This window comes from Coffea arabica, chromosome 4e (genome assembly GCF_036785885.1).
Source record: "Coffea arabica cultivar ET-39 chromosome 4e, Coffea Arabica ET-39 HiFi, whole genome shotgun sequence".
In the NCBI taxonomy this organism is placed as follows: Eukaryota; Viridiplantae; Streptophyta; class Magnoliopsida; order Gentianales; family Rubiaceae; genus Coffea; species Coffea arabica.
The window spans coordinates 7,964,960-8,032,267 of record NC_092317.1 but is presented as its reverse complement, the minus strand read 5'-3'; the positions used below and the strand labels follow the sequence as shown (position 1 = coordinate 8,032,267).

Genomic DNA, 67,308 nt, shown 5'->3' with positions numbered 1-67,308 from the left:
TAGTACAGATACCATACCTATAACTTAACAGTCAAAATTTTCCCCCTAAGAGTGATTAAAATGGTCTGAGTAAGCAGACACCCAATTGAGCTTTTTAACTTCATGGACCCAAAACTGTGAATTCTTCACCATTAGAGAACATCAATAGACCCAATCATCACAACCGGAAAAAGCCACAGCATTGGATACCCAAAGGAGTAGCAGGCATGGACCCGACAGTTTAGTTAATGTCCCATTGCAACCTCAGAAAGCAGAAGAATCAAAACTAAAAGACAGATGCATTATCAGAATATCTTGGCCACAGTCCTTAAATAGAAGTGCAAAATCACAGCTCTGGCCACTTGCAAACTAAGAAAGGGTAGTCAAGGGAATAAAAACTACCAAAATGCGAATCAAACTATTATTAAAATCTTAGAAGTTTCAAAATAACAGCACTAATCTACAACACTTTGACAGCTGTAATTATCGTAAAAATCATTTAACCAGGAAAACAAATCTTCTGTTGAATATTACCTGGGGCTCAGTGAACTTGATCTCTTGGCCCGCCGAAAGCCCAGCAAGATCATGCTCCATGTACTCAAAAACTAAGTAAAGACTAGATGACATTCTTGAAGTGACCAGCCCTTCAAGCTTTATGACATTGGGATGATCCAACTTACTCAACACAAGAATTTCTCTTGCCATGAACTTCAAACTCTCCGGCTCCAAGTTATCAAACCTGACCTTCTTTAATGCCACTATCTTCCCTGTTATCAAGTCCTTTGCTTTGTATACATTGCTGTAAGTACCTTGCCCAATCTACACATCCCAAATAAAAAAATTATTGATATAAGAGCAAAAATGAAATTCATTAAGCATAACACAAGCAAGTGATAAAATAATGCGCCTTTTCCAGCATCCCAAGAAAAAAATTGTCATTGACCAAATCAAATACTGCACCAAGGAGTTGTACATTATACATTGGAACTTGTAACTTGAGTAATACATGACACTCTTTAGGTTATTTCCCAAATACTGACCTTTTACTGGTCATTTATATAATATATATATATATATATATATATATATTAGTTCTAATTGTGTTCCCAATAGAGGGAAATCTTTTTGCTTTTTTTTTCCCCCTAACAATCTCTCAGGATTCACTTTAAAGTTTAATTCTCAAGAATATATTTCCGTCATTTGGAAATAGAAATAAAAGCAACAACATTTCTGCAATTTCTTATAAAAATATCAATGTTTGGAAAAATAAAACACACAATAACAGAATTAATAGTGTGAACGAAAGTACAGCAGTCCACTGTTGTACGTCATTCCTTAACAGTTGTACCTTAATCCTCCAATGCAAAAAAAAAAAAAAAAAAAAAAAATCCGTCCGTATATTAGCGGATAATAAAGCCATTTTTTTTTCAATCACCTTATCGAGTTTCTCGAAAGTATTGGCACGGCGAGGAGTCCAATCCTTAATAGCATCTCCGGCGACAGCAACTAGCCAAGTCGGCCATCCTTGCTGATTAGTAGCAGTGATATTCCTCAGAGAATACTCCAGTATCGCCGCCGTTTGCTTCCTCCGGTCAGGCTCCCGCGCCGGAAATTCTGCAGTCCTCTCCTTTCCTTCGCCCTGTTTTTGAACTCCAACCACCTCAGTACCCGGTCTCCGTTGACCAATTCTTCTCCGGCGTCCATTTCCTCCTCTCCGGCGAGTAGCTGTCCCAGTTTCTCCGGCAGCCCTCGTCCCAAGAACACACCCCATATCGCTTTTCTTGCTCCTTATCTTAGCTTTGCCATATGGGTTTGCCTCCAAACCAGTAATCGGAATACCACTTATCTAGAACATGCAAGAAAAACAGCTCAACTGAAAACAACTGATGGGTTTTTGTTTTTGTTTTCCCTTTTTTTCTTTTTTCTTTTTTCTCTGCATTAAAAATCAACACTTGAGGGCTGGCTTTCAGCTCCTTTCATCGAATTCCTGCAAAACCCATTTGAGTATTTATTTCTCAGAGTGTGTTAATGCGGGTGTATTTGAGTGTGTGTGAAAAAGGTTAACTTTCTAGGAGAGTGAAAAGGAGGAAGTTGCAGTTTAGCAGTTGGGGGCATCTATGAATTGAACGGGATTTTTTTGTCTGCGGCTGGAAAGTACTAAAGAAAGGGTCATGATTTTCGGGTTTATAGACGATAATGCCACTATTTTGCTGAGGTCACGTTACGACTTGTGAGGTGTGAGAGGCTCAAGGATAATGATGGCATGAGTGTTGAGTCCGTGTGCAAAAGTCAAAATTGCGAGTAGGACTGAGTGAGTAAATCTTTTCTCCAATTTTGACTTGTCTTACAAATATTACCACCCCCCAATTAATATTTGGTAGCTTAGTTGAAAGGTAAATTAATAACCTTTAGATGAAAATGACAAGGGAATGTCATACTCAATTACTCATGGGCATGGGAATTGAAATCTATGTGTTAGATTACAATAATTAATTGGATGTGTTTGGATAAGAGATTATTTGAAAAAGGTCATTTGGATTACTGTAACATTTTTTTTGTGAAGTAAAAAGATGATTAAAAATCGTATTTATGATATAAATTCAATAATATTTGAATTTTTTTTTTGCAAATCATGCTAACGAAACAAAATGATTCATGATAGATTTGTTCAATTAATGCTCAATAAGTCGTATTAAAAGAAATTTTACATGCATGTTAAATTTTTGATTACTGAAATTAAATAGCAAAATTGTGTAAGTGGTCACGTTGTACAATGAGAACTTCATGATTTACTAGGGTTTGAGAAACCGAGTTGATGGGAGCCAAGTAGGGGTGCAAACGAGCCGAACTCGAGTCGAGCTCGAGTTAATTTTGTGAAGCTCGAACTCGAGCTCGACGAGCTCAAAATATCAAGCTCGAGCTTAAAAAATAAAAAAAAATAATTATTATTATTTTATTTTTGAAAAATAAAAAATAATTTTTTTTAAAAAATGAATAAAACAATAATTTTTTTAACAAATAATAAAATATTAGGGATATATATGTAATTTTACTATTAAAATAAAAAATAAAAAATAAAAAAAAATATATAATTGAGCTCGCGAGCCGCTCGCGAGCCAACAGCTTAATGTTTTTGAGCTCGAGCTCGAGTTCGAGATCGACTTAATTAGTTCGAGCTCGACTCGAACTCGATATTGACGAGCTCGAGTCGAGCTCGTATGCGAAACACCCCTAGAGCCAAGTAAGGCAAAGAGACACTTCGAATTATTGGATACTCAAACAAGTTTAACTCAATAAGAGCTCGTTTAGTTTAGTTTATCAACAAATTAGGTTAAACATGAACATCATTTTGTGTTCGATAAAGATTCAAATTCAGCTGGACTTTGGCCTAATTAGCATAAAATTTAAAATTAATATGTAAAAATTCAAATTACTCAAGTTCGACCGGCTAAAAAATCATTTAAATTTTAGTTTGATTCAAAAAAATGCATTAAAGTATGAGTACAATTTCAAACTCGTTAAAATAAATAAATAAATTTAAATATTAGAATGTTAAAGCTTGATTAAGCTCATTTATTACTTCTAGAGCCAAAGTCACGTCAATCGGGGTGATTTGCCTCCATTATCCCACACAAGACAAGATATGCCATTGTGGCTAAAGGCAAATATCGCAATTCACAAAACTATAGAGTCATGCCTTTTATGATTGATTCTGTACCTCAATACTTCTTGGTTATCCATATGCCCAATAAATTCATGCGATGAAGGTAATCAATACTGAATTTAATGTACTTGGAGTGGTTAGTTAACTATTGTTGGGTATTGAACTTTCATTCTGACCATCATTTTCATAAAAATTATAGAGGAATTGTTCACTTGAGATGGTCCAACAAAATGCCTGTACATTTATGAACAACACACAGAAATATGACCTGTTCCTTCTTAACAACTATTATGAGTTGGACATTTAGAAAGGAACAAGTGAAAGACAAACCTGACCATCTATTTTTAGGTCAGATGCATTCTAATGACTTCAATTAGGTGTACTTCAATTCAAGTTGTTGAATTCAACGTAAATATAGTTTTGTTTTAGACCTTTTTGTCAATTGTTTTCTTGTAATACACTCAGCCTATGACAATTTCAACCAATTGTATAATGCTAGTTGATATTTTGTATAGAACTAGTTTAGTAGGATAAATTATTATGAAGGCCCTTAAAACTTTTGCAACAGTTCATTCTCAATATAAAAGTTATCCAAGATTTCAACTAAGCCCTTAAACTATCAATTGCAATATCGACATACAGATTTTACAGATATTATTATTAGTTTTGGTATATTGACTCATTTTTTGATTGAGGTTATTGACATACGAAAATTTAGATGAGACAATCCATGATTTTACCATTTGGATCCATGGGCAGAATTTAACCTACGAGTGTCGAATGCAGATCAATCATATGGTAAATTCTCATCGATGGAGTAGTTTTCTCCTTTTTTTCTTTTTTCTTTTGGTGCGATTCTTAATCATGACAGAAGCAAAAACGTATGTTTATTATAGTTTTTACAATAAACTATCCAAATATTCACTAAACTTTTCGAATAGTTGAATTTTAAGCACTATCACTAAATTTTTAAGAGTGTGTATTTACTCACTAAACTATTAAAAGTATAAATTTCATGCCATTCTATCCATTTCTACCATGTAGTCTATTTTTACCGTTACGTCCCCATGACTCTCCTTAAAAATTTGATAGATGTGACGTTGAAAATAGATGAAATGATCCAAAATTTATATTTTTGATAATTTAGTAGACAAATACATGCTCTTAATAGTTGAGTGGTTAAAAATCTACTATTCAAAAAGTTTAGTGAGTAGTCAGATAATTTGCTCTAGATTTTATGAGAATGTTAATATTAGATTAGAGTAAAGAAATAAAAGATAGTAAGTAAACAGAGAAAAGTAAAGATGCCCTTTTCCTATCAATAATAATTGTCATCGACATATTAGTCAAACTCAATTTTTGTTTCCAAGTGAAATATCAATCAGCTCATACAAAGATTTTTGAATGGGTCTGTAAATTGTCAAATTTTCAAGAAATAAATAGGCCACAATCACGCATGACTGGAAGTATGAATACTTTTTGATTTCCCAACTTTTCTCTTACAAATTTTGGAAGGCAATTTCCTCCTCTTTGCCCACGGTAAATTTATCGATATTGCCAAAAAAAAAAACCCTTTTGTCCATTTCTTTCCAGTAGCCCTATCTTTAGACTTTAGTAGTTTTCGTATCTATTTTTTTGTCTTTCCTACTTCTTGTCATACACGGTTGTGCTAGTTGATCAAGAAAGATTAATGTTCATTGAAATAACTATCTAGTCTAGTACAACTGTAAACTTTGTTTGACTTAATAAGTTTATAATACGTGTGGAAAGTAAATGGGGTTGACTCAACTAGTAAAATGATTCGCCTTATCTAAGAAAAGTTGAGGTTCCTAATTTGCTGCTAACAATTTCTCATTAGTAATTAGTCTATTAGAATAGGATTAATCTTTCCTACACTGACAGTGTATACACTATCAGAGTTGGATGATTGACAACTATGCATAATTTGAATTTGAAATTCAACTTTTGCACACATGTCATGAATCTAACGATGATAGTGTATACACCGTCAGTGTAGGAAAGATTTACTCATTAGAATAATCCTCTAAGTAGCTGAAAATTGCGCTAGTAGCTTGCCCTTAGAATTGAGATAATTGTCCTCTTAAACCTTTTTTCTCGAAAAGAAAAATAATATGCACAGAAATAGTCATCAAAAAGTACAGTGCTGTAAAATTAATAATCCTCTATTCTTACATTAATTTCTTATCCTCCCCTTTCTTTAATGGTATGATGCGGTAAAAGGTCGGTAAATTTTGTCTGTTCATTTTCACCAGAGGGTTAATTCTGGCAGATGAATTGCACTTTTAAGGAAGGTGCAATAAATTGGAACTTGGAAAAGAGCCAAAAATGAAACGTGAGGCCGCCAACCTCGCTGAACGTATTTAATGGAGCATCCTATGCATTTATTTCACAACAGTTTGAATTTGTCCCGTGGTAGAAGAAATTGGGATCCACTCCATTTAAAGATTAATAAAGAACTAACATCTCATTCGGCTATATACATAATTAAAACTGCCGCCTGTCTAACAAGTGCTCATAAAATAAATGCACTTCAACTGTTAGATTTTTAAAAATATAAAATTAATTAAAAATATATATAAATGTAAAGAGATTAATTAGAGAAAGTATATAAATACAAAAAAAATAGTAATTATTAATATATATATGTATATATACATGATAGGTTGAATGGAATATAGGTATGTTAACAAGTGTCCATACAGCACCCGTTAGAAAAACCCTTAACACTATGATGTATGGTCAGAGATTTTAATTCAAGAATTAGATGGACAGAATCGCAATTGGCAAGTATGCCATTTTAGTGTTTCATTAATATGAGACACAACTTGTCTGTAGTTTTAAGCTTATCCTAACAGGAACAAAGTAATGAAAATCCAAATTCAATGAAGACAACATGGGAATGGTTTAAATAAAGAAGGCTTTTTAGTCGGTCGTTAACACACCTAAATTTCACCCAAACTATCATATACACACACGCACTAATAATTACTGTTCTCTCTTACATTTATATATTTTTCTTAATTAATTTTATACTTTTCTAAAAATCCAACATCTGAAACACATATTGACGCGTGCCATGTAGGCACCTGTTAGACAGATCCAATAAAAGAATTAACTCTCAGTCAAATATATAAATAACTAAAGGTTGAGACTTCGAGAATTAGAGAATCTGAGTTTAAATCAATTGTCCCCCCCCCCCTCCTCGCTTCTCCCGCTCCAACCCTCCCATGTTGATAAAAAAAAAAAGAAAAAAGATTGAGATGCGTGATTAGAGTTTTTAATTCAAGAATTACATGGACAGAATCTCAATTGGCAAATATGTCATTTTTAGTGTTTCATCAATATCAGACGTAATGTGTCTGTAGTTTTATTTTAAGCTTATCCTAACAGGAACAAAGTAATGAATTTTCAAATTCAATCAAGGCAGCATGGGAATGGTTTAAATAAAAGAACCCTATATTAGTTCGTTGCAACCATAAAACAAAGGGATTTCAGTTTGGATAACACAAGCGCAAATATTCATGGAATTAGTGGTCCCAAATAAGAAGTATGGTCTGGAATCTTTGTACAAAAAACAAAGTCAATTATTCAATCTAAGCCACCCTTGCTTGAGGCACCAGTCAGACGGGTAAAGCACAAGGCCAGGCTTCAACGTGGCTGAGGGGAAAAAGATTGAGACAACATTATCACAAAAAAAAAAAAGAAGAAAGAAAATCATCTCAAATTAAAAAAAAATGAAATTTTTTTTCCGATCTTTGCGAACTGATTTTTTTTTTTTTTAAAAAAATTGATTCTACAGAATCATATATTCAACCAATATTGAGATGAAAATTTCTTTCAGCCAAGATTGAGATGAAGATTTCTTTGTCATACACGTTAAAAACAGTACTGGTATTTTTGACATTTAAAAAATAAGCCCCAATATTATTTGGATTAATCTTTCTTATATTGATAGTATTTACACTGTCAAAAGTCGTCATGAATCTAAACTCACATATATATATATATATATACCGTTAGTACAGTAAAGGCTAATCATTTTTATAAATGTTCATTTTTCTTAAAATTTTTCAAATGCAAATAGTTTTAACTAGCCATTTTAAAAACCAAATTAAGAGTGCATTTATATTGGAAAGCCATTTTGGTCCAAAAAAAATTTTACGCTCTTCATAAATATATTTTTCAATCATTTTTTTACCTCACATTTATCAAATCGGTGTAGTACGTTTTTCTATAAAAATTTCAGAAAATAGCAATCCAAACTTAAAACTCACAGAACCCAGATTGTAAGAGCTTGCGATAAAAACCCTGGTTTTTCTTAAAAAGGCTACTTTCATCTTATCCCTTCCAAAGAATTTGTATCTGACTCGCTGCATCCAGTGTCAAAATTCTTCAACAATAATTAAGCTGTGAGGTCCCAAACAAATGATTCCTTACATACAAAACAAAAGGTGCATTGTGGAAGTATCATGAGTTTACAATGCAAAAGGTTCTTTAAGTCTGATTAATTTGAGAATGATAAGAATAATATGTTTAATTAGTTGAGTAATCAAGAAGATGTTCTAACTAATAAATTAACTTGTCGAGCTTTCGTTGTCATCATGCCATCCATAAGTGATAATTAACGAAAGCAACATCTGATGCACGTATTAATCCTCTTGTTTACTTATAAAGCCTTCTCAATTGGGTTAAAAGCAATTTGTAATAATATGTCATGATGAGAATCAGTATGGAGAAATACTTTTGATGAAGAGCTAATTGCAGATGCACTTGTAAAACTTTTACTATGATTTCTTTAGCACGTAGAGAAAAATAATTAGTACTTCTGAACTCCCAATCAAAAGATATGCTGAGGCTTTTTCGTTAATGACTCAACTCCTCTTTCTTCAAAATGAAAGCAAAAGCATCCCTTAAAAGCTCATGTTGCATGTCAAATTACTAGTCCTAGTTGAAGCATAGAATATCATGAATATCTTCTTTTTTTTTTTTTTTGCTTTTTGTGAAATTCGAATACCACGAATGTTATTTTCCCTTTAACTAAAGACTACTTGAAGTTTAGCTGCGAACTTTATTATTACTAAAATAGAAAAAAAAAAAGAAGAGGGAAAAAAATCTTTGTTTTTATTATTTTTTCATGGTTAAAGAATGCATACAGTAAAAATAAATATGTGTCCCTGATATTTGCCATAATTATTGAGACTTCTGTAAAATGAAGGATCTCTAATGATAACGAGTCTGGTTGGATAGGAGCTTATTTGGAATAATTATTGTAGTACTTATTGGAAAGCGATGTGTGTAAAATAAAAAAGTGGTTAAAAGGTTGATTGAAAATTGTGTTTGTAATGCAACTAAAACATATGCCCAAAAAAAAAAAGAAGAAGAAGAAAGTTACAATTTGCAGAAAGCAAGGAAGTGTAGGATAGTCAATGTAGTAGGGTTCGAACATTCTTTCTTCTAACTTCTAAGACATCACAAAGTCGAAAATTTGATGAAGGAAAAAGAGGTAAAATAGAATTACAAAAAAAAAATAAATAAAATTTTCTGCAATATTATTTTGAAATACTAAGACACAGATTCCATATTAACACGATTGTCTAAATCATGGTTGACAATTTTGGACAATTAAGAACCATTCTACATGCAAAGTCTAAGCATCCATCAACTCTTTGTACTTATTATAATTCTCTGTTCTTTTGCATTCTCGTTGAATTTCAAAGAAAGAACAAAATTTTCTTCAGATATCGTAATCTTAAAACCAGGGTCTACTGTCAAAATGCATGTTTTTGAATGGTTGAAAGTTTGAAATGTAGTTGTAATGCAGCTTGCAATTTTGACATTTGCTTCAACAACACACTACTGAAATTAGACTGCAATAACTTGTAGCTCTTGCTTTAAAAGTGGCCCAAAAAAAAAAAAAAAAAACTATTCCCTCAGTTCAACCAGATGGTCCTACTTGAGAAATTTATAATCTGAAAGTTTCTCATTCGAAATTGACACGAAACTTTTCAAGGTCTTCTGTTGTTATTCTGTCTTAATCTGTTAATTTTGACTTCGAAATTGTCCCAGCACACTTAGAATACTTACTCATACTAAGTACACTAGTTATCATTGGCGCTTGTGAAGGATGCATATTTTTATGTATCATTTTCCAAGTAAAAAAAGAAGGGCCATTGTTACAAACTATTGGAGCAGTTAAATGCTTAGAGTCCATTTTGATTGGAGTTTTTGTTAAAAAATTTACCATAGCAATGTTATATATGTAAGATAAAAAAATTAAAAAAATGTTCTTGAAAAATTTTGGAACTTCAGTACGATTCTAGAATAAGTTGTAGAGTTATAGACGTATTCTTTTTTTTTTTTTTTTTGGCTGGGGGAAGAATAGACGTATTCAATAATCAATAACCTGTGCATTGTACTAGTGGAACAAATAATCTAAAGAGAGACCGCAGTGGCAGAGAAAATTCAAAAAGTCAATGTCGCAGAGTTCATGGCACACGCTTTTGTAAGTCCAATGCACACGCTTTCTGCAAGAGACTGAGAGAAAGATAAGGGGGTCAATCTAGTGGTCAGGGAGAGACTCGATTCAGGATTCAAATCCAAGCCTAACAGTTTGGAGTGGGAGGGTGAAAAAAAATGTAGTAATTTGAATGAGGACCTTTTGAAAATCTAGGAAATTTTTGCGTGTTCGGATAGAAGAAAGTTTGGGAAAAAAATTTTTAAAATAATATTGTAGCATTTCTTTATAATAATGTGAGATAAAAAGATAATCAAAAAAATAAAAATGTGATTTAAAAACTTCTTTACGATGCAACAAATTTTTTCTTTTGTTTTCCAAGTAATAGGCTATCCAAACAAAACAAGTACCGATCTTTATTCTAGAAGTAAATACCCCATAATTTCCTATTAATTTGTTTTTTTCATGATAAAATATAAGAGAATTAACAACTGGATAGAAACCAGTGTAGCATGAAGCACATTTTTTTTTGTAATAAATCCAACTAAAATTGCTTAAAAGGAGCATGAGTCCAAGTACAAGAGTGTATGTTTTTAATACTCAATCTTCTTAATTTGAAATATAACAGGGGTTAATTCACGGGTTAGCTCAGTCACTATTCCCCAATAATAAGTTACGATTCTTTTCTCCTTGTTGAAATTATATACTACATTGAATTTATCTTTCTAAAAGAAAAATATGCAAAAAAAAAAAAAAACTGCAAGCATATCTTTGCAAAAGGTTGAAATGCATGGAATATGATAAGTTCGATAAATTGTATTTTACATAGAAATATGAATAGCTAGACTAGGTTAAATGTTTCTACATATTAGCACAAACCAATTTTGAATACCTATATAGAAACGATTCGAGCCGGTTCAATGGTGAAGCGAAAGTTCTTAGAATCTTTTTCATTATCAAATTCAAAGTTCGAATCTTGTATCTGACAATTAGCGGTGCCTTTAACCGTTGGAGGTACGGGGAGAGGCAAGAGGGTAAAAAATAAAAAGAGAAAAAAATACCTATTAATATAAAAGTGTATATACAAGTACATATGGTGTCTTTTTTTCATTTTTTCTTTTTGGTTAAACAACAATATCTACTTTATTCCTACTTTTACTTGTATTCTAGCTTATTCTAAGGAGAGCCGAGGCCCAATTGAACCAACCGGAGGAATTGATGAGTACTGAATTACCATCAACAATATCGATAAGAGGTACATTTTGAATCTTTGATCTGTAATCCTATCAAAACTTATAGTCTTTGGCAGTGGCTAACTACTCAAAAGCGGTTGGTTAAGTACAAATGGTGCCTTGTGCACATTGTTTTGGGGCTTTTAACTTTGAATGACTTTATGTATCCACAGTGTGGCATTTTTTAAACTGGATTACTCAAAACACAAACTCGATCTGAAAGTAATGATGAACGGAGCGATGGGTGGTTTTACCGCACCGTTCAATTGTGTTGGCTTTTAATGCAAAAGACCCGAAACCAATTGGGCCTACCATTCTCACTCGATTATTGTTCCTCAACTGGATTCAGATGACTATTTGGACAAGGGACTGAAGATGTCTCCAACCCGTATTTTGTCAAACCCAGGATCTTTTGTATATACAGAAAATGGAAAACGAGTGTCGATTCCAACGAAGAAGAAATAGTTACCCCTTGGCTAGAGGAAACTCTTTAGTGCCCCGATTCAGTTTTTGATTCCCGTCGTGAAAATTTCAGTACAATTAGATGATGATAGACATACTTGTAGGATTGTCAATAGGTCCGGGTTAGTCCGAGTCCGATCCATTTGGCCCGATAAAAAGCCCAATAAACCTACAATATCAGTGAGCCGGGCTGAAGTTGGGCCTCAAAACTAGGCTCAGATACTATGAGCTGAGCTTGGGCTTCACTTAAGTCCTATATAGGTCCGGCCCTGTATATATAATATATTAATATAATATAATATAGGTAATATTTATAATGTTTATATTTTGGTAATATAATCATATATATAGGTATTATATATAATATTTATGTTTTGGTATTATATTATATACAATTAATCAATTCTATATCCAATCATACAATATTTTCGTTGAGCAAATTTTTTCTTATTCATTGAGTAAATTTTTGTATTGGCATAATATTGATTGCTTTCTTTTTGTGTTGGCATGTTTGGATTCAAGTCACAAGATTATGAAGAAGTTCCAATATTTGAAAATATATTAGCTTATGATCACATATTTTATTCTTATTTTCTATGTACTTTGAACGAATTAGATATATATATATTGTTGAAAAAATTCTTAATTCTTGATTTATAGACTTTTTAAGAATTATTACTCTTTCAAATTTAGTTTTAATGTTGTAGTATTGTGAATATTAAATTAGTTTTATAACTTAATAGTTATAGCAATTATATTAAGCAAATTAAATAATAAGTGAATTTGGCCTAAATTCTTAATGAGACTCACGACCCAAATATTATGTGAGTTGAGTATGAATTTCATAGTTATTAATTTGAAACTCATAACTTAAAACTCTAAGATGTTACAAATTAAACGAGTTGAACTCGATCTTATGAAATCTCGGCTCATTAGCCCGATTGACCCGGGCCTACATATTGTCGAAACGATAGATGTCCTATAACCTAATCTAGCCTAGTCTAAGGGGAAGGGGAGGGGGTTCGATGTGAGTACAGACTCTATCGATGAAAGTCAATTAAGACCGCCACAAATTGTGGCAAATTTGTGGGAGGTAGGGATTGAACCCCTGACCTCCAGCATCACCTTTAATGGTGATGACCACTGGATCAAATGGCCAGTGGCTTTCCTTATTCCTTATAGCTGTCCAATAAGAATAGAAAGTTTTTGACGTGTGTTGCAACCTATCTATTCCTATTCCTTACAGCTGTCCAATAAGAATAGAAAAGTTTTTTGACATATGTATCGAGACACTTTTGCAAGAATTAGAAAGTTACAATAAATTCATATACATTTTTTCAGTCCAAAATTATATGTTTTGATTAGTTGAATAATCAGTTCGAACACTTCCGCTCCCACTATTAAAAAAATAAAAGCTATTAAAAATTAGTTGAATAATTAATTTAATTAAATAAAAAAGTTTAATAACCAAAATTGGTAATTTTAAACAGTTTTATTACCAACAGCAGTGCCATTTGCTATCTATTTATTTTATTATAACCTAAAACTCATGCACATGCTTATTTCCACTAGCTTTTGACGTATACGCAAACAACAGTTTCCATGTCTGGCTGCTTTCGTCGTCTCGTCCCAGAGCATACACGTAACCACCAAGGGCGGAACACTGAAGAAAAGAGCTGCACTCCTATGCCATGACCTTCCTTCACTGAACCACACAAAGCCACAGAACGTACGAACATTAAGACAGAACTGAAAATGAAATATGCAAAGCAAATTGGTTAACGTGTCAATCATCAATTGGATGCCATACACTGAGGATAGAATTTGCTTTTCAATTTCTCTATATACCTTTCGTCCATCCCTCGCAACCTCTGGTCTTAATCTCATCATAAACAATCATAGAGCTGTTGAATTGGCTTTCCCTGGTACCTACCTTCAGTTAATGTTTGCAAGCCTCTTAAACACTCAAGATCTCTATCATTTTCCTTCTTTATTTTTGCTGCTTTGGAGCTGAAAGTCTTCTGATTTCTTGTTCGCACCACAGCGACGTTTCGGCTGTTTTTTTCAGGAGATTTTCTGCAGCAGAAGAAATAGCATGGGAAGCGCATGCTGCGGCTCAGGTGGTGATGATCATAGTCTGCTGCTAAATTTGGTGCTGCTCCTGCTATTGGCACTGCTGCTTTTCATCGTTTGTCCACCTCAAACAAGAAGAGTCAGAGTTCACTATCGTTGCGACTGCTAACTTCCTATTTGTATACTAGACTCATGACTCATTCACCATCGCTCCCATATCGATCGGAGATCAGAGATTTCTTCCAAGTAACTACTTGTGTTAGAACCATATGTATCGTAAAACTTGGATTGATTTTTCTATTTTCTTGTCTTTTGGTTTAGAACGAAGTTTGTGCCAATACTAGAGAAGATATGTCTAAATGATATGCAAGCATCTTTGCTGTATCTAGCTCTTGAGACTTCAATGTCAGACAAATCATTCTTTGACCATTCTGCTGCAGAGACTTCTTTGTAAGCAAGTTTTGCAGATGGTCGGCTTTTCAGAACTGTAAGTGAAGTAAAACCTTCTGCACCTGTTTTTTACCAGATTTTTGGCAAGTCTGCTATTATCTCCCTTCAAATGCTTCGTTTTCTTTCCCTTTCTATCCTTTATTTATTTATTTATTTATTTAATGTAAACCGTCTTCGCAGCCCCTCAGTGACTCTCCTAATTCTCTCCTTCACCGTCCCTTCACTTTCCTTTCATATAGAGGCTGGAGTCTGGACTACATTTTTTATTTTCTGTTTTCCCTTCTAAATACAGGGGAGTAGTAGAGTCAAAAGAAGAAAGAAGTATGAGTTCCAGCGATTCTTCCTAAAAGCAAGAATTGTTTCAATTTCTTTGGACAGTTGAATAAGATTTAATGTCAAATATCAAACAAAATGCAAGTAATTCCACCCCACATATTCTTGAGCACTAAATAGCCAATCGTGCACTTTTTCTAGTAGCGCAACAGCGCACAATTGGCACCTGATATGGCTACCGAGTGCCACTAAAGCTGGACTGCGGGCAAGGTCAGTATGTAAATCGTTAAGCTGGCGGATGAATTTGAACTCGTTGATGAATTCAGACTCTGCAACATCACCTAAACCAATTTTCATTTCACAATGTACGTATATAAACCAATGTGTAAAGGACATTAATTAGGTTTGACATTCAACTTAAATGTCAATCAATTCATCTAAATTGTTGCTCAAGGGCACTTGTTCTATCCTAGAATGTGTTGGTAAGCACACAAGTACACTGGCCCTAATAAATTTCCAGCTTACCCAACCAGGGCTTTAAGAAGAGACAAATTACTGGTTGGTCTGGACTAAAAGAAAAAGAGTTCCAAGCTTTACCTGTATGACATGATTCAGAAGCCAGTAAAGAATATCTGAAAGACATAAGATCTAATAATACCTTTAAATTGAAAAAGAGAGGGAGTGAAGATGGAAATTGACAGGAAGAGTTGCAGAATCAGGCCAATTTTATGGATCCACAAAGCATTAGAAGAACAATTGTAATAGACAATTGTACTATCCAACTACATCCATCAAGATGAGGTTGGTAATTTTGTCATATGACCTAGTTTGGCAGTTTCCAACAGTTGTCATGAGCCAATAGTCTATAGCAAGTTGGCAAAATTTTCCAAACAATAAAAAGAACAACGGTAAATGTCAATCAATATCCACATCCCCACGCTGAATAAATGAATGACCTAATGACCTAAGTTAGACAGCAAACCATGCTTCAGTCAGCGCAGTGTTCATAAAATACTAAAATTTCTTCCCTACGAACTGAGAAGGTTAAGAACAAAAAGCAGTGAATGCTATTTAAAGAATGTGACATCCATGAAAGAAGAAAAACTCAATCATCTAAATAAAGTACGAACTATGAAGGTAAAGTCATCCCTGATGATCCAATATCAGACTGAGGCTGAGCTGATCCAGTCCCTACCGCTACTCCAGCTGCATTTGCTCCTACAGAAGACTGCCCCGTTTCAGCACCTTGTAAAGCCCCTAGGCCTAGCAAAGCCGCTAGCGGTCCATAGTTTCCTATCATACCAGGATTTAAATTATTCAACCCAAAATTCCCACCTATCCCAGCCATTGCAGCAACAGCCAAGCCTGGTTGATTCAAAGCAGCTGCGAGCATTGGATTCCCAACCAACCCAATGCCAGGATTCTGCTGCATGAACATCCCTCCAGCATTCAAACCAGAACCCAAATAGCCTGGATTTATGCCTAAACCATGATTACCACTACCCTGATTCTGCTGTTGATTACTGCCCTTGCTACCACCATTCTTACTATTATTATTATTGTTAAAACCTTCAACAAACTTCTTGCAATTCAATTGCGACCCCTCAAACAACTTAGCAGGCTGCTCCAATGCTTTGTTCAACCCATCAACTGACTTGTACACGAAAATCGCATACCCTCTTGGCTTGTTCGTAGAAGGATCCAACCCCAACGGCCCATCCTCAATCTCCCCAAACTTCCCAAAAAAAGCCCGAAGCCTCTCCACATTAACATTCGGGCCAACGTTAGCCACAAAGAGCTTCCTCTTACTAACCTCGGCAGCCTGTCCTGCCGGGGCAGAACCGGCAGCAGGACCGAGAACCGCGAGCTGGCAACTGACAGTCCGGTTGCCAATTTTCTTCTGAGGATTATTCAGCGCACTTTTGGCGGCAGCCCGAGTTTTGAAGAGGAGAAAAGCGTAACCCTTTGCCCGGCCTGTAACCTTATCAGTTATTAGCTTGAGCTCCTCAACTTCTCCGAAAGGTTCGAAGACTTGGAGGACTTGGTCCTCGGTGGCATCCCAGGCGAGGCCGTGGATGAAGATTTTGCGGTGGGTGTGGGTGGGGTCGGACTCGGCTTTCTCGACGATCCGAGAGAGAATAGATGGGTCCTTTAGGGCCTCTTCTTTTAAAAACCCTAAAATCTGATCCTTGGACAAGGGTTCCAAAAGTTCCCTTAATTTCTCCTTTTTTGATGATTCGTCGTCGTTATTTTGAACCTCTTCTTCTTCATCGGAGATTTTTACAACTTTCTGCTTTTTTGACGAATCATTGCCATTATTTTGAACCTCTTCTCCTTCTTCTTCTTCGGATGAAGACGACGATTCGGAGCCGGACGAGGAGGAATCTTCATCTCCATCTCCATCTGGAGATGAAGATTCCTCTTCTGACGAGGACGATGAAGAGGTATCTTCTGAGGAAGAGTTTTCGTCGTCCGCTTTTCGCTTTCCCGCCATTGAAGGAGAATAGGGTTTTACTGACTGTGACTGGTTGCTGTGCCCGCGATTCTTAAACCCCTTGCAAGCAGTCGTAATATGACTTGGAATTCCCATCGCCCAAACTGGAATACGACTTGGAATAGTTCAAATCCAATTTTTTTTTTTTTTCGATTGTCATCTCTGCTCCTACTCTATCTACGAGGAGGCTCAACTGAACTTATGAGAACCGATAGGGACAGAACCACCACCAGACCAGACGGGTGCGAGAGCACCCGTCTGGATTTGAAGCAGAGCCACAAGAGTGGCATTTTTTGTGGGAGGCAAGGTTTGACCCTTGCCTTCCACCCCATCAAAGCCTTGCTCCCACCCCACCAAAGTCTTAAGGGCTTGGTGGTGGCCACCAGTCCAAGAGCGGGTGGTTTTCAAATCCAATTAGAAAAACAAAAAGATGTCTAAAAAAATCTCAAAATAAAAAAGATTTACAAATAATTTTTTTATTCGGATACTAGATTTTGTTTTACAATTACGTCTTGTTGGAGTCGAAGGAGCCGGACTGGAGTATTATTATTGACCCATTTTTCTGTGTTTTTTTTTTGTTTTAATCTTCCGGCAGTATAAACTTCAATAAAGCAAAAAGAACGATGTTTTCTTATAATTATGTATGTCTGTCTCGTTGTATCGTACTTTTGAATCAATTTTTAACAAATCGTATCTCATAAATTGTACTTCTTAATCACTTTTTGTAGGAAAATTTTGAATTGAAGAAAAGGAAAAAAGATAAAGGGTTTTTCTCTCGAGTTCATTAGACAAAAGAACAAGAGAGAGAGAGAGAGAGAGAAAACATTGGTAGTTTTAAGAGGATGTGATTAAGTTTTTCCAATGATAGGAAACGTTTTCCGGCTGGAGAATTCTTCTTCTAATCAGCTCTGCTTCCTGCAATCCAAGATTCAAGAGAGAGCAAAATGAATTAGTAACTTCCCCTTACTTTTCCAGTCATCCAAACGGTATCTTTAGGATTGCATTGGCGGAAACAGAAATGAGCAAAACTTATTCTGTGGCTCAGTGCACTCCCAAGGTCAAAGCCACGATACGAATGATTCACCAAGTAGCAGCTCAGGTTATAGCTACTGGCTGGCACATTTCAAGCCTCCAGCATACCAAGCAGAAGTCGTAACTCAATAACTGAAAAAGACATTGAGGGGAAGCTCCCAATCATCACAGTAATTAACATGCAATTTCATTGTCTTCACTTAGAAAAAGTATCAGTAAGCATTCATGAGGGGTGAAATGCATGCAAAAACCCCTGTAAGTAATAACCTATATTCAATTCTCCTTGAGCCTTTCTATAATGTTGAGTCTCTTATCGCAAAAAGAAAGTTCAATGACAAGAAATTAAAGTTCAAATTCCAGCAGAAGTTGAGCAACAGGTGCTATGCAGAGCAAAGTTTCTCAAGGGCCAAATTTTCATCACCACCAACAGCTTCCAGAATACTCCTCACTAAATCTTCAGGAAAGCCCATCTCGATAAGCCTTTTCACCTGCAAATAATCAAAGCATTAGCCAAGAGTTAATTAGTTCCCATAACGTGAGAGATGTCAAGGTGCAATCAGCACTGCTGGTTCACTGGACAACTCTGGTACCCTTCTTGTCAAACCTCTAATTCATGGTATGGGGCTATGAAAATAGTAAATTGCGAAGTTGGAAAAACCAAAAAAAGCAAGCAAAATGGGGTAGAAACAAAATCCACACCTTCTCCTCAACACCTGTTGCTTTGGCAAAAGCTTCTGTCCAGTAGCGAGCTGTGCTGATAAAGGTATTTTGGTCTTTGATATACTGAAAATTTCAATAAAATGGCAAATGAGTTGGTCAAAAAAAGCAAAAAACAAGTGACCAAAGAAGAAGTGATTAAACAGCAAAGATGCAGGTCTCATTGAAAAAGCAAAGCTTATTAATTGGTAATCTATCAGTGTTCTGTCCAGAACCTTGCCAATTTAGTATAGATCATCTAGAAGATAGACTAGCAGTACCACCTGTTTTGCAACAACAGCATCTTGTGGATCATCTGGTGCAGGAGCAGAGAGTAATGCTTGTAGAGAGAGAAGTGCTGTCTTAATAGTGAGCGCAGGGCTCCATTGATCTTTCAGGATGTCCAAGCATATTGCTCCACTCTGACTGCTTATGTTAGGGTGCCTTCAATAAGTATTCAATAGACAAGTCATTAGCACAAAAATTTTCGGAAGCATATTGCTTAACATAATGGCAGTGGAAAACTACAGAAAATTGCACTTTCCTTAAAACATATATATCAGCCAAAAAACTCAATAGCACAACCAATTCAACTTAAAAACAAGAAAAATAAGTAGCGAACCTCTCTTATGGTGACTAATACTGCAGTTTATTTTTTTTTCTTGATATTTTCCGACATCTAAAGGAATACAAATGCATGCAGAGGCCAGCTCTTATGATCCAGAACTGACAACTAACTGGAGTACAGATCCAATTACATAAAGGTTGTCATTCACTTTCCTAAAAGAAAAGTCATGAAGATATCGACAAAGCATAACGTGAAAAGCGATGCACCATGTAGTAAACTAATTCTGGTTGGGGAACCATAAAGACTAAAAAATGCCAATATTCACATAATGGCAATAAACGTCAGTTGTTAACAAGCAAAGCTTAAACTTAAACTAAGCTCTGCATAATATATTTACTGCCAGAACTAAAGCAACAAATTTAAGTACTAAAAAAATGATTACAGACCTCAATCGAATAGTATGTTGACTTTTTCTTGGGGATGGCATAGTATCTCTATCAGTAAGAGAAAAATGACACTGCAAATAAAGAAAACTATTTTCGTACAAAGACGATTGAACCTTAATTACATCATTGTATTTATCATGATTACGCATACGAAGTACGGTCAGCCCCCTCTAAGACTGAAAAACACTTGATCCCATTATTGTAACAGGTTTTCACTATGGAGTTCTGGTTAGTTGTCCTTGTAGATATCCAAACTACTATTGTAAAAGATTAAGCTCGTAAAATAATTACTATAAGCTTGTAAAGATTAATTTATTGATTCCAGACAGCATATATCTACATCTATCTCTATATAAATACAGATATCCATATACATATCGACACATGCATATGTTTACATGTATGTCTAAACTATGACGTAAATGTATTTGTAGCATACAAACAGATATCAATTTCCATATCAAGACAAACATACATCTACATGTATGTCTACACTATAACCTATACATCCATTTCCCTATTGACACATACATAAATCCACATATATGTATACGAAATACAGTGTGCATGATACTACACGCGCATGTGAGCAAATGGTCAAGCTTTGTGAGGTTTTAGCCTACGTGGATTAGAGAGAGAGAGAGGGAGAGAGAGAGGATGCAAATGCGTGCATGCATGTCTAGAGGCAAAAAGAAACTAACATATCATATATCATTTTCTCGACACAAAAATGGTATAACATGATTCACATGCTATATCTGTGTTGAGTATTTTTTATCTCCAACAGGCAATTCCAACACGAAGTGAAATTAATGCAGTTATTGGTAGATACCTTAACATCATTAGCACTTTGGCCCCATCTGGTGTAAAACGTTTCACGATAAATGGTATTTTCTATGCATATCATGCGATGAACACATTCTTTCCTATAAATCTTATAGCATTTGGATGGAAACTGGAATTTTTTATTCATTATATATCTGCTTGTACACACATAAAAATATCCATTTACTGTATTGATCACATACAACCACATATACGTATGTTGACACCAAATGTGTGATAGTACATGCACATGTGAGGGTTGAGTGTGTCTGTTATGGAGATAGAAATAGAGGACCTGAATGTGCGTGTAGAAGCAAAAAGAAACAAACATATCGTATATGATTTCCACATACAGATGGTTTAACATACAAATGACATGCTTCAGCTGTATTAGGTCACAGTTTAGCACCATTAAGTAATCATTTTTATCCCAGCAGGCATTTCTAATGCAAATTAAGCGTGTTTAATCCATCCATTGGTAGATTCGTTAACTAAGAAGCCCTTTGGCTCCGTTAGGTGAGAATGTTTAAAATTATAAGAAAATTATTTTCTAAGAAAATTATAGCCTGCCAACCTTGTGGCTTTTAAATGACAACTGGAATTTATATTTTTCATCTCTAGAATTAAAGGAATGAGGTCTCACTAAAAAATATCTCAACAATGGACCATAAAGGTGTAAGTTTATTGAAAGCATATAACACGTAAGCCTAAAACCAAAGTATATAGGTTAATAGTCATCAATTGTCGGAGGAGATAAACTCTGGAGATAGAGCAACCAGCTATGAGTTTAAAAACTTAAAGCCATAGAAGCAGCATAATGGGCTAGATAAAAGTTTTGAACTATCGACAAAATAAGTTGTCGTTTAAAATGCACAAAATAATTTTGAAGGAAACAAGAATCAAGAAAAAGCTTTCCATCATGTGGACACTAAGTATCCTAAAACAGTTTTGTTTACCAAAAAGCCGATCAACTTCACAAGCTAATGGAGTTATCCATCAGCCCCCTCAATACATGCTTTTCCATGGCATGCAACTATGTAGGAACAGTATGTGGAACGTAACCGAAGCATAAACATGAGCTTGTCATGCCATGAATGTATTGAAAACCACCAAAAACAAAAGAACAAAGACAGATAAACTATTCAAACATGGAAAGTCAAATTACAACTGTGCATCAAGTCTTTCTTCTACAAGCTACAAAAATTGAGTGAATCACACATGCGGTTCTATCTTCAATTTGCTGGGATTGTACCTTTTCCAACAGTTGATGAAAAGAATGCAAAAGCGAGTCCTATATACATGGATTAAGTACAACATAGAAATGAAAAAACATTTCGAAAATGTTGAAGAGACTGCTAATAAACCGTAGAAGCTTTCCTCATACCAAACTTTGGTGGCAAATCTCATTTTGGGAGGCTCAAAAGGGTATCCATCTGCAATGAAACAAGAAGGCCACAATGAACATAGAATCCATCAGCAATTTAAAAAAACACCTTTTTCCATTTCAACCTCAAAAAATGAGATATTACATCCTGTCCAGAAACAAATGTCTGAGCAATGAGATATAACAGATATAGTCAGAATTCCACTTTGTTTTCCTTCATAATCCCCTCAATTCCAAAGATAACCGATAGCATGAGTAGTTTTCTTCTCTGTTTTTCCCTTCTGTTGTTTATTTCTTAACCCTGTAATCAGTTCTTTTTTTCTTTTTTTGACAAGTAACCCTGTAATCAGTTCTTAAATGTAGCTATTAGCACATATTTCATTTAAAAGGGAAAACAATTATAAACGGCCTCCAATTACTACTCAAACATCTAGATTACAATCATTTCTATTCACTCTGTAACCTTCTTAACTAGCCCAATAAATACATAAAACAGCTCTTTTCATCCAAGAAAATCAATATTCAAACAGTTATTTGCACAAATATTCAATCCCGAAAAAACAAAATTCACTCTAACAGGAGACATCACACAAGACATTGGCATGTCGCAAATTCCAAACCACAGCTTTCCGTCACTCTTCGGACAAGATTAAGGCGACCACTTTCAACTTTCAACTTTCAACTTTTAATATAGCTAATTTGTGTTTATCCCCAAAAGCAATTACAACATTCGTTTCCTGTCACCACTAAAGCATGCCTTTACCAAATTCAGAACAAAACTTAAAAACAAAGAATAATAAAAGGAAAAAAAAAACCCATATGGCACCCTTTACCAAAAACTGAAAAAACCCACAATCAAAATCAAGCAAAAATTCAGAAAAAAAAAATCACCTCCATCCTCTTTTTAAAAAATTAATAAATACCCAACGCACATTCATCTATAAACATCTGCACGAAATCAGAGAGGTTCTGCAAGGTATAAAAGGTACCAGGAAGGGTGATGTCGATGTTGAAAGTGCCACCTTCATAAGGAGTACCAAGAGGCCCAGGAATGGTACCAATCAAGTGAATGAGAGAGTCGGCTTTAGGAGCCACGCGTATTCCTGAAACCTCAACGTCTTTGTTGCATTCTTGAAGCTCTTTCTGCACTCTAGCCAAGTCCACCATCTTCAACGATCAAAACACCCCCTCCACCGCTTCCTTTTGATTCTCTGTCAGTCGGTTTAACTTTCCTTCAAAATTCCTTTTGATCAAACTTAATCAGTAACCAATAATCCTATAAAATTGAAGAAATGGGTAGGCAAAGAATTGCTGCGTTTCGTCACCTACACTCTCCCTTTCTCTCCAAGTGTGTGTGTGTGTGTGTGTGTGTGCGCGCTTTTGCTTTACCGTTTTGTTTCTTGAGAGAGAGGGAGGGAGAGAGAGTGTGTGCGTGAGTAGGGAAGCGGTTGGACTTTTGGTGTGTCAGAGACAATTAGTAGTATAACAAAACAAAGCAGACAAAAAATACCTTGAGCTGGCTTTTTTTTTTTTTCCATGGCCGTGCTTTGGGAAATATCCCAAAAATTAATTTTGAGTTTTTTTTTTCTTTGGTAGGATAAAAAATTTGTTTCCAGTACTTTTAGGCTAAAAATTGTTTAATGAAGAAACTATTACAAAACACAACAAAAAAAAAAAAAAATCTTTTTGCCTTTTGTTTTGTTTCTGTCTTTCTTTCCCACCTTTTTTTTTTTATTTGAATGGTAGATTGCCGAATAGGGTGTCACTTTGAATCTTATGCTTGTTTGGCTAGCATTGGAAATCACTCGTACGGTTATGAATTGGGAGAAGCATTTCTTGATTTCTTTTTGATAAGATATGGGTAGGGATGGCAAGTGTGCTCCGCGGGGGCTAATGGGGAGGCGTTGGGGCGGGGGTGGGGCACGGGAGTGTTCCCTGTCCCCCGCCACTCGCTTTAAAAAAATAAATATATAATATATATGTATATAATTATATATATAATATATAATTTAATTAGTCACAAACTTATAATAATGATATTATTAGTTATATGTATTATATAATGTCTATTAGTATATATAATATAATTGATATTATTAATTATACTAATAATTATATACGTGTATTAATATAAATTATTAATTAATTATACTAAATTTACTAATACATTTATACTAAATCCCTAATTACACTTAATACAATAACATTTTTTTCTTAAAAAAAGCACAAGTACAATAATGAATTAGTGATTGTATTTGTGTTAAAAGTGAAAACTTGACTACTTTAGTTATATTTATTTCATAATGTTGGATTGTATTCAAATAATTTTTATTTGATTGTTTTTATAAGTTTCAATTGTAAAATTACAATGAATAATAATTTGATGATGTGTTGATATTTTAGTACCTGATTATTTGCTAAAATTTAACCATAATAAAATTATATAACAAATTTTTATTAACCACCGCGGGAGAAGCGGGGCGGGGCGGGAGGAGTTTGTAGGCAGCGAGGCGGGGGATGCGGGAGGGGTCCCCCGCCCCGTTGCCATCCCTAGATATGGGAAATGTTATTCACTAATTTGCATTCTTATTTCTGTTAATCACATTTTCACTATCATTTTAATTATATAATTTTTATTTATTAGATTATATGATAAAATAAATGATGAAAATATAAATAACAAAAAATAAAATGTAAATAATAAAAAATAGAGTGTAAATAACATTTCTCTAGAATATTAATACTATTAATAATCATGTTAAGATATTGGCATTTCTTCTTCTTTTTCCCGTAAATCTATCTTTTAGGCATATGTAAATTGGCAAGCAATGAGGACGGAGAGTAACAACTAACAATTATTACCATAGGCTGATTTTGCAAAGGCTAGGAACAATTTATTGTCACATCACTCTCAATTAAATCCATACGATGATTCAAAATATTCTTGGTTCAACTTGCATCTGAAATGATGAACAATAATATTTTATACTTGGGCTAGCAATAACTCATAATATGTGTAAACCTATAAAGTAGAAAGAAAATTCTTTTATAGTTTACAAGAAGTAGAGTGGAGAAAAGATTCTTTACTTGACCAGAAATGATGCAGATAAACTGATCAAACTCACAAAACGCGTACACGGTGTACTGTCTTTTGGAATAAAAAAGCAGCAGTAACTAGAGCTTTGTTCTAACTCCTAAAAGTTGTTTTTAATGCTACCATTTACAGCTCCGAAACCCGTTTGGATTGCATTTTTCGTCATTTTCCATGGATTGGATTGTATTTTCCATCATTTTTCATGGAAAAATTACTGTAACGATTTGATGTATGTGAAGGAAAAAGGTAATAGGAAAATGTGATCACGGAAAACGATGCAATTTTTTGGCAGAAAATGGCAATCCAAACACCCTCAAATTACAAGACCAGAGAAAGTGCAGAGAACAACTCAGTATTTTATAGTCTAATTGATATAAAGCTCAGCTGGAAAGTCTCTAAATTATAAAAAGAAAAAAAAAATCATAGCCAAGAGGAATGCTGAATTTTGTAGCAAGATTATCAATGGTTCCATCAGTAACAAATATTGTGGCAACACTATCAATGGTTACATCAGTAACAAATACAAAAGGCAAAAATCAATTACGCTGCATAGACCAGCTCTCAACATCCTGTATGGAGTAGTGATCTCATGACTATGACGGGCCAAAATGCAGAGACTGAGGATCATCTCAACTCTTTAACACATCTGAGGAGGAGGATATCAGAAATCTACCTAAATGATACGCACATAACACCAAAAGACCAGAACCGCCTTGTTGCAGACATCACTATTTGAGCATGGGATATTGCACAACCCAAATCAACAGGCACCAAAAAGAAATGAGAATCTGAAAATTAAGGAAAAATTTGTCAATAATTCCCAAGTAAATTGGTCTACAAGGACAGCAGACTAGAAGGAGCATAACATTCTATCTTAAACTGAAAGACGATATATTCCAACAAGATATTTAAGCAGTGAGTGATATTCAAAAAGAAAACAAACTAGCAGCAGTAGATAACCTCACTGCATTATCAAATTTTGGATTTTTCATTTAAAGAGAAAGTGTAAAATAGCCATGCTTCTCACATTATCCACCCCCGAAAAACCCACCTGGGAAGCCATTTGCTTATTTAGTTCACAGCTTAGGATAAAAAAGAAAGACCTCATACTGTCTTTAGAGGATTGGTCTACAATTTCAAGCTTGCATTGGGAGCTCTTATGTCTAACTTTCTTATCCGGCTAAGAGAAGGATCACAAGCCCTAGTCCCAAATTAAACAGCACATTCCGCACCACTATGCAGCATGCTTCTTCAACAAAAGAAATTCTCTCTCCTACAGATCTTACTCCAAGCAAATCAGGTGCCAACTTATAGTACGAAGGCAGCTAAGGCAATAATAGTTCAGTTTAGGTCAGGGCATTAAGTTATAAAATCCATTGGGGAGCATGATACCAAGGCCAGAGGTAAATAGTTCATTCCCCATGTATATGAAATGTAAATTCATACCCTTCAACTAGCAAAAAATTAGACAAATAATCACCAATAAAAGTTTATCATGGACAAATATATACACTAGAACTTTTGAAGAACGCGGCTACCTTCTCAACTATCAATCATATCCCAAAGTGCCATTATTTTTTCATCTACTAATTTTGCATTACCAGCTGGTGAATGATGCTGCAATGACTAGTATGTAACAGCAATCCTGCAATGCTGTTAGTTATCAACTTTCCACTGGTTTTTTAACTAACTAGTTTTTGGCTTGTGTATACTTATTTAATGTTTGTTGGTGCAATGCTGGAGGAAGTTAATTGTATTTAACGTCACGGGAGAAATAAGGGGAAGGGTATCTATGGAATCACACGCTGTGAGGAAATTACACCAAAAGAAATGCTAATGCCTCATATGTAGTATAGATGTTCAGGATTGACTCATTTGTCAAAGATCTTTCGAGCCAGAAGCAACTTGGACTCTACAAGGCCAAAAATGCAGCAGCATAATTTAGAATCATTTCCCGGCTATGTCAAGTCACAGAACGTCAGAACCCCAGCTAAAATTCATTTTTCATTTTGCATTTTTATCAAATGGTAGATCATAACAAATAAGGGTTTGGTGTTAAGATGTCAGCAATTACAAACTCAAATATGGCATTGTACAGAAAAACTAATTATCCTATCACTAAAGCTACCAGTACACTCATAGAACTTTCTTACAAACTAATAATTATTCTAACGTAAAACAAACTGATAATTGCTTCACATGAGAACCAGACGAACAGCAACTGAAATTTTACAATATAACAATTGTGTTATAAAGTTCCTTGTTCCAACCAAGACTCTTCACAAAATGAGAAGCCTTATTAAAGAGCAATCTACGACAACATTTGCATAAATATATCTAAATTACAAAGCGAAAATTCAATCCTTTCCTAAAACATATTATTTTCGCCAAAACAAATTACCCCAAAAACACAAATACCATTTCCAGAAAAAAGTTTTACTTCCCCTAACCTTAATCTTTCGTAATGTACTCGTCCTTGCGCCCCTCGAACCCAGGCCTCATGAGCTTCTTCTCCCTTTTAGCAATCTTCCTCATCTTTTTATCCCTAATCCTCCCTTCAATGTTCTCCTTCCTCTTCTGCTGCTTCCCCTCCTTAGCCTTCTCCTGGCCCTCAATCCTCTCCTTCCACTTCTCTGCATTTTTTTCCTTCCTCTTCTTCTCCTTCTTCATACTCTCCCTCAACAACCTTGGATCGTCATGCACCTTCACTCCCATTGCCCTATTCTCAGCTGCCCTCCACCATTCCCTCTCTGCTACCCTGGGATTCTCTTTCTTGACCTCCTCCAACCGCTTAGCTCTATCCCACTCCTTCACCTTCGACATTTTCCTCTTCTTCTTCCTCTTCTTCCCTTCCATCTCATCGTCCCCTATCTTCACTTTCCCATACTCTATTATCTCTTCACTGTCATTTTCCACCACTTCAACACCCTTCCCACTGCTCCCTTCACCATCCCTCTTTCTCTTCTTTTCTCCTCTATGATTATCTCTATCCTTATCATCCTCCCTCCCCTTCCTAGCACTCCTATTCCCCTCGCCTCGATTCCCGCGTAACAACTCAATCTTTTTCCTCAATTTCTCACGCAATTCTTCGTAAGTAACCTGCTTTTCTTGACCCTTTTCACCATCATTACCATCCCCACCATTCTTCTCCTCTAAATCAATAGCCCTCGGGACGTCTTGCGGGGGTATTTCAGCAACCTCACCGCCATGGGCACTGGTGTCCAGGGATTGTTTGAGAAGGTCGAGGGTGGAGGAATGGGAGATTTTGTCCGGGTCGAGGCGGTTGCGGCGGGCAAGTTTGAGGTTTTGCTTGGATTGGCGTTTGAGGGAAGCTTTGGCAGCTTTGGAGAGGCCGTGGAAGTAGGGCTTGGGATTGTCAGAAACGTCGTCATCAGGTGGGAGGTAGAATCTTGCTGGGATGAGTTCGATTAGCCTGTCGAAGAAGTCGCTGTGAGATTGAATTAGGGCTTTGAGATCGGCCGTAGAACGTGTAGGAATAAGAGCTGCGGCCGACGAGTCGGTCGTCTTCTGCTTCTTCTTCTTCATTCTATTTGTCTGAGAGCGAGCGAGAGGGCCGGGAGGAAGTGTGTGAGTGTGTGTTAGGGTTTGTGTTTTCTGTTTAAAATGGAGAGGGAAGGAGGCCGAGGGGGAAAGGCGCTAACGCGGCCTAAGGTTAATTTTGCGCCCTTCCCATCACTCCTTTTCTAAATAAAAATAAATTTAAAAAGAAAAAACTTAATATAGATGGGACATGAAGTATAAATCCATTTTTGTAAACAAAATTCTACCTACTTTATTTGATCAATCTTCCAGATAACCTCTCTGTTAGTAATTCTTTTTATCTTGGAATTTCTCTTTTCATTCTCCACAAGCCTGTTGTTAAGCTAAGAAGACAAATTGCACCTAAGAGAATGTTCAGGTCTGTCGGTTGGATTATTATTTTTAGAAGTTTTTGTAGAAAAATATGTTGTAATAATTTGATACATATAAGGTAAAAAGATAATTGAAAAATGTGTTCACGAAAAACGTAAAAATTTTTTGCATGAAACCGCAATCCAAACCCTGATTTGTCCATTCAGTACAATATGCACAATGACTGCTCTGCATGAATAATAGCAGTTTGATAATGCTTTTCTTGAATGGAAGATTTCTAGATATAAAGGAGAACATCTAAATGCATTTTTGCAGAAGTTACATTATCTGCAAGTTAAAAAGACCACTGCAAGTTATAAAGGGGTAAAATCAAGTGCTAAAATGTTACTTACTAAAAAGCAAAAGTATTTTCCATTGTCTTTCCAGATTCAGAAAGAGTTGTTTCTCTACAAACTGAACTCTAGTTTCACAGACAACAAGAACTTATAGGCCGGCACTGTGGCATGGCAAGAGCCATTTCTTTCAAAGTTTCAGAGTGCGAAATTACATGATCTCCACAACAGCACGTCCAATAATGTTTCCCTTGTCAAGGTCCTTGTATGCTTTATCAGCCTCTTCAAACGTCAATGTCCTGGAAACAGCTGCCTTGAGATTGAATATGCCACTTTCTGCTAGTTTAACCAACTTGGGCAAATCTTGCCTCGCCCTACCCCCATATGATCCAATTACTTTTATCTGCACCATGCAAATGCCAAAAGAAGTATATTACGCACAACAAACATGAAATGGAAAAGGTAATCTGATAATCTAGAAGCCTAATGTGCATTATCGGAGAACTTGAGCAAGGAAAAAGCTATTGACAATGAATTGTCTGAATGACAGAATCATATTCCTACGGTCCTCTTACTAAAAGGGAAGCACAAGAACTTTTGACTGTGTAACTGGCAATAGGAGGGCAACTGACAATCTGAATTGCAAGGTGAATGAATACAAGATGCAACTCGTGACAGGTCAAACAAAAGAAGGTCTTCACAAGGAACCTCAATTACCATGTAGACAGGCCAGTAATTTCCAGTTTTAGTTTTTACTGGCAAATAGAGATTGATACTGGTGCTTTTTATCGCCAAGCTAGACGAACTCAGATGTCACTTGTTACAAGCACGACCTCAATTCCAGTAACTAGTTGGTACCTTCTAGTTTTCACCATGTCTAATCTAGAAATTTACATTTAACACAATTAGCATGGGCCTGCCAACTAAATTACCCCTTCCCTGAACGATTCAAATTTCTAAACAAAATTGTTTATTTAAAAGGGTCCATGTTGTGCTTTCAAGTAAAGAAAAATACTACTACTACTTTAGAATAAAAATTCATTATGTAAAACAGAAATTTTAATTTCTATGAAATAATTCACACACCTGTCTACGAACCAAATGATTTATGTCAACCTCGCCTTTGGCACCAGAGAGTGTAAGGCCAATCATTACTGCTTTTCCTCCATCTCGAACACTCTGAACACACTGATTAAAGGTTTGTGGTTTTCCCAAGGCTTCCACAGCAACATCTACACCCATTCCCCCTGTTATTTCCTGTTAAAATAAACCTGTTATCCGCGGAACATTTAATCTTCTCTTTACAAGGAATTTTTAATTAAGAACTTGTATGCAGCTTCTAGCTTCAAATGATTGCCAATCAAGTATAATGTTCTGTCAGAGACATAAATCTATGGGCAGTCACATATAGAAAGTCAAAAGGAGAGAGAAATGGAAAAGCAGATACCGAGAGAGAGAAACTGTTGAATCTGTTTGCACAAGACTAGAGGGGTGTGCAGCAGCAATTAATCTAGGAAAGCTACTTTTCAATCTAGATCGATAAGGTGGGTACTTGTGAAAGCTAATTAAAATTGTATGAAGTCAAAACTATCTAATAGAGCAGCATGAAGAATGCCATAGTTCAGGTTTTGCATCAGAAAGATTCAAGCTTAGGTATGTTTTCATCAGGATGCAAATCCATAGAACAATAACTCAGCATGAAAATTAAAATATCAGATATGAAACACATTGAAACACATGTATGTATAATCTAAATTAGCAAAAAAGTAAGAACATACACCCAAGAAAAGCAAAATGTGAACCACATGCCCACCTGCAAAGAAGGCTCAATTACTTCGTTGGCAGGACTTTACATGCCTAAGCCAATCTTTTCAAGAAACCAGTTTAACATGACAAAAAGTGTAAAACATTATTGTTTCAGAAGTCCTATAATAAGAAATTGTTCATATCTCCAAATTAAATACACAAGAAAAGGATCAACTACCTTAATTTTTTTAGCAGCATCTTCATTTCGTGCATTTATGGTATAAGTAGCTCCAAGAGTTTTTGCTTTCTGCAGTTTCTCATCTTGGACATCCACAGCAATAATCTCAGAAGCCCCAAATGCCCGTGCTATCTGCAGGCAACTGAGCAAGGGAAAAAAAAAACAAAATGAGATTTGTATTTACTTTTACCTTCTGTACTTCACTAAATTAAAGCTTAAATTGCCAAAAGTTCTAATTTTTGTGCAGGAAGATATCAAGAATAAAGAGTAAAAAGAGAGAAGCAAAGGAAAAAAAAAAAAAGACAATTTTGACAATGGCTGCTACCATCATGGTCTACGTTTTCATGTAGTAAGGTAAAGTTCATGTGTAGGTATATATTGATTTCATCCAGCATCCAAAACATGAAGATCCATAAGCAACAACACTTTCTTGTAGTTATAACTGTTAACTTCTATTTCCAGCGTTATATGTGATTTCCCTAAACACAGATCCTTGAGAGTTGCTCTTCCACCAATTAGTAATCATGAGACGATTGCAAGTCATGCACAACAAGTTAAATGTAGTGAAGATTGATTGGTCCAGAAGATAATCGTGGCACATAAATTTCAAGCAAGCATCTGCAAAAGTTCCCATATCCTTTTCCAGTACTTGAGAATCAGAATGGGTAACTGGTGCATTTTGAAAAAGACCATGAAAAATGAGTTATAAGCCATGATAACAACAACAACTATTGAGATGCCCAAACCCAAGAATATCTCAAAAAATCTTAATCGCCAGAAAATTGTACTATATTTAGAGCATTATCCACCAAGCTTAATCAAAGCATATGAAGGCATACTCATGCACTTCAATGATCAAGAGAGTATGAATGGATGGCTATCTCTCCAAGAAGAAGTATCTCAATTAGTCTTTTTTGCCCTTTCAACACGCAAACAAGGCCTTCACAGTGTCAGTCATCAGGCCTTATCACTGATAAAAAGAGAAGAGTACAGATGAAAGGAAGAAAAATTCTAGAAGTACTTCCATTGATACCTTGAGTAACTTTTCACTCCCATAACATAAAAGCAATCTTCATAAACGAAATCCAAACACCATATCTGGATATACATTGTGCTTCTATCATTATAATTAAACAACTTTCTCTGTTTCACAGAAACCTGCATTTCTCATTTGGTCATAAAACCCAAATGAAATATTTAAACCTGTAAACAGAATGGGTAGTACTACCCAAGGAATCTGAGTTTTATACCTTGAGCCCACACCACCTATGCCAATCACAGCAATGGCATCGCCAGGGCGAACCTGTGCAGCATGAGCCATAGCCCCGTAGGCAGTAAAAACAGCACAACCCAGTATAGCAGATTCAGTGTAAGGCAAGGAATTCGGTAGAACAGTCAATCCATGTGCTGGCACTACACAGTACTCTGCAAGACCTCCCATACTGTACATATACACTGGTTTTCCTGCGCATCCAAAATCAAACAAACTTCTTAAAGCCTGTTCTACAAAGAATCATTTTCACTTAAAGAAGCAAAAAATTGTTTGGCAAATCCCACAAAATGAAGATCCATCAGGAGCTTATGCAGGAAACCTAAATTTGAACCTTTAACCATAAAAGCAAAGCTATATTTTGCACAAAGCTTTAATTCTTGTAGCTTGATGGAGGTAAAATATCCATAATAGATACTGGAAATTTTGGTAGACATTAGGGAAAACAACTATTTGTGCAATGGTTTAATGGAGCATAATATGGAAGAAAACATGGGAATCTTCAAATACAACTCAAATGAAAATTCAACTTCTTACGAATATTGTAATACAGTTAAAAATAAGGGAAAAGACCCTTTCTTTGGAATAAGGAGACACATCCATATTTGGATTTAACATCAAAGTTTAAAGATTCCTGATGCTACAAAAATTTCAAAAAGTTGTGATCTATAATATTCCACACCAAAGTGGCAACTTAAGGTGATCAAATGCAAAAAATTATACACTCAACCTACAAGTAGAGCAAAGCAGTTTGAAACCCAACAAAAAAGCTGTAAAGACTTGATTACCATTGCTACGGAGAAATAGCCGTGTTTCACCATCATAAAGTGTTCCTTTTGCTCGGTTATAAGCAAAGAATGACTCACACAAGTCATCTTGACCCTATTTCCAACCCAAATTCATCATCAGCTCATAATTTGATTTGACAAATGACATACAAATATGGCAAGAAGATGAAAAATAAAGTATCAATGCAAGCCACCTTAGAGCAAAAGAAACAACTACCACAAGGCATTATGAAAGCTCCAACAACTTGAGCTCCTACAGGAAATCTGAAGAAATAAAATTCAAAGCAAAGAATCAGTAAAAGGTGAGCATGTTTGCAACTACACTGCATATCACGAAAGGGACACACAAACTAAATGTTAAACCTTTCAACGATTTTAGAGTCGGTGAGTGCGCCATGTTCAACGACCTCACCTGTTATCTCATGGCCCACGACGCAAGGGCTTGCAAATGGAAGCTCACCTTTTATTACATGCAGATCCGAGTGGCACACCCCACAGGCTGCACGCAGTTGATTGAAGCAAACATATCATTTAAGATATTAAGTGTTCATAAAGCGCACTAACACTTTAAGGTAATGATGGAAACGCTCATTGAGCAAGACAAGAAGCATCATCTACTAGTCTCACATCCTATTTCTTCCCTTTTGGCTGCGTCATGCCTGCTTGCATCCAGCTAATTCACTATACAGTTTTTATGCAAGATAATTCCGGCTGTCTACACATATACACCTAGATTACTTAAACTACGGTTACTATTGGGTTTTGACTATTCATGCATGATTGAAGTCATATATAGCAACCAGATAGTCAAATATTCTTGGAAAGAGTCACCTTCAGTTTGGTGATCTTCTAAACGAAACTAAATTCTTGGATTTTCTATTTTCATGATGTTGACAGCTGATGTATAATAAAAGGAATAGAGGTATAGGAGGAACAGATGTACCCTTGGTTTTGATGAGGATTTCATTAGCTTTTGGCCGGGGCATTTGGAAGTCTTCAATTGTGAGGGGTTTGTTTGGTTCCCAAAAAACAGCAGCACGCATATAAGAAGGCCCTTCATGGAGGGGGTGTAATGTTGAGTACGATGATGTTGAAGTATCAGTGTTCGAAAATTTCACATGGGGAGAACCAGATGTAAATGGCCTCTTAACAAAATTAAAACGACACCAATTATTGTCATTATTCTCATTGAAGTAACTCCAATCACAAGAATTGTAGGCTGCTGAAATTGGCTTTAGTGAGAGTCTCCAACTATTGGCAACGGCTCTGCGGATTGAGTGAGAGCTGCGGTAAAGCGCCATATGGTGATGACACTACGATGGAGCTGAAACATAAACGTTTTAAACAGTCACTATAAGAAACTGGCATTTCAAGGAGTAATTCATATTATCACAACCTAAAAGTGAATACAAATTAGAAACCATATACGATGTGAGTTCCAAGAAAAAACATATTGCATAGATAAACAATGAAGCCGGCAAAGAACCAAGAATGCTAATTCACTAATCAATATTTATTTGGTATACAACACATTCAAATATCGTAGCCCAAAACAGCAGTGCAATAGTGAATAGACAAAATCATCAAACATGCTGCAAATAGCAAATAGTCTGATTTTGAATCTCATTAACAGCAAAAATGGAGTTAAATGCCAGAAACAATTATCTAAGATGCGAACAATTAAAATCAGAAGAAACTCTATAAATGATTGTCTTCCACTTTGCTTTGTGTCTGTTAGATTTCCATCAGAGAAAAAGTTTAAAATAAATCCCAATCCAGTGGTGGAAAAACAAAAAATTAAGTGCATCTGCTCCAGCCTTTTTTGCTTTAGGTCCGGTCATCCGGGCTACCCTATTTTTCTGTACAGCAAGCCAATCACTAGAAAGAAGTCAAAGCCACATTGCAGACACCCTATCTGAAACTTAAAAGACGAGTCTTGCAGCATAGTTTGACATGGTGCAGTAGCTGCAATTAATATTTTCTAAAGCATACGCAGGAAACTAGAAAACCTTATACACCACAATTACTTAGAGAGTAACGTTATTTAAATCAAGAACATATTCTTGAAAGAAGTCAAAAAGACAGATCATTGAGACTTTATAACTCAAATTACAGTCTCAGCAACCCTCTGACGGATTTGAACGAAAGAAGTCAAACATTAAAATTCAGAAAACTAATTCAAAGTTTCCATCCCAGATTACTGATAGATGAGATGATGTTGCTGAACGATTCAAGAAAACAATTTCAGGGAAAACTTACTAAAATTAGGAAGTTATGGAGAGCTTACAGAGTTCAATGCTGAGTCAGCAACGAGGTTCTGTGTCTATCTTTTTCTGTTTTGTTGGGTTTTATCGGTCTATTCCCTGCAATCTGTATCAAATTGGAGTTGTTTAAGAATTTAACGATCCCACCCTCCTTTATCGGGTTTATTATATTCAATTGCTGTCCAAAAAAGCTGATAAGCATCACTGACTTGTTTATTTGAACTCCTAAGCACCGTTTGCTTACGCTTGAACCAGTCTGGAGGGATAAGAGACCTCTCCTTGTGCCAAATTTGAACTCCGATTCTACTCTTGTATAACCAACCCATTTCTAAGCGAGTTGGCCATTTTGGATGGCGCTGTTTGCCCATAGAGGTGGATCCTCTTTCTTAGCTCAGTTTGAGTTCTCCTTTAATATCTTAATTTATGTTATGCTATTTTTTTTCTTTCAAGAATATAGAACAATCATATAATTAATTGGCTACGTCCCATATACAGATGATCCGTTTGAATTAGTTATTTTTAAAGGTATTTTTTAAAAATTTGACTATACCAGTGTATATGAAAAATTTTTATTATAAAATTTTTTTAAAATATTTGATATATTGTATGGATAAAATATTTTTTAAGTTATTTTTATTTGTATATTATTGTAAAATTGTATTTGAAAAAGTGACCAATCCAAACGAATTTTTCTTTAATGTATTATTAGTGTGTTTTTAACATAATTCACGTGTGTGCTTAACTAAAAAATTTGTGCTGAATGGCATGGGCAGAAAGAGAAAAGATGTGTAAAGTTACAAATTTGTCGATTTAGATTGGAGTTTCTGTACAAAAATTTATTGTAACTACGTGATTATATAAGGTAAATAGATAATTGAGAAATGTGCTAAAAAAATTCCGATAAGCAAAACTCGCAATTCAAATATGCGAAAATGAAAAAAATACAAAGGATGACACATTTTTAAGTACTGGAGGGGGGAAAACTCGTTTGGATGGAGTTCTTTCTTTTTTAAGAATGAAAATACAGAAAGATGACACCCCAAACGTGGAAAACTGGTTTGGATTGGAGTTTTCTTTTGGTTGTTTTTTTCATTTTCCTTTTTGTGCTAAAAATACAAAAAAAAAAAAATGACGCATTTCTTTTACACCAAAATTTTTGTAGAAGCTTTATACATAGTAGAGATCTAGAGATAATCACATTGGTAAATCCCAAATTCTCATGAAGTCTTATTCAATCCTTTAGTTATTTTTAGCTAGAGGGAGAAAAGCCAAGGGACGAATATAGAAAGAATTCATTTTCAGTTCCTACTTTACTTCAAAAATTGTCACAATAAAATTTACTAGTTACCATATTGGGCTTTGTAAATAATAGTAACCAATTTGGACATCTTAATACACCAATGCAACAATGCATTCCAATTTGAAGTCCATTTATAAACTGGGTTTTAGCAAGCTTAAACTTGGCCCAGAATAAATGGTCCCAAAACGATTTGGGCTTTCGGCAAATTTGTGGTCGTCCCGAACTTCAGAATACCCTTGTGATTGAAAATTTATTTTAGTAAATCCCGTAAGTCGTACAACATTAAACGCTCGGTAAATGGTAAATCAATACATTTTTCAACTATCTTTTTATCTCACATATATCATATCAAAAAAGTGCAACGTTATTTTTTTCACACAAAATTGTCCCAAATAATCTGCTATCAAAACACACATGATGTGAAGTGCCAATGTTGCGGCTTTTTTAAGAGTATAATCAAGATGATTAATTTGCGTCGAGTCCAAATTGATTCATTTATTTTTGTAGGCAAGGATTGAATAAATTGGTTGAATGGAGAATAATTTTCTTGTATTGGCCAAGATGCATTCATTGCAGAACAAAACACGAGAGACCAAGAAAGAGGGAAAAAAAAAACATGGCGGATTGCAGAAATTTTTGTTGGGTGGTGAATCTTAAAGTTGTGAAACGTAGTAGAAATAGAAATTGAGGACGAGGTCATACACAAATGCATAAACAGATCAAATTTTGTCTCTTCTTTTGGAGTGTTTGTTTCTTCTAGGCTGAGTGGCAATTTATGTCAAAATCCAGTTCCCTTATGACACCGCCTAAAATACCAAACACTACAAAATTTTAATTTTTTTATTTGCTCTTTACACTATGTATATACTTTTTATAAAATAAACTACGTACTCTCTTTAAAAAAATATATTAATAATTTTGCAGAAGATAATATAAAATTCATTGGCCTCCAAATTTCTAATAGCTAAGTGACCATTAGGGCTTTTGTTAGACTATCAATTTTTTTTTGTTTTTATTCCTTTTATAAGGTTTGAAGTCACTGTCGAATTAGAAAAGCAAAAAAAAAAAGAAAAAAAAGGAGAGAAACCCTACTTTTCTAAGGTGTAGCTTTTTTCTTTCTGGTCGGAAAAGAAAAATATTTTTCAGTGAGTGAAGGGTGAAATTTAAGTAGGTAGGAGGTGAGAGCATTTGATTCTAAAACTTTTAATTTTTAGATTTTTAACTTTAATCACTAAATTAAATCGTCTTCAACATTTTAGAAAATATAGTGTGATTTTTTTAATTAAATTTTTTAAAAATATAAGTAGGAGAACTCGAATCAGAAACCTCTCCCTCTCTCTGAACCGCCTAACCCATAGGAAAAAAAAATAAGGAAAGAGTGTTCTACATTCCCAATCCTCTAGAAATGTAGGAGGAAAAAGGAGAGCCGCAAACTTATAGACAAGGAGAAGAAAACGTGGTTGGTTGGAAACCTCGGCCCTTGGCGGTTTTGCCACTCGTTCCTCACGGACTTGTACCACATGCGACTATAATGATGGACTCCTCTGCTTCCATGGTAGCCATGCATCGGTTTTTTTTCCTCTGCCTAATTTTACTTTTCTATTTTCTTGCACAGGTGACTGGAACTTCTACCAAATTTTCTTCCCCAACCAAAAGTTTCAAAACAGGTCACATGTAGCAAAAATGCACAGCTTCTAAAGTATTGTGAAAGATGCTATGTGGCAATATGATATAGGGAAGTCAATATTTGTATGATTCAATCACAACTACAAAAGTTGGAAAGAGTTCAAAATCTAAGGCCTTACTTGGATTGCTTGTTTCCGTCGGAAAATATTGTCGTTTTCCGTGATCACATTTCTCTATCACCTTTTTCCCTCACATATATCAAATCGCTACAGTAATTTTTTCATGAAAAATGACGGAAAATGCAATCCAAACACAACCTAAACTTATACAAGTCCCACATGACATTGATGGAGAATTTATCGATACACTTGTCATGTAAATGGAAAGAGAGCTTAGGAAGCTTGAACTTAAACATTAACCTAACACGAATTTGATTAAGACTTCTCTTCCAAATATACACATATTATGAATGTTATTTAAAAGATTTTTCTAGTGCACATGAAAATGTTAGAATGTTAGAGATCCTACTTCTCTTACACGGCCTATTTCATTGTCCCACACAATAAACATTGGTAGAGTTTTACATCCAAATATAGACCAAAATCATGTGCTCGTGTTCACAAAATTAGAATTCTTTGTACTGCTATTTTTAGGAGTTTTTGTAATAAAATGTATTTTAGCGATTTGATATATATGATATAAAAAAGTGATTGATAAATGTGTTTACACAAATAAGGTTGCTTATAACATTATTGTTGCGATATGAAATTATTTTTTTTTTACAACAATGGTAACTATTTAACACTATTGCATCCTCCGAATTTTTTAAGAACAATAAGCACTATACTTCTTGATGCACTAAGTCGGGAGATTTGATCCTCTGTCTTTGCGTAGGCAAGAGCTTTAAGGGGGTCTTTTTGGCCAATGGACCAAGACTCAATGGTTTATTGTTGCCATACGACGTCTAGCTTAGGCTTTTGATGAGCAACTAAATTAGAAGAAAGACTTAGAAAGTTTAACTTTCCATGTTGGGTCGAAAATTTGTCATTTATTTTTCTTCGAAAGTAGGCACTAAATGAGTCTGGTTTTTGGAATGCTTATTGAAACTTGTCAAATATGTCATTCAATTCGATTCAATGTTTGATTAAATCACATGATAGTAGTGACCAAAATATAACTTTCCGTCATGTTAAGGTAGTTAAGAAAATTCTTTTGAAGCTTCCATTTGTTAAAATACAGTCCTCTAATGTTAAAAAATCAAAAAAGAAAAAAAATTTAGGGATGATAGTGGGTTGAATATCCTCAAAAAACTTTCTTATCAAATCCTAACTCATATATCTAAATCTTTTACCAAATACTATCGGATTATCCTACCGATTTTAATTCTTATTACCAAACCCTCTCATTTTAGGTTCGGATCATTCATCGGTACCTTCTACCCGTTAATCTGAATAATTTCCAAAAAAAAAAAAGAGAATTAGCTTTTATTTTATTAACCTAAAATCAATACATATCATGTTAAATCAGCACACTATGTTGAATTTTAAGCTTTAATAGAATTATAGAGAAATTCAATATTTTATGATGAATAAATTTAGTAGTTTTTCAAAAAAAGATTCAAACAATTATCTCATAGTTCTCAACAAGGATTTGTATAGAAAGTGAATACAAACCAGAGAGAATATGCAAGTTTAACAAAGGTATTAATTCCTTTTCACACACATATTGTATGTTGGGTACCGGATATGGAATTATTAGGATTCTCCTATCAAATCTTATTGGATTATCTGTTAGTAGCTTCTCATAAATATCAAACCCTGACAGATTATCCATCAACGTCCAGATTCTACCAGATCAACTATTCGCGGGTATTAAATTTTATCCTATCCGTTATCATCCCTAAAAAAGAATTGTATACAAATCCAACAAAAAGATCCTTGCATATATCCATCCATAATCTTTTATATGAACGGGAAAAAACAAAAACATTGCGCTGAGAGTCGATTATTGTAATATATAGCTTAACACAAAAATATGCGTGCAAGATGGGTTGAGACTTGAGAGGCCAACAGGCTACAACTTAACAAGCCTCCATTTTTCAACAACTATTCTTCTTTCTTTTAACTGCAGGCAGAAAAGAGGGAGATAGAGAGAGATGAGAGGAGAGAAACAGATAGAAATGCGTGAAACCTCAGAATAAAATTAGAAAAAAATATATTAATCCAACTTGATTATCAATTTTTATTTTTAGCCCAGATTATTTGTATGATTCTTGAGCTTTATCTGACTGAATTAGAGAAAATCTATACAAGTTCAGAAGCTTCACTGGTGCGTCCCTTTTTTGCTCTTTGTACAAATACATAGAAAGTTTATGCCTTTTGCCTTTTTTTTTGTTATTATGCTTTGGTTTTCAGCTCAGATTTCATCATCGTATTTTTTTTACCTGCTTTTTCTCTTCTTTTTTTTTTTTTGATAGGTGTGCATAATTTCATTTATTGCTGTACTAGAGAATCATTTTTCATTTTTCTTTTTAGAATTTTTTGTGGGGTGGGTTGAGATGGTGAATCCATGGCAATGCTTGCTATGATCATCAGTATTGTAATTTAAGTGAAGTTCTTTTGTTGGTTTTTACTACTTTCTTAGTATTGTTTGAATAAGGTGAGATGATATTACTTACGCTTGATAAAATAAATAGTTAAAAAAGAAATAAGCTGATTAACATCTTGCTTGGAAACGTTGCATTTGGTCATCTAAAGATTGCTTTGCCTTTTAGCATTGTGCCAAGATTAAGTGAACCAACCAGCTCAGTTTTAGCTCATCTAATCTAAAGATATCCAATCTTTCTTTTTTGGATACTATGTTAGTGTGGAGAGGGGGAAAAGGGGGTTGACTTCCCTAATGATGAGAATTATTTGGATGTCGATGTCTAATTTGGAGAAAAACTGTTTCTTTATGCTGTCTGTTGCAATCTATTTCCGAGTGTAAAATTTTGCCTAATGAGCTAACCTTGTTTTTCTTTTCCCTTCTTCTGAAACATTGCAGAGCTGGCTTTGATATTGGGGAAGGATTCATGGATGCCTCCTTAATTTTGGTATGCGGGTTCGCTGGCAGTTTGAATTCTGCTGCATACTCTAATTTATTTCCACCTTTGTGATCAATTTAGCCGTGCAATTGCTTGAGGGGGCTGCCGTAAGAATGGGAATGTGTATTCTGGTGCAGTAGTGTTATTTGCTGAAATGTAAATGAACTCTGGTTTGTGTTCTATGAATTCTGAGGTGATTCTTTTAAGTGTGTTGTTGCTGGCATTGTGAAGTTGGAATTACTTGTGTCTATCGTGAATAAGATAGTAATTTGTTGGGGATAGATTAGGTTCAATTGGGTAGGTTGAGTGAACAGGAAAAGACCTTAGGGAACGTGGTGAAAAGGGTTTCTTGTTTCAGGAATGGGATTGCCTCAAGTGTCTTCCAGCAAAATTGCTGAGGAGGTGACTGTATCATTACGCACATTGGCACAAACTCCACCTCGATTAACGGGTGCGAGCTATGATACGAATGAATTGCACATTGGTCGTCCAAGCAATCATATGCTCGGGGATCTCTCTTGCACTTTGTCAAGGGAGGTTTCAAACAATGCTGATGTCGGCAGTGCACATAAAGATGGCATGGCCAACACGCATAGATTAAGAGTTGGTACAGTAGAAACTAGATTTTTGCCATTTAATGGTGGAAGGATTGCTCAGACTCCTGCTTCAAGGATTGTGGGATTCGATTCAACTGGACCAAATACTACTCATCCTAATGTTGGTGTTTTTGAAGGACATAAATCTGCTGTTCCTTTTTCAACCAGTGTCATTGGTACCACTGAGGCAACTGGTTCTCTGGTTCGGAAACAGTTGTTTTCTCCTTTGAATGGCTTGCTTTTACCAGATGAATTTAATGATAGGTGCATAGACCCTGGAAGGGACATTAACAGGATGGATTCTCTGTTGTATGGTGAAAATTATGGGATCAACTTGCAAGAACATAAAATAAGTAATGTAAGCAACTCCAATCATGGCCATACCTTGTTTTCATCCAAATCTAAGTTTCTTGAATTCATTCATACTCACAATCAACATAGTGGGACAAACTCTAGCATCATTACAGATGGCCCTCTGTTTGAAGATGCGAAAGGTCATCCTGAAATATTTTATTCATCTTCCCCTGGAGTAAGTTCTTATGGAAAATTGCCTAAATTAAAGTCTCAAAATGGGGCGATAGACATAGTGCAGGAAAAAGTTGTGTCACCATCATTGTCTCTGTCACCTCTTGGACCCAAGTCTTCTAGAAGAATGAGAACTTTGGAAGAGTATGAGGAAATGTTGGAACTTGATGAAAATTGTTTAACCTTGAAGGATATACGACAGTCACTTGAAGGAACTATCTGTGCCATACCATCTTCTCAAACAGAAAAGGATTCTAAAATGGCATGTGAAACATTTGAAGATATTGATGTTTTTCAAATGAACTTAGAGCAATTCACTCCTGAAAGTATAACTGCTACTAGAGGTAACTTGGGATGTGACTCAGCATTTACAAACCAATGTGCCAAATTAGGTAGGAATCTCAGTGGATTGTCTGTTAAAAGATCCTTGGTTGGTTCATTTGAGGAATCACTGTTATCTGGTCGTTTAGCATCTGGGATTCCGTCCCAGGTAAGTTTTCATGTTAAAACTCATACATCAGTTGTGTCTCATGTACTTTTCCATATACTCCCGATGTCAGTTGGCAAGTTCTTTGTTCAATTAGGCTTTTATGCTCTACCTCATTATACCCCACTCTGAACTTTTTATGCAGAAATTTGATGGTTTCCTTGCGGTTCTTAATATTACTGGAGGAAGCTTCTCACCCCACCCACAGAAACTTCCATTTTCTGCGACAAGTGTGGATGGTGATAACTACTTACTTTATTATTCATCAATAGATTTAGGAGGGCAGTCGTCTCCTAATAAGTACAAAGCCCCAACAATGAAGAGGAGCTTTAGCAGCAATGGCTCCCCAACAGAAAGAAGTCGCTTGCGTGTTCCTATGAAAGGGCGTATACAACTGGTGATTCTTGTCCCTTAATGTTTTTGTATCTTGTGGATGAATATGTTGTACGTCTGCACCAGGTGACGTCCCAATGGCAAAGCAATTATATACTGTTAAAACATGCAAATATGCTCCTACAGTAAGTTCAAGTGATAAATTATGAAGATCAAGTTACAGATAAAATTGGAAGGTTGTTTGACCACTCATGTCTATCATGATTTTGAGTTTGTGGTTATTGTTTCCTAGCTGTGAAGTTAGGACTTCTGACCTTAAAGTCTTAACATGATTTGTCCGATAGTTCTTTAAAGCCTAATTTCAATGAATAACTGCAATACTTATTGCTTGTAATTGAATTTGCAACTGCTGGTTTAGTTTTATAGATTATTCAACAGGAGTGAATAAACTAGTTAAATTGATTATGACTTATGTTCGTACTGGCTATCTGTTTACATCTATTAGTTAATTAGCAATCAACTTGGATTCTGAGCAATGTGAAATTATTCTAGAAACGAGAAAGTGGAGACCAAGTATTCAATGTCATTTTTTTTTTCAAATAGATGTACTCGTTTATTAACATGTTACCCCTAAATAAGGAAGATGGACTTCATGAGAGCATTTCCTAGTTCCTTATTCTTTGCAAAAATTCATTAGCACATTATTCTGAAGTTGACCATAAACATAATTGAATAAACTTATGCGAATTTCTCCAAGTTGATAAGTCAATCTGCTTAAAAAAATCCACTCTCCTAGGAAATCAAACTGGGAGTTTTCTTGTGCTCTGTGGTCTCACTCAGTTCAGACCTATTTGTACCTGGATATAAGTGAATAGAAGGAAGAACTTGAACAATAGTAAAAACCTTGCATATGTGCTGTGAAGGTTGCAATGTAAAAGTCTCTCAACTTCCTCCATATATTGTTGCATAGAACCATTTCTTAACTTTTTCTGTTTCTTTTTCCTTTTTAACTTTGCATCTGTTTCGTCATCTAGCTACTGTTGTGATTCCTGATTGGTTTAGCAATACAAATACATGAAGATTATCATTATTCACCATTGTAGAAAGTTTTTAGCACTCATTTCTATTTACTGTTACTTCTCATTCCATGATTAAGATCTAGATCTAATTTCGTGCTTCAAGGTATTGATATCTTACCATGTGAGTTGAAATGAACTCTGTTCAGATGAAATCCTTGAGTATAAGAAAACACAATTTTGAATTGTCTTTGGAACTTAAAAGGTTTCTTGTGGACTGTGCTGCTAGCTGCTAAACATTTAGTTGTTTTCTTCTTGCGTAGATGCTCTTGGCTGTTTCTTTATTTAAGTTGATAATTGAATTTCCATTTGCAGGTTTTGAGCAATCCAGAGAGAACACCCATTCACACATTTGTTTGTAATTACGATTTAAGTGACATGCCTGCTGGCACCAAGGTACTTGTGGCTTTCATAAGCTAATCGAAAACTTAACATTAGCATGCTCTTCTCTGTTTTTTACATCAGTACCTTTGTTCTTGTTTGCTTTTGTTGTTGAGATGGATTTGTGTTTAGTCATTTACTTGGTCTTCTACTCAGGTTTTGCTTAATAAACTAAGTTGAGATCAATCTGCTTGTTTACCTTTTTCCCCTCCTCTGAAACGAAGCTTTTATTGCTGATGAGCATATCACTTTTAGTCATTGAGAAGTGTAGACATCATAATTCACTTACTGGTTCTCGAAATGCTCAGTTGATGGAAGCTGTATTTCTTAATAGAGAAGTAGGTTGCTTCCAGTCAAGAACAGACTGGCAGATAGCTCTTCTGATTATCTTCCATGCTGCTGTTAATTGTGAATTAGCTGACTGAGCATTTTGACAGTTTCTATTATCCTTGATTAGTACATGTACATGATTTATTGTCAGAAAAAGGAAAGAACAAAAAGACAAGGTTTCTTGACTAGTTATATCTTGAATTGATCTTACCTCCATGGTTTTTGTTAATTGCTGTATTTTGACTAAGCAGATTCTTTATCATGCATATTTGGAGGTGGTTGTCATGAGTAAAGAACATAGAATTACCAAATTTATCTATTTCATCAATAAACCTTTGCAGACATTTCTACGCCAAAAGGCTACTTTAGCTTTAGACAGAAGGAGATCTGACTTGAAAAAAGAGGGCAAGTCACCTACAACTGCAAAAAGTGGTGATTCTTTACAGCATGAAACAGTGCTTTCTGGTTCGGATGGAGTTCATCTGGTAGAAAGATCAGATATTAAAGAACATAGGGGCAGTATAGAGTTGGAGAATGTACCTACTGTACCATCTAGTGTTACTGAAAGCAAATACGCAAATGGCACTTCAAAGGTCAATGACAGTACTGCATGTCCTGGTGTTCTCCGTTATGCTCTACATGTCAGATTTCTGTGTCCACACCCAAAGAAATATTCCAGAACATTTCAGAGGTGCAAGTCTGATACTGCTGCTCTGCCTGTGAGAAACAGAATGGACATTGAAGGTGAGAGGCGCTTCTATCTGTATAATGATTTGAGGGTGGTGTTCCCTCAGCGTCATTCAGATTCTGACGAGGGGAAGGTATGTCTAAAAGTCTATCTCTAGTGTGTGATGTTCTGCTTTTGATTGGTGGTTTTGTCCATAATTAGGATGACACAACTGAAGTAAATTGCTATAAGAGAACATGACCTTCAACCTGAATCAAGAATTCAGTAGGGAAAAGCAAAAATAGTAATCTCACTGTTTCTTTTTCAAATTTTATATGTCTAAGCTGAAGATGTATACCTGCTTTGAAAGTATTTGGTTTGTTGCAGATAAATAACTATATTTAGGAATTGGGACTGTAACTGTAACTTGCCTGAGGACAAGATAATTGGTGAGGTTAAAACTGAATAATATGCTAGATAGCCTGAATTATACTAATTCTAATGTTACTGAAAGCATACACAAGTTGTTGTTGAACTCTTGTTCTCAATTATCTATTACTTTGTGTTCTAAATCCCCCTTAATTCATGTTTTTCTTTTTCTTGATTTTTCACATGCTAACTCGTTCAATTTTTCATTCAAATATCAAGTTTACCATCTTCTGGGCCATGACTAGCTATATTGTCGTAGTCTGTTTTGAGCATGATACCTTCTATCTATGACTTAGTAGTAGTTACTGGGAGTGGCCTTTGTCAATTGGCTGTGAGCCTTATTTATGCAATCATCCAGATAATTTCTGTGGATTTGTTTATGATTCTGTCATGCACAATTGAATTTTATAATTTGCACTTAGCAGTTGAGCATGAGAGAATTACAAGCAAATTCATAGAAATGGGCATTATCTGGAAGGATGCATGCATTTTGACTCCGAAAAACTTATTTTCTCTGCTGCAACATGAATTGTAGTGCTCTAAAGAACACTAAGCATGTATGATAGTAGTTTTTACTGATTGAAATGCCAGACCTACAGGACCTCTACTAGTCAATGTACTCTTTGTTGCTAGTTAATGCGAGTCTTTCACATCTGAGAATATTTAAGACTCTCTAACTGGTTTTCAGTTTGGCATTGCAGTTGCATGTGGAATATCATTATCCATCTGATCCAAAGTACTTTGACCTTGACAACTAGAAAGTCCTGTTAAGTTACCAACTGATGTAGCTTTTCTTGTAAATATCAGTACATGTATCTTCTTGGCCATTTACAGACATGGCCATAGCCCATGTCACCTGTAAATCCATCAGAATAAATAGATCATTCAGTCTAGTGAAAGAATTGTAAACAGTGTAGATAAGCTTTCATGCTCCTTTGAAAAAGGACTAAATCAAAGCTAGAAAGTGACACTTCATCACCTTCTCATCATGGTGAAAGTCCTCCTGGCTGATATGTTTAGGTGTATTGCTCAATTTACTGTGTAGGAAAAATTTGTACCCATACCAACATTGTACACAGATTCTTTAATCCTTGCACATTGCATTCAAAGCCCTTTTATTTTGTACGTTTTACCAAATTTGCTGGCTAAGTTTGTGTATACTAAATTTAAGCACATTCATACTCATATTCCTTTCAATTGCCCATTCTATACTCCTATTTGACAATGGTCAAAAGAAAGAAACAATAGTTTGACAATAGTTTCTTTCTTTTGACCATTGTCTTCTACCAATTAAAAAAAAAAAGGAAACAAACTTTTGTCAGATTGTAGTGCCCTCACTGAACTGCAGGAACCATCAGCATGGTGAGAAAATTTTTTGTTGAAAGATCCAAACCAAACTAGATATTGAGCTAATGGTGCATTCCTCCCAAGTAGCTGGTGTAGAACTCTCTTTTATTCTTCTTAATTTTACTTAGAAAACTTGGCCTACGTTTATACGAGAATGTTAATTAAACAAAAAATAAATAAATAAATTTGCAGATTATTCAGAATAATACATGACGTTTTCTACTTTGTAAATGTAATACATGACGTTTTCTCTTTGTACTTGAAATGGAGAGGCAGAAAATAAGAACTCTGCAAGTTAGTCTTTTTCTTTTTCTGCAACTTTCACTTGAATATCAAGATGCAGGTCACCCATGCATGCAAAGAAAAGTACAAACATGGGAATAGAGTCGAAGTGTTCGAAAAGAATGGACAAACACAACTGATCATAGCAAGAAATGAAAACGTTCAAAAGTTCATTTTACCACCCTTGGGAAAAATGAAAAAAGAAGATGGTTCTGTTGTCATAAAAGATGGGTCCTTTTTTTTTTTTCATGCAAACTTGCTATGCTTGTATTGAATGGAAAAGAGAGCACATGCCGGAGGGCAATGGGCTTTTTGTAAGCTCCATTTTTGAAGCATGCAACCTGTTGGAGTAGAGATCTTTTGCAGGCACCAAAATTGCTATAAAAGCATTGATTTGCTGGTATCAGTCATCTATTCCCAATGCATTTTTAGTTAAAAGTAAAAGATCTCTTGAAGTTGAAGGGACAGTTGGCTTAATAAACAATAACATGAAAGGCTCCCCTCTTAGATTATGAGTAGAAACTAGAAATCAATTGATTTCTATCTTTTTCATATGCAAATGAAGTTTGGAAGCTATTGGATTTTGTGGCCTAATAGCTGAAAAGAAATGGGATTTTCCAGTTCCAAAGAAAATTAAATTAATTAAAGTTATTAAACACTAAAATCTTTGCAGTGCTATTGGATTTTGTTTAAGCCCTCAACACTTGAATTAGCTTGAAAATGGATCTTCATCATCTTTTACTTTTGTCCTGAGTTACCCCTTCTCTAACGTCTAAATGATCCTGAAGGCTAAAAAGGAATCTCATGACACTATGAGATAAAGAAACAGAAGGGTTACATGAAACAAAATAACCATTCCATCTTATCACTATCTTCTTTCAGTTTCTTATATCATTCATATTTCCAAAAACAAAGATGTATTGGCTTACATGATGCAGCTTTTCTGTTAACTCCAAACCCCGTCTTCAGATTTTATGTGTAGTATAGTATAGATATGTAAGTTTGGTATTATTCTTGCAATTGGCCCAAAAACTGACATTATGAATCCCAACAAAGTTGCTAACTCGTTGCCTCTATGTCTCAAAAATATCTTCAAAACTGTATATAATGCTTCAAAGTGGATAAGTTAGTCCCTCTTCTTTATTTTTGCAATCTTGGCTTCGAATCCTCTGTCCCCAAAGTAGCCTATGTCCCTTATTTGTACAATTGCCACGTGTCTTTAGTCTTTTGTTAACCCGAACTCAAATAAATCGATAATAATCGATTTACAAGTTTACTCAAAATCAATTAAAACAGATAACTCAAAACTTTTTTTTTATTTTCTTTTTAACAAAAAAGAGTCTTGTTGATCATAAACATAGAAATTAACTAAAACTCTTCTTTATTTTTTACCCCAAATCAATAAAACTCTTTTTTACCACAAATAAGGGACAGAGGCTACTTTGGGAACAGAGGATTTGAAGCCTGCAATCTTTGTTTGTCTGAACATTTGAAAATGACAAAGAAAAAAGTCTAGCATTGATTTGGTCATGCTCAGCGCTTTTAAATGAAGCCCATGAATATATTATCTTATATCTTACTGTATATAAAGGGAGAAGAAAGGGGTACGGTGTAAAATTTTTTTTGTTACTTTTTTTTAATTTATTTATCCTTCCACTGAAAAGCTAAAAAGTAGATTCTAATAACTGCCAATAACTTCTCTTTCTTTTTTTTTTTTGTTTAACAATAAAAAAAAATCACATTACACAACCTGATAAAACCTTTTAACTGCTCATTATTTTTTTCTTTTAATTTGTGCTCTATGTACCCTCACACTAAAAAGCTAATTAGTAGATTCCAATAACTGCCAATAACTCCCTTTTTCTTTTTTTGTTTAACAATAAAAAAAAATCACATTACACTACCTAATAAAACTTTTTTAATAACTGCTCATTATTTTGTTCTTTTAATTTACACCTAGTATATATAGGGACAGACAAACACCTCTAGAAATAGCTCCAACAAAACTTTTTTAGTTCTTCTTCAAATCATAATGACACGCCATTTTTCACGTAAGAACTAGTAGCACTAAATTCGTGCCCATGTTTTGGTAGACTGATCCAGTTCCCCACATCCCACACCTTTGTTCGCCTATAAATACCCCCCAAAATTCGGCATCCCAAATTCATATCCTAGATCTACAGTTATAGATTAATTGTATCCTGCAACTGATGGTAAAGAACATATTAGTAATTGTTGGTTCATCTTGCTTAAGTTCAAGAAAACTCTGAAATGGAAAACGTTGAAGCCAAGCACATCCATAACTCAACTCTTAAAACCCATAAACTTTCCTTTATGGCCCAAATTTGCTTGAGGCTTTTGGCCACGGTAGCCACCCTTGCTGCAGCATGGATTATCCTCACTAGCAAGCAAACTGTTGCGGTTTTTGGGATGGTTGTTGATGCACGTTATAGCTACTCTCCGGCATTCAAGTAAGAAACACTAGTACCATCTCTAACCATATTTTCTATATGCATTGCTGTATTTTGATTTCATAGATGAATTTGTATATATGCCTGAAATTATTATTTCGCGAATGTGCAGATTCTTCGCGTATGCCAATGTCATCGTGTGTGCAGTCTCGGCTTTATCCTTGCTTCTTCTCCTCGTCATTAGTTACAAATCTCTGGTTGGAATGAAGTTTTTCTACTTTTTCCTCCATGATTTGGTATGTCATGATAGAAAATTTTGGTGATCATTCATGTTACAGTACTACAGTGTTTTAATTCCAAGAAAAAAGAAAGAAAGAAATTGAACATGTTGAACTTCTGAGTCGGTTTTCGAATTTTGATGATTTTTTTTTGACAGATGGTGGTTACCCTACTGATGGCCGGATGTGCAGCAGCAACTGCAATTGGATACGTTGGACAACATGGGAACAGCCATACTGGTTGGATGCCAATCTGTGACAACTTTGGCAAATTCTGTAGAAAAGTTGCTATTTCTGTGGCACTCTCCTACTTTGGTGTCATGGTGTATCTCCTCCTCACAATCATATCAGCTGTGAATTCTAGGTGGATTCAAGTTTGAAGTTCTTAGTACTTGTAATAGTTGAAGAAGATGATATGTTTCGTGTGATTTATGTTGCTGATGTCCAGGATCAATGCTGTAGGAGTTGTGTAATTTCAGTTTGTTTGCCAGCAAAATGCTTCTGTATCTTTTGTCTCTCTTCTACTTATGGGAACAAAAATGTGAAGTCTTGTGGTGCAGAGAATTGCTGACAGCGTATTTATTGTCCTTTTACCTTCTGGAGAAAGTTTTAACAGAAAAGAAAAAAAAAGCAAAGAATATATATACAAGAGTGGAAGAATTTTATAATTAATTTGAAAAAATAAGTAGATAGTTTTGTTTTAACTGAAAAGAAAAGAAAGTAAACGTCATATATATATATATATATGCTGTAGGAATTCAAGAATAAAATGTTCTGTTTCTTGTAATCAAATTTAAGGAACGCAAAATTTTAATTGGAAAAGGCGAGGTAAATTTTGTGTCATTTTTCCTATTTAAAAAACTAGTCTAATATAAAAGTAAAAAAAAAATTATCAGTATTAAACTAAATAATAAATGTAAAATAAAATCTTTTAATCCAGCACTCAAAATTTAACTTATCGACCAAAATATGACTTCTTGAGTTCAACAAATAAAGTATTCAAAGCCAAGGAGACCTTAAGGTTGAAACTCAGAGTGCTTGGAGGTCTTTATCCCATGGTGTGGTTAGTTGTAATCTTATAAAAAGAACAAATAAGAATTCAGCACTTAAATTTCAGTATTCACAAAAAGAATATTACCAAAGAATAAGAATTCAACATGTACTATTTTTTTTTTTTTCAGTATTCAACATGTACTTAAATATTAAAGCAAAAAAAAAAAAAAACAAAAGAACTTAAACACTTAGTGTGCACATCTCAGATTCCAATCCTCAATCTAATTAACCAAAGGCTAGTTAAATATTTACCCCTCCTCTGCTGAAAAAAAAAAACCAAAAAAAAATAAACATTTCAACCATCCAACCTTAATCGACCAAATAACTAGTACCCCGAAATATAATCAGCCCAAACCTGATTTGTGGTAATCCACTTCCCCTCTTTCTCGCTTATGAGTTCCACTTGACTGTAACTTCCTTACTCACTTCTCCCGTATCTAGAGCTTCAAAATTCACAAGTTAGTTTCTTCAACTTCAGGAGGAAGTTCCCAAAAGTTCTTCAATGGCAAATTACAGCCCACCTCACATAACTAGTAATCGTTTCTTTGGGGCCCAAATTTTCTTGAGACTTTTAACCACCGGAGCCACCCTTGCTGCATCATGGCTGATCCTCACCAGTAAGGAAACCGTTGTGGTTCTTGGAATGCAATTTGTTGCTCGTTACACCTATTCTCAAGCTTTCAAGTAAGTAAGATTCACACACTACACACACACAAGCAAAAACAGTAGCTAAGACCCATTAAAATTTGAAGCAAATAATCATCTGTAGTCCTTTATATTGAAATATTAAGTAGCAAAATATGTGCAGGTTTTTTGCATATGCAAACATTGCTGCGTGTGGATTCTCGGTTTTATCCTTGTTTTCTGTGCTACTCTTGAAGCCAAGGACATACTTCGTCATGTTTCTGCATGATTTGGTAAGTTATGTTTAGTTCTTCAGTGACCAATTTTTAGGCTTTTTAGCGACGAATCTTGATAATACTCGGTTGTATTTTCTGTATCTTTGACCTCTTGTTGGTAAAATGTGAAGGTACATCAATAATGCTATGAGGAACACTCATGGTTTAGGATTATATGCACAGATAAGTTTGGTGTGTTATGTTACTACGTGATATGCTTTTAGCCATGGAATTTGGCCACCCAAACTAGTGAAGTATATGCATTGCTATATTTATACGTAGCAAGGAAAAGCCATGGCTCAAATCAAATTCAAGTTTCCATCCTCTAATATTGTTTAGGTGTTGATTTTGGACTCTTCTATTCAAGAGTTGGATTTGGTGCGAAAGTTTGAGTTTGGTAGGCTAAAGTTAATTCAATTTAGGGTTGAATGAAAATGTTTGAGTTTTCTCAAGCGAGTACACCTTCTTTATCTATATATTGTTTGCTTATCCTGACCCTCCCTTACAACAAGATAGAAAAATCATGTTTATTCTTTTGGTGCCATACTACAAAATCGAAACAAATGGCCTTTCTAATGTTAAAGATGTCTTGATGGTTGGATTCTTGGCAATTGAAACAATTGTTAGTATTTCTTTAATTCTTCTGATAGTTTTTGCAAGATTAATTACTTAAAACACTTCAAAAAAAAGTTAGCAAATGTGGTGGATTTGGACAGATTATGAGCACATTATTGATGGCCGGATGTGCAGCAGCAACTGCTATTGGATGGGTAGGGAAATATGGGAATAATCACATCGGTTGGACTGCAGTTTGTGACCATTTCAAAAATTACTGCAACAGAGCGGCTTATTCTGTGATTTGCTCCTACGCTGCTGTCATTCTCTATCTCCTCCTCACCATCATCTCTGCAAAAAAATCAAGAAATGTCCAAGACTGAACTACTTGTACGTAGCATGGAAGAAATTAATATGGCAGAAAATTAGGTATTTGGTGACTTTTATGGGACAAAAAGAAATTCCGTGCCTCTTTGTCCAATATGAATTGGGTAACACTACTGCTTTTGATATGTTAAAACTACTTTTTAGAGTTTGGGTTGTACAATTTGCCTCCTACATTGCCTATATTATCAAAGGCAATATGTAATCTCAAACAGGATTTTGTTGCTTAGTAACTAACCCTCGAAATTGTTACTGAAATTGACAAACAATCTCTAAACAGCTAGTTTTCATTTCCTCAGTTTGTTTCCCTATTTTAAGCGTAGAAAAATTCAAAAGATTTACGCATCAACTTTGATTGCTGTTACTACAATCTATCCGAGGCCAAAAAAATGTTCAAAGTGAAGCTAGTTTGATGCCACAATTTCAAAAAAAAAAAAAAAGCATTAATTCCAAGTTAGAGAAGCCATTCATTCTTGAAAATGCATTAACCAAGTATTCCCACACGTTAAAAAACCCCCAAAAAAATGGAGGATGAATTTATTGCGATGTCAATTGGTCGGGTTAGAACGCTTTGTCTCCATCAAATTCTTATTGCGATTTGAAGTATTTTATAGAGTGTGGAACGTTAATCACTTCAGTGAAAGGGAATAGAGGAGTAGAATGACCTACACGACATGCCATATACCTACTATGACATGTGATAAAGCCAACAGTTAATTATGTATAAGAATTCTCCTTTGGACCGAAAGGGGATAGAAGACGGAAATCCAACAGCAAAGGCAATGAAAGAACAACCAAAGGAGGCTTAAAAATACACCTAACATAGGTAGGTAATTACCTGCATTTGGCAAACGGTGGAGGCTATATATAACATAGATGCTTGACAAGGACTTGTATTCGTTTAGTCTTGGTGATTTTTGGACCAATTTGCACATACACGTATACCATTCCTAGCTGTTAATATTTCTTCCAAAATTTTTTAGAACATTTAATAATTTTTAAGAGATAATCCTTGGCTAATTTTTAGTGGAGTAATATAGTTTTACGAAAGCAATAAATATCATTTGTTTGCCTATTTTTTCATGTAGACATGAAATGAAACGTGCACGGCAACCAAAATGTATGTAATTGTGTGTTGAAAACCGTTGCATGCATTGACAAAGAGCCACACATAGAAGCAAGAATTTTGATGTAATATATATATATATATATATATATATATATATATATATATATATATATATATATATATATATCATGATTAAACTACTTTTTTTTTATTATTATAGCACCTAATTGATAATTCCATTCTCTAGAGGTGGTGGCAGATGCATGAACCCTCTTGAAAAATAAAATTTCTTGTGTTTTGAACAAGCTAAAGATACTAGTTTTCTTATGTTCATTGACAAATAGAAACACATGTAAGCAAGGATTTTCATGTAATGTATCATTATTAAACTACCTTTTGATTTTGAGCACTTGAAGATGCAAGAATTCACTTGAAAAATAGAATTTTTCGAACAGTTGATATTCGCTTGATTAATGAATGTTCTTATCAATTAAGTTGAAACTCGAAAAATGTTGACATTTTCTTATTAAACAAAATAGGGTTAGGCTTTAATGTTGGGCCTGTGGCCTCCCAAAACTATGGACGAAGATACTCAATTCAGTCAGCCTGGTAAAATTTGCCCAATTGGAAACACTAATTGAGTAAGGCCGATTCGAAGTAGTTGTTATGTAGGATGCAATCAACCCCCCTCCCTTTCCCCCTCAAGCAATTAAAATTAATTTTAAAGGGCTTTATCTTATTTAAATAGTTCTCACAACAGAATTCTCTAATATCTGAATATATTAGAGTAATTTATTTTTGCATACAGAATTTTGGTTGTGATTTCGTGCAATTTTATACACGTATTGTATTTATTACAGTATTTAATGTATAATTACACGATATGGTTGTTTTCATAGGAAAATTAGTATGCATGGCTAAAAACTTCCGCATATATTATATTGTGGTCACACATAAAAAATATGTACAAACACAACAAACGAATACTAATCCTAATCATCTACGAATTGGGCTTGTATATAGTCGAAGTTGTATGTAATTTTTTTTTTTTTTTTTTTTTGAACACCGAGTCTGAATATTTTGTATACTTGTTCTAATTTAATCAATTACAGTAGATACTTGACAAAATGGAATAGAATCGGAAATCGATTGAGCACTAGTTTTAATGATATGAGAGTAAAAGATCAGCTTTAATGGCCTCAATGGTAGGTAGTTCATAATTGTTTTGTTTGGCATTTTAGAAGCAAGAGGCAAGAATGATCTAAAAAGCCCACAACAATAAGATAAAAGTTGCAGACTCAGAGACTGCTACGCTTCAAGAAAAAAGAGATGCAGAATGGCCCTATAAACATCAATTCAAACATAGCATAAATGGAACATAGGCTAAAAGATGCCATGCTCGGTTGAAGTTCAAGAAAGAAGAATCTCAACTGTTTAGTTCCTTCTTCTTGTAATTAATGAATGTGGTGGTAGGACAATCAAAGTCATGGTCAACTCCTCACAATAAGAGATCCATGGTCAACTCCTCACAATAAGAGATCCCAAATTTGCTCATTCTGGATTACAGGTCAAAACTCATAAATGGGGAAGACCACGGCCGTGCAACTGTTTAGAAAACTAGTATGTTTAGAACGACCTCTTAAATTTTTTGTTTTTCCCTATGCAAACAGTAATTTTTTATCTTAAACACTACTGTTTGTTTTGAGGGAATGGGAGGGGAAGGAAAGAAAAGGAAATGGAGGGATAAATTTTTTAATGTTTGGATTGGTTTTCGAGGAGGGAAAGAAAAGGATTGGGAGGGAAAGAGAAGGATAAGGTTAGTTAACAGAGGAAAGGACACTAAAATTAATGGCGGAAATAGAGGGAAAGGACACTAAATGCACAGAAACCATTTTTAGTCTCTTTGCCACCATTTTTTAATCTCTTTGTCACCAATTTTTTCCGTCCAAAAATGGCCGGAAACAAAGGGAAAGGACACTAAAATTAATGAAAATCTTAAATTTTCCTTAAAAAGTTATTATGTGTTTATATATTAAAATTTTAAATTATGGATAAAAACGTAATTCCTTTCCTTTTGTAATTCAAACAATATAGATGGATTCAAATTTCCTCTATTCTCCATTCTTTTCTTTTTGACTAGAGTCCTCTCATTTTTTTTTCCTTTCCTTCCCTTTCCTTCATCCAAACAGTGCCTTAGAAACTTCGGAGGGAACAAATGTGTGTGTTTGGATAGGAGATTATTTGAAATAATTATTATATAACTTTTTGGGATTTGATGTATGTGAGATAAAAAAAAAACTGAAAAGATAAAAATATAATGTGTTGAAAAATATATTCGTGATGCAAGCAAGTAATTTTTTGACAAATAATTCCTATCTAAACACACCCTTTCGTGTAGGAATGCCATTAACCTCACAGTGCTCATCAGAATTACAAGTCTAATCCAGAAATCAAAGTGTTTTGTTTAGGGACATAAGCGAGGCCCCAACACTTTATCTTCCGTGCCATAATGATGACCACAGTCGTGTGAAGCCTAAAATATTGAAATGAGGATACTTTTGCGATAAAGATTGGTTATGGATTCTCAAAAAGCTGCTACTGAGTTCATCAGTTACATCCATTATCCACTGAAACAAGAATTGTGGAATGGAATTTTTAAGTATTTTTATTAATACTTTTTCTTCCCTTCATGAGAGCTCAACGCAGAGTAGGAAGTAAAGATTTAAGCTTGTCTAAAATAAGATCAGTAGGACGATTTACAACACAATCTCGAAGTTGTATGATTGTTTAGGTAACAACCAGCAGGGGATGGCGCAGCTGTGAGGGTGTTGACAAACGAACAGAACAAATGCACATGGGAGAAGACCTACCAGCCCGTTACATCTGCCTCCCAAGAATTTCTTTCTATTATACAAATGTTGTTATGCCAATTCAGACCGGACAGACTAGATTGGTCGGAGTCGGAAGTTGAAGGCTTGGCTTCTGAATTCTGATAGAAGAGTCGAACTAGACTGATGGCCTTTTTTGTTTTAATTTTTATCATCCGTTCTCAACTCAAGTGGAACTTAACATTAAAGTAGTACTCCCTATGTCTCATTTTGACAGTTCTAGTTTTTTTTTTCATACAATTTAAAAAAAAATAGTTAATTTTGTTGGAATAATAAATTTATATTGCTACTTTTCTAAAATACCCTTACATTAAATAGAGTATAACTTTATGCTCCCTTCCTCCCACTTTGATAGTACTGTTTTTCTTTTTCGTCTGTCCTAAATTGTAGTCCACTTTCCAATTGAAGAATGTACATAGTTGTCTTTTAATTTCTCTAAAATATCCTTATTTAATGTAAGTTGTTATTACTATAAACTACCTTATTTAATATAGATTGTTAGTATTGAATATAACTTACCACATTTAATGCATTTAGATTTTTCAAAACATATTGATATATGAAAAGCCAACTTTATTTAATGTAAGGGTATTTTAAGAAAATAGCAATCTAAATTTGTTTTTCAACAAAGTTAACTACTTTTTCTTAAACGGTGTGAAAAAAAAAAACTAGGACTATCAAAATGGGACAGAGGGAGTATTAATTATTCATGAAAACTTGAATTGATGGTTTATGAGAACTTGAATTGATTATCAAGAAAGAATCAATCCTCATTTTAGGTTATTTCACATTTTGGCTTGAAATAATAACAAAGCTGGTTTTTCATATATCAATATGTTTTGAAAAATCTAAATGTATTAAATGGAGTAGGTTAACAATCTACATTACATAAGGTAGTTTATACTAATAACAACCTACATTGAATAAGGGTATTTTAGAGAAATTAAAAGATAACTATATTTTTCAATTGAAAAGTGAACTACAATTTGGGATAAACGAAAAAGGAAAACAGGACTATCAAAGTGGAGTGGAACGGAGGAGTACTATCAAAGACAGAACAATTGAATCTGTCAATTTATTAGATGTGTTGATTCCCAAAAAGGGCCGACATTGTATCACACAAGCAATAAGACCTTGGAGTAGCATCATAGCAAGTACTTCTCTGTGTGTGTTTGTTGGGGTGTTGGGGAGGGGGGGGGGGGGTATTGGGGGATACAAATTTGTGTTTCCGTGTTGATCATCAATTGTCAAACTTAAACGGAGAATTATTGTAAAGGGTCACATCTAGCATTCACACATACAAATTTCCACTCAAGAATAATTTTCTCCCCAAAAAAAAAAGAGAAATGGTCGTCAATTGGGGTAGCCTGATTGATAACAGTATAGATAACATGTACTATTTTGATGCAGGGTGGCTATTGTTAATGTAGCATATGAAGTGATTTAAGTCATTATGGACCTTGCATAAAGAGCTGCAAACCCGCATGATGCACAAAAATGTTAATATGAAAATTTATGTCTCAAACAAGGATAAATCTTGGTATTTGTTTTAGTTTCATATCAATCTCCATTTCATTGATCAACCACCAAAAAAAAAAAAAAAAGAAAGGTTCTTTGACCCTTTAAAGTTACTTGTAGTATTAAATAAAGCTCCTCAAAGTTAATTTTAATAAAGCAAATAGTACTTTTACATTTTTTTAAAAAAAAGTAGCTTTAGAATGCATCTTTACTTAGTTTAGCAAACAACTCATCCATCCACAAGTAACATGAAACAAACTATAACTAACAATAGAAGTACTCTGATCTCTGACTTGAAAAACAACAACTTTTTTAACTTCAAACACTGAAGCAGAAAGATTGGGGAACAGATGAACCCCAAATTGAAACCATAGACATATTTCATTGAGTAGGCATAACCATCTTTATTCAATAGTACTACTGCTAGTATAAACTTATTGGGTTTTGGTAGAAAAACACAAATCTATGAACTCCTAATTCAAGTTAGGTCACCCAACCAAAGATTTTACTCTTTACTCATCCCTGTACTCAAATCTTCATCACTAGGACTAACCACATTTACTTCCTCTACTTCAAATCCTAAACACAAATTTTATAAACAAAAACTGAAAAACAAAAACAAAAAGATGAAATTACAAGAAACAAGAACAATGACAAAGTATAGCACTACATACAGATTAAGCAGCATCCACCAGAATCAGTTTTTTCACTTCTGAATCATCAATCAATGAATGCCAAAGACTCCCCATAGCTTCCCACGACCTAAGCTTTCCAACAGCTTCTTAGCGCCATCGACATTCTCCATCTCCACCAGTTTCTGCAAATGCGAACAAGCCCCAGAACCAACCATTTGTTTACGGCATTTCTTGGAATGAACCAGGGAGATGAGTATCAAAACAGGGTACTTCTTATCCAAATTCTGGACCAAGGGATCCAAAAGTTGAACTGCGCTAACAATCCCCTTTTCTTCCTTCTTGAAAATCCTCCTGTTCCCCGGGAATGCCATCAAACTCGACAATGCCTTTGCGGCTACTTCCTTTTCCTCAACTGCTTTTCCATCCATCATCCTCACCAACGCAGAAATGCATCCAATTTCGCCCAGTTCTTTCCGGGTTTTCGTGTTGTAACTCAATTCGTAAACAGCTTTAGCTGCAGCAATACGACACCCCAATACTCCGCAGCTCAAGACCCCAGCAACTCGATTCAGGAACCCATCAGCCACAAGATTTTCCACTATCAACGGACAAGAAGCTAAAATCTGAATCATAACAATTGCAACCTCGAGATTCTGAACTGAATTAATAGAATCCCAATAGTTTTTCATGCTCTCGATCACGCCTTCTCGAGCAATCAACAATTTAAGATTATCATCCTTAACAACCAAATTATTCAAACAACCTATAGCATTTTCCTGTGCCAATATAGTGCCTGAATTCGACAGCCCCAGTAAGATCATTACAGCGTTTTCCTCGATAAAATTCTCCTTAATTTCCGGATAAACGGATAAAATACGTAAAACTCCAGCAGCCATAGCTTGTGAATTTGGGGTACCATCGTTACAAATCTCTAATAATGACGAAACCCCTCCTCTTGACCCAATTGCCCTCGTATTTTCCTTGGAATTGCTCAGTACTTGGAGGACTATACAGGACTTTTCCTTGGCGAAAACGCTGCCAGATTCCAGAACCCGGAGGAGATTATTCAGCAAGCCGAGACCTTCCGCGATCAGAACATGCTTAATGGAATCAACGGTTGAGATTTTAGCGATCGCCGCCACGATTTTCTCCTTCATTTCCAGATGATGGGTGTTGGAATCCAGTGTTCTGACGAGCACCGGAACAATCCCCTGCGCCACCGCGATGAGAACGTTCTTGTCATCCTCTTGTAGAAGATTCAGCACCGAGTCAAGAACCGAATTCTTCGACTCGGTGGAGCCAATCTGAAGACGAGTTATGAGGTTGCGGAACTCGGCCCGGACGGATTCTCTAGTCGGTGTCGTTGCTGCTGGCGCTGCTGCAACGACGGCGTTCTGGGGGTGGAGGAGAACGCCGCTTTTGATGAGAACGTCGAGGTCTCTGGTGTGGTTGTCGAGCTTAGCCGTGATCGAGTCGACGTCGTTTTGAGTCTTGAGCTTCCCGTGAGGCGGGGTCGGCGCGTGGCAGAGCATGCACAACGAGAGCGCGTCGGTGAGTGTAGTGACAAGACTCTGAAGAAGGTCTACGGCTAGAGAACCGGTGGCGCTGGTTGTGGTAGCCGAGCATGAGTTACAAAGGTCGGAAACAAGGGATTCCAGAGTGGAGAGTTTCGAAGAAATGATAGACCATTTACTTTTGAAGCACTGGGCTTGTGGGACTGAGCTGGAGAGAGAACTGAGGAGCTGAGTTATGGAATTTGTTAGAGCTTTTACTTCATTTTCAGGTACTTTCATGGCTGATGTCTGGAGGTTTTTGGAGGGGATATTAGGGTTGAGAAGAGAATGGAGGCGGGAAGGGATGTGTATGTGTGAGGGGTGGCAGGAGGAAATGGTTAGAGGAAAACGACGAGCATATGAATATACGAAATAGGAGAAATAATGGAAGGCGGAGGTGTCTACTGTCAAGGGCAGACGCAGCTAGAGTGCGTGAAATCGATGGTGAAATTGGATTCGGGATAATTGAGAATTTTTTTTTAAACTACATTGTATTAGCCAAATAAGGATAGCAACAACAATTTTCAAATTCAAATCTTGTGCATCACATGGGTGAATTATGCAGGAAATATTTATTTAGAAAATCTAATGTTATTCAAACATAATTGTGTGGATAATATTTTCATCTAGGAAATCTTCATTTGGAAGATTTAATGCTATTCAAACGTAATTGTGTGGATAATATTCTTATCTTGCAACACTTTTTTTTTTTGTAAAGAATGTAATGACAACATTAAAAAATGATATAAGTCAAATAGTTTCAAAAATTTTAGTTCTACTAGATATGGAGATTTAAAAGAAAAGATGGATTTTAAATTCATTTATTTTCATTTATCTTTCTATTGAAGATAAATCAAGAGATTCCATATGTTAAGGAAACTTTCCAGCTGCTTACAAGATGAAAATTTTGTTATTGGAGATAATTGGAAATTGTTGAAATAAGTGCAAGCTTTTTGTAACTAGATGGCATATTTTTCAACGTAAAAAGTTGAGCAAAAACAAAATGAGATAAGTATTATGGCAAGAAAATAACACTTCAACTCCATAAAAAGTGAGTTGTCTAATTTAGCCTCTGATTGATAACTCAATTCAGTACTTAAATTTAATGGATTCAGATCTTAATATATTTAGACCGTTTGACAACAAAAATTTAAACATCTGAATTAATTAAGTGACACTGAATTTTCTAGGCAAAATTTGCTCTCAAAATTAAGTGATAAATTATTCACTTATCACTAAATGTGATATGCACTCAAATGTATTAGTTTTAATATTTAACAATTCAATAACTTAATTAACTCGTACTTCAGATTTCAAATTTCAAATTTCAGTTTTCAAACTTCAGTTTAATCAAATACATCCTTAGTATTTGAGCACACATTTAACGTATCATTTGACTTTTATAATATTGAAATTTCCAAATCATTATGTTGGACTTTTTTATTTTATCAGTTGAAATACTCTAATGTGAAAACTAAATATGAAAGGACCTCTCAAGCAAAATCCTAAGTAGTAATAAGGTCAAATTTCAATAAAAAGAATAAATGACCATAAAATTCACACTAAAGCAATGAAACACACTTCAATATTAGAGAAAAGAATAGATTGTTTGGATTACATTTTTGAAGAATTTTTAGAGAAACTATGAATGCAATACTTTTTAAAATGTGATATAAGTTAAAAAAAAAAAGTGACTACAAAATGTATTCATAAAGTAATAAAAAAAAAGCAATCCAAATAAGACGGTTAGGATGAGTGTTTACATATAATTAAACTCCATCGTGACAAGTAAAAAACAAAACTAGAGAAAATATGAAGGCATGGAGGCACGCGCTCAAACTAGGAAGTAAGAAGGAAATGGGTGCCAGAATTGGGAGACGAGCCCAAAGGAGGTCAGAGTCTTTGAGGGTGTAGTTAAGAAGTGGGGTTTGGGATCCTTACTCTGTTGCAATAAATTATACTATAATGATAGCGATGCTTTTCTCAAGGACACAAGACAGATAGACTATGTAAAGTTTCCAGGTTCCTTCTGCCTTCTCTTCATGGTTCATCCTCGTCAGCCCTTTAGCCTTACTGACGGTTACACATTTAACGTAACAGCCATTGCATGAGTTGTCAGTTGTGGGTAACCGAGTTGGTTGAATTTGACCTTTTCTTTTTTGATTTTTCCCAATGAAATTGACCTCTTCTTGTTTCCGGATTTTGTCAAATTTATCGTCCAAATTGCATGGACTATACAATTTAGAGAATTACTCCAATTTGTTGATTTCTACTCATTTTTTTTCCGTTTGCACCAATAAAATGGCATATTAACAAGCTGAATTGATTTTGAATTGATGCTCTACCCAAATTGAACTTCAATAATAATTGGATTGCTTGTGTTTCAAAATCAGTCGAATTTATTGAGTTACTAACAAACTCGAGCTTGACGAGCATATATTCTATCATCACTGAAATTCAATTTAACTTGTGGTTGAGCTCTATCAAACTTAATTTAGGTTTAATTAAGCTCAAAAAATACAAAATAATGATATTGAGATTTTTTTTTCTTTAAGGAAATCATAGATTTTTCATATGAATTATGATAATCGACTTTTCGGTGAGTTAAACTAATCTTTAAAGTTTTTAAAATATGAGTCTCACCTCCAATGCCTCTCAAGCTCAACTCAATTTTCATCAAAGGCTGAATATTGTCGAGTTTTTGATAGAATTACAAGAGTATAACTTGAAAGTAACTTAATTTGCTTACAGCCTCAACCTCAGATAAACTTCAAATTACGTTACACGTACATACATGTAGCTTAAGCACTGATTGTCTTTTTTTTCCCTCGTAACAATCATGGGTTAATGTTAACAATGGGGGTGCAAAATAAAAACTTACAAAAGCATCAAGAAACATAAAAATATCATAGTGGTGGCTAACTCACCGATAAAGAATCAATAATTTGATAATAATTAATAAGGTCACTGGGTAGTTGGACTGAGATACTTGATCTAAGAATACGAATAAGTACAAGGCAAGCTAGCCTATAACCTAAACCTTAAGCAAATCCAAACTGAAAATAAAAGAGAAACTACTTCAACGATTAAATAAATATTACTACATATTGATAACAGGATTGGGTCGTGCATTAAAATATAATAACTACTAAAACTGGGCATTGGCATGCGGGTGATATAAATTCCCCTTACGCGAAGGAATCTGTTTGTTGTGGGATTCTTACACTTTACAGTTGTAATTATGAATTTCTTATAGACCTTATCAAAGTAGTACGTACTGGTATTATTCCAGTCAGTTAAATAGTTATTTTAGCGTACGTTTGTCGGCATTTTTCTTTTCTCGTAGTGCCCCTTAAAGGTTAAAAGTTTACTGGTTTCACGGGCTGATTCTTTTGAGCGGCGGCAGTGAAAAAAAAAGGGTTAATTAATATTAAAATACAGAAGGAAGAGAAAGGAAAGGAGGGATTTGGCTGCCAGCCACTTTTGCTGAAAGTGAGAAAAAAGAGGGTTTGATGAGGCAGTTAAGATTACTGGTACTGTTGGTAACTTTTTTAACTGGCACGTAGCTATCTCGACGCAGGTCAACTCGATCGTAGGTTGACTTGATGAAAGTCGGGCTCCAAAGGCTGGAGGCACCGGTGAACCTCAAATAGTAAAAGCCTAAAAGGTAGGTTTTTTTTTTTTTTTTTTGGTCAAAAGTCAAATAGTAAAAGGTTGGTTTGACTGGTGAGGTTTTTTTCTTGGGTATTTAGATAAAATTTTATTGCAATTTACTATATAGAAATTATAGAAAAACATGTATTTTAAAGTTTGAAGAAAAAATTTCTTTGTCTCTTTTTTTTTTTCTCTTTCTTTTCCTTCCTTCTCATAGTGCCATTGGTCTTCTTCCTCCCTTTTTACCGCCGGCTAGCGCGACCACCTTCTTTTCTTTTTTCTTCTCTCTCTCTCTCCTATCTTCTTCTCTATTTTCTTCTCACACTCTCTTTCTCCCACCCCTTCCTTCTCTAGCCATACAACGGGAGGGGTGGGGAGAGGAGGAGGAGAGGAGTCAAAAAAGAGAAAGGAGAGAGGAGGTGTCGATGCTGGTGGTGGGTTGAGATGAAAGAGGAGGAAGAAAAAGAAGAAGAAAAGGAAATAAAGAAAAAATTTGTGCGTTTTTTGGGTATATTAGAGTGTGTATATTCAAAACTTTGAGATATTTTTAGATGATTATTATAGGTAAAATTGTAAAAAAAAAATTATCTATTAAAAAACATGGTCCGATTATGTAGCGTTGAGAGTAGGGCTGCAAATGAATCGAGTTGAGTCGAGTTTTAGATTTATCGAGCTGAGCTCAACTCAATAATAGGTAGGCTCGAGCTCAAGTCGACAAGTCTCGCGAGCAACTCGAATTGTCAGCTCATAATGTAACTCGAATTTTTGACTCGTGAGCAGCTCGTTAGCTCGAGTTTCTGAAAATTAATCTAATAAAAATAATAAATAATTATTTTTTAATAAATAATAAAATATTAAAAATATATATGTAATTATACTATTAAAATAATATATATATATATCTGGTTCGCTAGTTAACGAGCTTAATATTTTGACCTCAAATTCGACTCGAGCCGATCGTTCGTTTGCACTCCTAGTTGAGAGCTCTCTTCACAAGAAATAAAATGTCCAAGCTCAATCATGGGCATGTCTGACATACAACATTTTCTCCAAAAAGACAAAAGTAGTTTTCAATCTTGTAAAATTGTAAAACGTGCGAATCTTTTTTATAACATGTCATAAAATAATCCTAATTCAGATAGATCAAAATTTTCATACGTAAATAAAGTAATTGTTTCCTTTGGCACCTTTTGTCTTGGAGGATAAAAAGACTTCTATAGATTAGTTTAGAAACAAGGGAAGCTTTTTTAATTGTCAATTTTGTCAGGAAGGCAATGCTGTTGTTTTCAAGTTGTCAAATAATAAAAATAACAAATTCTGGAATAAACTTGACAAATTAATTTGAGCCTTGAGGTACCCAACCGATCAAGAATCAGTAACAAAAAAAACAAAGAAAAGCAGATTAGTTGGTCAAAGTCCATCCTAAAGCTTAAATACAAAATCAAGGCTTCTACAACTTTTTTAGCCACATGTGAGGATTTACAGTCCATTCGAGGGAGAGATTGTGAAGTTTCATTAGACAATGAAAATGGAAATCTTCGTTTTCTTAAATAAATTACACGCGCTTCTAGGTAAACTTGTTATAATTAGGTAGCTACTTTGTTTTTAGCACTAAACGTTTCTACTAATTTCCAACTGGTGAGATTAACAATTCAATAAGAAATTACTTCCCATGTTCCTGTGTACACCTGACCGCAGGCTCATGATTCATTGAACACAGCAAGATAACCTCACTTCCTGTTTTACTATCTGTTTCATTTTTTATTACATAACTACCTTTCCTTCATAAACTATATTTTAATTTTTTGTACTTCTTACTATTAAATAACTACTAATATAATAAAAAATAAATACAACAGTTTCAAAAAAAAAGCAATATATAATAAAAATTACAAAATATGACAAAAAAATTGATAAAAAAATCTCATTTTCTATGTACTTTGATTTTTTTTTTGAGCTTGTTAAAATTTGTGTATTATTCAGTTAATAGATATTGGAACATAAGGAAACAAAAAAGAATTAAAATATGATGTTTATTAATAAGAAATAACAATATAATAAAAAATGAGACTGAAAGTGAAACAAAGAGCGAAACAGAAGATCTGTTTACAATTTAAGATCTCTAGGAAAAAAAAAAAAAGCAAATCCAGAACATATAACTGATAATTTGCCTGATTGACGCGTTGAGGATCAGGCCCATTTTGTTGACTATTTCTTAAGTTAATTAAATCAGAGATCCATGACGATAACAATAATGATGCAATAGATTATTTGGACTTTGGGTGGTGTGAA

General features: G+C 34.8%; 9 protein-coding genes and 1 long non-coding RNA gene across 20 annotated transcripts in view; 4 read left to right on the top strand and 6 right to left on the bottom strand.

The window, feature by feature from the left end:
• The window catches only part of LOC113742770 (probable serine/threonine-protein kinase At1g54610), a 6,088-nt gene extending 4,190 nt beyond the window's left edge, over positions 1–1,898 (bottom strand). The window contains exons 1-2 of the mRNA XM_027270720.2: positions 1,415–1,898; positions 514–798 (exon numbers count right to left, since the gene is read on the bottom strand). Of these exons, the coding sequence (XP_027126521.1) occupies positions 514–798; positions 1,415–1,750 (621 nt within the window). The 5' untranslated portion in view covers positions 1,751–1,898. The remainder of the gene's footprint in view (positions 1–513; positions 799–1,414) is intronic.
• An 11,489-nt stretch (positions 1,899–13,387) lies between these two features.
• On the top strand, positions 13,388–15,061 carry LOC140006002 (uncharacterized). The gene is made up of 2 exons (XR_011813564.1): positions 13,388–14,372; positions 14,628–15,061. It is a non-coding gene; the product is annotated as an uncharacterized lncRNA (long non-coding RNA).
• Positions 15,062–15,459: 398 nt separating this feature from the next.
• On the bottom strand, positions 15,460–17,702 carry LOC140006000 (UBP1-associated protein 2B-like). Its single transcript, XM_072047482.1, has one exon. It carries the CDS (start codon positions 17,196–17,198, stop codon positions 15,738–15,740), a length of 1,461 nt encoding a protein of 486 aa, XP_071903583.1. The 5' UTR covers positions 17,199–17,702; the 3' UTR covers positions 15,460–15,737.
• A 597-nt stretch (positions 17,703–18,299) lies between these two features.
• LOC140006001 (ubiquitin-conjugating enzyme E2 27-like) lies at positions 18,300–23,527 on the bottom strand. The gene is made up of 5 exons (XM_072047489.1): positions 23,043–23,527; positions 22,054–22,102; positions 19,115–19,274; positions 18,834–18,917; positions 18,300–18,622 (listed from the first exon to the last, which is right to left on the bottom strand). The coding sequence occupies exons 1-5, from the start codon at positions 23,218–23,220 to the stop codon at positions 18,515–18,517; spliced, it is 579 nt and encodes a 192-aa protein (XP_071903590.1). The 5' UTR covers positions 23,221–23,527; the 3' UTR covers positions 18,300–18,514.
• Positions 23,528–25,583: 2,056 nt separating this feature from the next.
• On the bottom strand, positions 25,584–28,857 carry LOC113741584 (uncharacterized). Its single transcript, XM_027269137.2, has 2 exons — positions 27,598–28,857; positions 25,584–25,935 (listed from the first exon to the last, which is right to left on the bottom strand). The coding sequence occupies exon 1, from the start codon at positions 28,691–28,693 to the stop codon at positions 27,599–27,601; it is 1,095 nt and encodes a 364-aa protein (XP_027124938.1). The 5' UTR covers positions 28,694–28,857; the 3' UTR covers positions 25,584–25,935; position 27,598.
• A 551-nt stretch (positions 28,858–29,408) lies between these two features.
• LOC113742635 (uncharacterized) lies at positions 29,409–36,065 on the bottom strand. Of its 8 annotated transcripts, none has more exons than XM_072047483.1 (10): positions 35,868–36,065; positions 35,654–35,764; positions 34,338–34,718; positions 33,758–33,893; positions 33,589–33,658; positions 33,395–33,488; positions 32,587–32,800; positions 31,337–31,478; positions 30,439–30,609; positions 29,409–29,755 (listed from the first exon to the last, which is right to left on the bottom strand). In XM_072047483.1, the coding sequence occupies exons 3-10, from the start codon at positions 34,693–34,695 to the stop codon at positions 29,564–29,566; spliced, it is 1,377 nt and encodes a 458-aa protein (XP_071903584.1). In that variant the 5' UTR covers positions 34,696–34,718; positions 35,654–35,764; positions 35,868–36,065; the 3' UTR covers positions 29,409–29,563. The 8 variants fall into 8 exon arrangements, with proteins under 8 accessions (XP_071903584.1, XP_027126315.2, XP_027126317.2 ...); XM_027270514.2 differs by having other exon boundaries at positions 35,682–35,764; positions 35,868–36,064; XM_027270516.2 differs by having other exon boundaries at positions 35,682–36,064.
• A 4,093-nt stretch (positions 36,066–40,158) lies between these two features.
• Positions 40,159–47,603, top strand: LOC113742833 (uncharacterized). 4 transcript variants are annotated; one of them, XM_072047481.1, is made up of 6 exons: positions 40,159–40,284; positions 41,627–43,277; positions 43,420–43,671; positions 44,999–45,079; positions 45,736–46,215; positions 47,192–47,603. In XM_072047481.1, exons 2-6 carry the CDS (start codon positions 42,027–42,029, stop codon positions 47,246–47,248), a joined length of 2,121 nt encoding a protein of 706 aa, XP_071903582.1. In that variant the 5' UTR covers positions 40,159–40,284; positions 41,627–42,026; the 3' UTR covers positions 47,249–47,603. The 4 variants fall into 4 exon arrangements, with proteins under 4 accessions (XP_071903582.1, XP_071903581.1, XP_027126634.1 ...); XM_072047480.1 differs by lacking the exon at positions 40,159–40,284 and adding an exon at positions 40,300–40,452; XM_027270833.2 differs by lacking the exon at positions 40,159–40,284 and adding an exon at positions 40,479–40,912 and having other exon boundaries at positions 47,179–47,603.
• Positions 47,604–50,110: 2,507 nt separating this feature from the next.
• LOC113741283 (CASP-like protein 1F1) lies at positions 50,111–51,381 on the top strand. The gene is made up of 3 exons (XM_027268779.2): positions 50,111–50,590; positions 50,703–50,826; positions 50,967–51,381. Exons 1-3 carry the CDS (start codon positions 50,391–50,393, stop codon positions 51,186–51,188), a joined length of 546 nt encoding a protein of 181 aa, XP_027124580.1. The 5' UTR covers positions 50,111–50,390; the 3' UTR covers positions 51,189–51,381.
• Positions 51,382–52,129: 748 nt separating this feature from the next.
• Positions 52,130–53,957, top strand: LOC113741175 (CASP-like protein 1F1). The gene is made up of 3 exons (XM_027268656.2): positions 52,130–52,545; positions 52,670–52,778; positions 53,477–53,957. The coding sequence occupies exons 1-3, from the start codon at positions 52,364–52,366 to the stop codon at positions 53,696–53,698; spliced, it is 513 nt and encodes a 170-aa protein (XP_027124457.1). The 5' UTR covers positions 52,130–52,363; the 3' UTR covers positions 53,699–53,957.
• A 5,506-nt stretch (positions 53,958–59,463) lies between these two features.
• On the bottom strand, positions 59,464–61,746 carry LOC113742343 (uncharacterized). The gene has a single exon (XM_027270172.2). The coding sequence runs from the start codon at positions 61,600–61,602 to the stop codon at positions 59,899–59,901; it is 1,704 nt and encodes a 567-aa protein (XP_027125973.1). The 5' UTR covers positions 61,603–61,746; the 3' UTR covers positions 59,464–59,898.
• Between the last annotated feature and the right edge of the window lie 5,562 nt (positions 61,747–67,308).

What these genes read in the sequence shown, in the direction of transcription:
- LOC140006000 (XM_072047482.1), bottom strand. Translation starts at nt 17,198, where the DNA reads ATGGGAATTCCAAGTCATATTACGACTGCTTGCAAGGGGTTTAAGAAT.
- LOC140006001 (XM_072047489.1), bottom strand. Translation starts at nt 23,220, where the DNA reads ATGGTGGACTTGGCTAGAGTGCAGAAAGAGCTTCAAGAATGCAACAAA. An exon ending in CATCGACATCACCCTTCCTG is followed by an intron (nt 22,103 to 23,042) that starts GTACCTTTTATA and finishes GTTTCATTGCAG; the next exon opens with ATGGATACCCTTTTGAGCCT. An exon ending in ATGCTGTTGTTGCAAAACAG is followed by an intron (nt 18,918 to 19,114) that starts GTGGTACTGCTA and finishes TGAAATTTTCAG; the next exon opens with TATATCAAAGACCAAAATAC.
- LOC113741584 (XM_027269137.2), bottom strand. Translation starts at nt 28,693, where the DNA reads ATGAAGAAGAAGAAGCAGAAGACGACCGACTCGTCGGCCGCAGCTCTT.
- LOC113742635 (XM_072047483.1), bottom strand. Translation starts at nt 34,695, where the DNA reads ATGGCGCTTTACCGCAGCTCTCACTCAATCCGCAGAGCCGTTGCCAAT. An exon ending in AATCCTCATCAAAACCAAGG is followed by an intron (nt 33,894 to 34,337) that starts GTACATCTGTTC and finishes AACTGCGTGCAG; the next exon opens with CCTGTGGGGTGTGCCACTCG. An exon ending in ATCATTTGGTTCGTAGACAG is followed by an intron (nt 29,756 to 30,438) that starts GTGTGTGAATTA and finishes TGCATGGTGCAG; the next exon opens with ATAAAAGTAATTGGATCATA.
- LOC113742833 (XM_072047481.1), top strand. Translation starts at nt 42,027, where the DNA reads ATGGGATTGCCTCAAGTGTCTTCCAGCAAAATTGCTGAGGAGGTGACT. An exon ending in CATCTGGGATTCCGTCCCAG is followed by an intron (nt 43,278 to 43,419) that starts GTAAGTTTTCAT and finishes CTTTTTATGCAG; the next exon opens with AAATTTGATGGTTTCCTTGC. An exon ending in TGAAAGGGCGTATACAACTG is followed by an intron (nt 43,672 to 44,998) that starts GTGATTCTTGTC and finishes TTCCATTTGCAG; the next exon opens with GTTTTGAGCAATCCAGAGAG.
- LOC113741283 (XM_027268779.2), top strand. Translation starts at nt 50,391, where the DNA reads ATGGAAAACGTTGAAGCCAAGCACATCCATAACTCAACTCTTAAAACC. An exon ending in AGCTACTCTCCGGCATTCAA is followed by an intron (nt 50,591 to 50,702) that starts GTAAGAAACACT and finishes GCGAATGTGCAG; the next exon opens with ATTCTTCGCGTATGCCAATG. An exon ending in ACTTTTTCCTCCATGATTTG is followed by an intron (nt 50,827 to 50,966) that starts GTATGTCATGAT and finishes TTTTTTTGACAG; the next exon opens with ATGGTGGTTACCCTACTGAT.
- LOC113741175 (XM_027268656.2), top strand. Translation starts at nt 52,364, where the DNA reads ATGGCAAATTACAGCCCACCTCACATAACTAGTAATCGTTTCTTTGGG. An exon ending in ACCTATTCTCAAGCTTTCAA is followed by an intron (nt 52,546 to 52,669) that starts GTAAGTAAGATT and finishes AAATATGTGCAG; the next exon opens with GTTTTTTGCATATGCAAACA. An exon ending in TCATGTTTCTGCATGATTTG is followed by an intron (nt 52,779 to 53,476) that starts GTAAGTTATGTT and finishes GGATTTGGACAG; the next exon opens with ATTATGAGCACATTATTGAT.
- LOC113742343 (XM_027270172.2), bottom strand. Translation starts at nt 61,602, where the DNA reads ATGAAAGTACCTGAAAATGAAGTAAAAGCTCTAACAAATTCCATAACT.